Genomic DNA, 72089 nt, shown 5'->3' with positions numbered 1-72089 from the left:
TATATTTACAAATCCCTCTGTAAATGTCTTCATAATATAGTTGGGTACGAGACTGGAAAGTTTGGTGTATATAGGTTGAACTGAAGTGGAGTTATGATCCTTGGAGTATGACCAAAAACTCATTTTGAGAAAATCGCATTTAAAGATTCAGGAAGTGTCAAGCCATACCACGTGATGCGTCTGAGCGAATCACGTTATCAGAAACCACCGCGAACCAATGAAATTGCGTCCTTAGGTTTAAACCCCCGTTTTTGCTAACATCATTGGTTACTGCTGGGAAGGAAATGTCCTTATTTGGATTAGATAACGTTGTGTGAGAGCTATAGCGCTTTCCAACGGTACCAAACATGAAAGGAATCAGAAAGCCGACACACAGCACGTTACGTTAGAATGCTAACTTTCCTGGAAACCTATGAGAATGCTGACGCCGCGAACAGACAAAATGTGAATAAATATACACATTAATGTATAATTAGGATATTTTCTTTATGCTAGTATGAAATATTACATGTTTAGGGAGTGAACTAGCTCAAAATCTCAAAATTGACCACTGCTGAAAAAACGATGTTTTTGCCTGCCGTGTCTCGCCTTAAGTAGCGTTCCATAACAAACGTACGAGGCGTTTCCAGTTTAGGAATCCATATTTCAGACGACATACAACTTGCCAAAGATTGCAATTTCAATATGCCTTCATTTGCAGCCTCCCCACATTCCAATTAGTCCTCAATATTCCTCCAATTGCAGCCTCCGCACATTTCAAATAGCCCTTGCTGGAGATCATCGCCGTGCCTTTCAGCCCTCCGAGTCAAAGCCGGCGCTTTAGTCTGTCATTAAACCATCACCTCAGGGGAGAGCGCGAACGCAGTCCCCCACTACGAGAAATTGTGCAGTCGAGATTCCTACATTTGAGGAATTCGCAGGGGTCAGCACGACACGGCTGTGCAATGGCCGAGCCTCGCCCTGGGCAAACAACCTTCTTGATCATTGTATCGCCCCTGCCAGGTAAGTATGAGTTGTACAAGACCAAGCTGGCGCCAGCCTTCCTGGCCAGAGGCAGCACCGGGACGGTGGGGGCACCTCCAACTTTCAGGCAGGCTGCCGATGCACCCCAAGCACCAGAAATAACCAGACTTAAGCACCGGTCCACCCTTAAGCCCATAACCAGCCTTAAACACCCCCTCTGAGGCTTGAGTCAATGGTGCGCAGCCTACGGATCTAAGACCCATGGTCAACCAAAAAGAAAAGCCAACCCATGGTTAACCAGTTTGGAATTAGAAAAATGTTCCACTTTTTTTCTTTTTTTTTTTTCACCCATGGTTAACCAGTTTGGACTTTGAAATATTTTCAACTTTTTTTGTGGTCTACCCATGGTTAACCAGTTTGGACTGGGCAAACAAATTCCATCTTTAAACTTAAGTAGCGTTCCATAACAAACGTACGAGGCGTTTCCAGTTTAGGAATCCATATTTCAGACGACATACAACTTGCCAAAGATTGCAATTTCAATATGCCTTCATTTGCAGCCTCCCCACATTCCAATTAGTCCTCAATATTCCTCCAATTGCAGCCTCCGCACATTTCAAATAGCCCTTGCTGGAGATCATCGCCGTGCCTTTCAGCCCTCCGAGTCAAAGCCGGCGCTTTAGTCTGTCATTAAACCATCACCTCAGGGGAGAGCGCGAACGCAGTCCCCCACTACGAGAAATTGTGCAGTCGAGATTCCTACATTTGAGGAATTCGCAGGGGTCAGCACGACACGGCTGTGCAATGGCCGAGCCTCGCCCTGGGCAAACAACCTTCTTGATCATTGTATCGCCCCTGCCAGGTAAGTATGAGTTGTACAAGACCAAGCTGGCGCCAGCCTTCCTGGCCAGAGGCAGCACCGGGACGGTGGGGGCACCTCCAACTTTCAGGCAGGCTGCCGATGCACCCCAAGCACCAGAAATAACCAGACTTAAGCACCGGTCCACCCTTAAGCCCATAACCAGCCTTAAACACCCCCTCTGAGGCTTGAGTCAATGGTGCGCAGCCTACGGATCTAAGACCCATGGTCAACCAAAAAGAAAAGCTAACCCATGGTTAACCAGTTTGGAATTAGAAAAATGTTCCACTTTTTTTCTTTTTTTTTTTTCACCCATGGTTAACCAGTTTGGACTTTGAAATATTTTCAACTTTTTTTGTGGTCTACCCATGGTTAACCAGTTTGGACTGGGCAAACAAATTCCATCTTTAAACTTAAGTAGCGTTCCATAACAAACGTACGAGGCGTTTCCAGTTTAGGAATCCATATTTCAGACGACATACAACTTGCCAAAGATTGCAATTTCAATATGCCTTCATTTGCAGCCTCCCCACATTCCAATTAGTCCTCAATATTCCTCCAATTGCAGCCTCCGCACATTTCAAATAGCCCTTGCTGGAGATCATCGCCGTGCCTTTCAGCCCTCCGAGTCAAAGCCGGCGCTTTAGTCTGTCATTAAACCATCACCTCAGGGGAGAGCGCGAACGCAGTCCCCCACCACCAGAAATTGTGCAGTCGAGATTCCTACATTTGAGGAATTCGCAGGGGTCAGCACGACACGGCTGTGCAATGGCCGAGCCTCGCCCTGGGCAAACAACCTTCTTGATCATTGTATCGCCCCTGCCAGGTAAGTATGAGTTGTACAAGACCAAGCTGGCGCCAGCCTTCCTGGCCAGAGGCAGCACCGGGACGGTGGGGGCACCTCCAACTTTCAGGCAGGCTGCCGATGCACCCCAAGCACCAGAAATAACCAGACTTAAGCACCGGTCCACCCTTAAGCCCATAACCAGCCTTAAACACCCCCTCTGAGGCTTGAGTCAATGGTGCGCAGCCTACGGATCTAAGACCCATGGTCAACCAAAAAGAAAAGCTAACCCATGGTTAACCAGTTTGGAATTAGCAAAATGTTCCACTTTTTTTCTTTTCACCCATGGTTAACCAGTTTGGACTTTGAAATATTTTCAACTTTTTTTGTGGTCTACCCATGGTTAACCAGTTTGGACTGGGCAAACAAATTCCATCTTTAAACTTAAGGCGAGACACTACAGGTGAATAGGGTAAAAATCTTAAATAAAAGGTATCACCATGAAACTTTCTCAGTTGATTAGCCATGTTTAGATGAGAAAAAAATGTATTACAAGTTTTTTGTATTTTGATGTTTGAATATGCAAATTAGGCGTTATCTCATTAAATATGCGCCAATTTGCATAATGTTTAAAAGACCATGTCTGATCATGGGAAAAAGCCAGGTTAAAAAATCCTTTTCCATTTTGTTGGCATATTAGATGGGAAAAAAATTACAGAGGGATTTATGGATATCTACTTTTGTTTTCCTGTAAATCAGAAAAGACTGTCAATAGCCTTAGAAAGTCGATTTTCGCTATGTTTTTGGGGATATAATGTTATATAATTCAGGCTAGGAATAATATATTTACAAATCCCTCTGTAAATGTCTTCATAATATAGTTGGGTACGAGACTGGAAAGTTTGGTGTATATAGGTTGAACTGAAGTGGAGTTATGATCCTTGGAGTATGACCAAAAACTCATTTTGAGAAAATCGCATTTAAAGATTCAGGAAGTGTCAAGCCATACCACGTGATGCGTCTGAGCGAATCACGTTATCAGAAACCACCGCGAACCAATGAAATTGCGTCCTTAGGTTTAAACCCCCGTTTTTGCTAACATCATTGGTTACTGCTGGGAAGGAAATGTCCTTATTTGGATTAGATAACGTTGTGTGAGAGCTATAGCGCTTTCCAACGGTACCAAACATGAAAGGAATCAGAAAGCCGACACACAGCACGTTACGTTAGAATGCTAACTTTCCTGGAAACCTATGAGAATGCTGACGCCGCGAACAGACAAAATGTGAATAAATATACACATTAATGTATAATTAGGATATTTTCTTTATGCTAGTATGAAAGATTACATGTTTAGGGAGTGAACTAGCTCAAAATCTCAAAATTGACCACTGCTGAAAAAACGATGTTTTTGCCTGCCGTGTCTCGCCTTAAGTAGCGTTCCATAACAAACGTACGAGGCGTTTCCAGTTTAGGAATCCATATTTCAGACGACATACAACTTGCCAAAGATTGCAATTTCAATATGCCTTCATTTGCAGCCTCCCCACATTCCAATTAGTCCTCAATATTCCTCCAATTGCAGCCTCCGCACATTTCAAATAGCCCTTGCTGGAGATCATCGCCGTGCCTTTCAGCCCTCCGAGTCAAAGCCGGCGCTTTAGTCTGTCATTAAACCATCACCTCAGGGGAGAGCGCGAACGCAGTCCCCCACTACGAGAAATTGTGCAGTCGAGATTCCTACATTTGAGGAATTCGCAGGGGTCAGCACGACACGGCTGTGCAATGGCCGAGCCTCGCCCTGGGCAAACAACCTTCTTGATCATTGTATCGCCCCTGCCAGGTAAGTATGAGTTGTACAAGACCAAGCTGGCGCCAGCCTTCCTGGCCAGAGGCAGCACCGGGACGGTGGGGGCACCTCCAACTTTCAGGCAGGCTGCCGATGCACCCCAAGCACCAGAAATAACCAGACTTAAGCACCGGTCCACCCTTAAGCCCATAACCAGCCTTAAACACCCCCTCTGAGGCTTGAGTCAATGGTGCGCAGCCTACGGATCTAAGACCCATGGTCAACCAAAAAGAAAAGCTAACCCATGGTTAACCAGTTTGGAATTAGAAAAATGTTCCACTTTTTTTCTTTTTTTTTTTTCACCCATGGTTAACCAGTTTGGACTTTGAAATATTTTCAACTTTTTTTGTGGTCTACCCATGGTTAACCAGTTTGGACTGGGCAAACAAATTCCATCTTTAAACTTAAGTAGCGTTCCATAACAAACGTACGAGGCGTTTCCAGTTTAGGAATCCATATTTCAGACGACATACAACTTGCCAAAGATTGCAATTTCAATATGCCTTCATTTGCAGCCTCCCCACATTCCAATTAGTCCTCAATATTCCTCCAATTGCAGCCTCCGCACATTTCAAATAGCCCTTGCTGGAGATCATCGCCGTGCCTTTCAGCCCTCCGAGTCAAAGCCGGCGCTTTAGTCTGTCATTAAACCATCACCTCAGGGGAGAGCGCGAACGCAGTCCCCCACCACCAGAAATTGTGCAGTCGAGATTCCTACATTTGAGGAATTCGCAGGGGTCAGCACGACACGGCTGTGCAATGGCCGAGCCTCGCCCTGGGCAAACAACCTTCTTGATCATTGTATCGCCCCTGCCAGGTAAGTATGAGTTGTACAAGACCAAGCTGGCGCCAGCCTTCCTGGCCAGAGGCAGCACCGGGACGGTGGGGGCACCTCCAACTTTCAGGCAGGCTGCCGATGCACCCCAAGCACCAGAAATAACCAGACTTAAGCACCGGTCCACCCTTAAGCCCATAACCAGCCTTAAACACCCCCTCTGAGGCTTGAGTCAATGGTGCGCAGCCTACGGATCTAAGACCCATGGTCAACCAAAAAGAAAAGCTAACCCATGGTTAACCAGTTTGGAATTAGCAAAATGTTCCACTTTTTTTCTTTTCACCCATGGTTAACCAGTTTGGACTTTGAAATATTTTCAACTTTTTTTGTGGTCTACCCATGGTTAACCAGTTTGGACTGGGCAAACAAATTCCATCTTTAAACTTAAGGCGAGACACTACAGGTGAATAGGGTAAAAATCTTAAATAAAAGGTATCACCATGAAACTTTCTCAGTTGATTAGCCATGTTTAGATGAGAAAAAAATGTATTACAAGTTTTTTGTATTTTGATGTTTGAATATGCAAATTAGGCGTTATCTCATTAAATATGCGCCAATTTGCATAATGTTTAAAAGACCATGTCTGATCATGGGAAAAAGCCAGGTTAAAAAATCCTTTTCCATTTTGTTGGCATATTAGATGGGAAAAAAATTACAGAGGGATTTATGGATATCTACTTTTGTTTTCCTGTAAATCAGAAAAGACTGTCAATAGCCTTAGAAAGTCGATTTTCGCTATGTTTTTGGGGATATAATGTTATATAATTCAGGCTAGGAATAATATATTTACAAATCCCTCTGTAAATGTCTTCATAATATAGTTGGGTACGAGACTGGAAAGTTTGGTGTATATAGGTTGAACTGAAGTGGAGTTATGATCCTTGGAGTATGACCAAAAACTCATTTTGAGAAAATCGCATTTAAAGATTCAGGAAGTGTCAAGCCATACCACGTGATGCGTCTGAGCGAATCACGTTATCAGAAACCACCGCGAACCAATGAAATTGCGTCCTTAGGTTTAAACCCCCGTTTTTGCTAACATCATTGGTTACTGCTGGGAAGGAAATGTCCTTATTTGGATTAGATAACGTTGTGTGAGAGCTATAGCGCTTTCCAACGGTACCAAACATGAAAGGAATCAGAAAGCCGACACACAGCACGTTACGTTAGAATGCTAACTTTCCTGGAAACCTATGAGAATGCTGACGCCGCGAACAGACAAAATGTGAATAAATATACACATTAATGTATAATTAGGATATTTTCTTTATGCTAGTATGAAAGATTACATGTTTAGGGAGTGAACTAGCTCAAAATCTCAAAATTGACCACTGCTGAAAAAACGATGTTTTTGCCTGCCGTGTCTCGCCTTAAGTAGCGTTCCATAACAAACGTACGAGGCGTTTCCAGTTTAGGAATCCATATTTCAGACGACATACAACTTGCCAAAGATTGCAATTTCAATATGCCTTCATTTGCAGCCTCCCCACATTCCAATTAGTCCTCAATATTCCTCCAATTGCAGCCTCCGCACATTTCAAATAGCCCTTGCTGGAGATCATCGCCGTGCCTTTCAGCCCTCCGAGTCAAAGCCGGCGCTTTAGTCTGTCATTAAACCATCACCTCAGGGGAGAGCGCGAACGCAGTCCCCCACTACGAGAAATTGTGCAGTCGAGATTCCTACATTTGAGGAATTCGCAGGGGTCAGCACGACACGGCTGTGCAATGGCCGAGCCTCGCCCTGGGCAAACAACCTTCTTGATCATTGTATCGCCCCTGCCAGGTAAGTATGAGTTGTACAAGACCAAGCTGGCGCCAGCCTTCCTGGCCAGAGGCAGCACCGGGACGGTGGGGGCACCTCCAACTTTCAGGCAGGCTGCCGATGCACCCCAAGCACCAGAAATAACCAGACTTAAGCACCGGTCCACCCTTAAGCCCATAACCAGCCTTAAACACCCCCTCTGAGGCTTGAGTCAATGGTGCGCAGCCTACGGATCTAAGACCCATGGTCAACCAAAAAGAAAAGCTAACCCATGGTTAACCAGTTTGGAATTAGAAAAATGTTCCACTTTTTTTCTTTTTTTTTTTTCACCCATGGTTAACCAGTTTGGACTTTGAAATATTTTCAACTTTTTTTGTGGTCTACCCATGGTTAACCAGTTTGGACTGGGCAAACAAATTCCATCTTTAAACTTAAGTAGCGTTCCATAACAAACGTACGAGGCGTTTCCAGTTTAGGAATCCATATTTCAGACGACATACAACTTGCCAAAGATTGCAATTTCAATATGCCTTCATTTGCAGCCTCCCCACATTCCAATTAGTCCTCAATATTCCTCCAATTGCAGCCTCCGCACATTTCAAATAGCCCTTGCTGGAGATCATCGCCGTGCCTTTCAGCCCTCCGAGTCAAAGCCGGCGCTTTAGTCTGTCATTAAACCATCACCTCAGGGGAGAGCGCGAACGCAGTCCCCCACCACCAGAAATTGTGCAGTCGAGATTCCTACATTTGAGGAATTCGCAGGGGTCAGCACGACACGGCTGTGCAATGGCCGAGCCTCGCCCTGGGCAAACAACCTTCTTGATCATTGTATCGCCCCTGCCAGGTAAGTATGAGTTGTACAAGACCAAGCTGGCGCCAGCCTTCCTGGCCAGAGGCAGCACCGGGACGGTGGGGGCACCTCCAACTTTCAGGCAGGCTGCCGATGCACCCCAAGCACCAGAAATAACCAGACTTAAGCACCGGTCCACCCTTAAGCCCATAACCAGCCTTAAACACCCCCTCTGAGGCTTGAGTCAATGGTGCGCAGCCTACGGATCTAAGACCCATGGTCAACCAAAAAGAAAAGCTAACCCATGGTTAACCAGTTTGGAATTAGCAAAATGTTCCACTTTTTTTCTTTTCACCCATGGTTAACCAGTTTGGACTTTGAAATATTTTCAACTTTTTTTGTGGTCTACCCATGGTTAACCAGTTTGGACTGGGCAAACAAATTCCATCTTTAAACTTAAGGCGAGACACTACAGGTGAATAGGGTAAAAATCTTAAATAAAAGGTATCACCATGAAACTTTCTCAGTTGATTAGTCATGTTTAGATGAGAAAAAAATGTATTACAAGTTTTTTGTATTTTGATGTTTGAATATGCAAATTAGGCGTTATCTCATTAAATATGCGCCAATTTGCATAATGTTTAAAAGACCATGTCTGATCATGGGAAAAAGCCAGGTTAAAAAATCCTTTTCCATTTTGTTGGCATATTAGATGGGAAAAAAATTACAGAGGGATTTATGGATATCTACTTTTGTTTTCCTGTAAATCAGAAAAGACTGTCAATAGCCTTAGAAAGTCGATTTTCGCTATGTTTTTGGGGATATAATGTTATATAATTCAGGCTAGGAATAATATATTTACAAATCCCTCTGTAAATGTCTTCATAATATAGTTGGGTACGAGACTGGAAAGTTTGGTGTATATAGGTTGAACTGAAGTGGAGTTATGATCCTTGGAGTATGACCAAAAACTCATTTTGAGAAAATCGCATTTAAAGATTCAGGAAGTGTCAAGCCATACCACGTGATGCGTCTGAGCGAATCACGTTATCAGAAACCACCGCGAACCAATGAAATTGCGTCCTTAGGTTTAAACCCCCGTTTTTGCTAACATCATTGGTTACTGCTGGGAAGGAAATGTCCTTATTTGGATTAGATAACGTTGTGTGAGAGCTATAGCGCTTTCCAACGGTACCAAACATGAAAGGAATCAGAAAGCCGACACACAGCACGTTACGTTAGAATGCTAACTTTCCTGGAAACCTATGAGAATGCTGACGCCGCGAACAGACAAAATGTGAATAAATATACACATTAATGTATAATTAGGATATTTTCTTTATGCTAGTATGAAAGATTACATGTTTAGGGAGTGAACTAGCTCAAAATCTCAAAATTGACCACTGCTGAAAAAACGATGTTTTTGCCTGCCGTGTCTCGCCTTAAGTAGCGTTCCATAACAAACGTACGAGGCGTTTCCAGTTTAGGAATCCATATTTCAGACGACATACAACTTGCCAAAGATTGCAATTTCAATATGCCTTCATTTGCAGCCTCCCCACATTCCAATTAGTCCTCAATATTCCTCCAATTGCAGCCTCCGCACATTTCAAATAGCCCTTGCTGGAGATCATCGCCGTGCCTTTCAGCCCTCCGAGTCAAAGCCGGCGCTTTAGTCTGTCATTAAACCATCACCTCAGGGGAGAGCGCGAACGCAGTCCCCCACTACGAGAAATTGTGCAGTCGAGATTCCTACATTTGAGGAATTCGCAGGGGTCAGCACGACACGGCTGTGCAATGGCCGAGCCTCGCCCTGGGCAAACAACCTTCTTGATCATTGTATCGCCCCTGCCAGGTAAGTATGAGTTGTACAAGACCAAGCTGGCGCCAGCCTTCCTGGCCAGAGGCAGCACCGGGACGGTGGGGGCACCTCCAACTTTCAGGCAGGCTGCCGATGCACCCCAAGCACCAGAAATAACCAGACTTAAGCACCGGTCCACCCTTAAGCCCATAACCAGCCTTAAACACCCCCTCTGAGGCTTGAGTCAATGGTGCGCAGCCTACGGATCTAAGACCCATGGTCAACCAAAAAGAAAAGCTAACCCATGGTTAACCAGTTTGGAATTAGCAAAATGTTCCACTTTTTTTCTTTTCACCCATGGTTAACCAGTTTGGACTTTGAAATATTTTCAACTTTTTTTGTGGTCTACCCATGGTTAACCAGTTTGGACTGGGCAAACAAATTCCATCTTTAAACTTAAGGCGAGACACTACAGGTGAATAGGGTAAAAATCTTAAATAAAAGGTATCACCATGAAACTTTCTCAGTTGATTAGTCATGTTTAGATGAGAAAAAAATGTATTACAAGTTTTTTGTATTTTGATGTTTGAATATGCAAATTAGGCGTTATCTCATTAAATATGCGCCAATTTGCATAATGTTTAAAAGACCATGTCTGATCATGGGAAAAAGCCAGGTTAAAAAATCCTTTTCCATTTTGTTGGCATATTAGATGGGAAAAAAATTACAGAGGGATTTATGGATATCTACTTTTGTTTTCCTGTAAATCAGAAAAGACTGTCAATAGCCTTAGAAAGTCGATTTTCGCTATGTTTTTGGGGATATAATGTTATATAATTCAGGCTAGGAATAATATATTTACAAATCCCTCTGTAAATGTCTTCATAATATAGTTGGGTACGAGACTGGAAAGTTTGGTGTATATAGGTTGAACTGAAGTGGAGTTATGATCCTTGGAGTATGACCAAAAACTCATTTTGAGAAAATCGCATTTAAAGATTCAGGAAGTGTCAAGCCATACCACGTGATGCGTCTGAGCGAATCACGTTATCAGAAACCACCGCGAACCAATGAAATTGCGTCCTTAGGTTTAAACCCCCGTTTTTGCTAACATCATTGGTTACTGCTGGGAAGGAAATGTCCTTATTTGGATTAGATAACGTTGTGTGAGAGCTATAGCGCTTTCCAACGGTACCAAACATGAAAGGAATCAGAAAGCCGACACACAGCACGTTACGTTAGAATGCTAACTTTCCTGGAAACCTATGAGAATGCTGACGCCGCGAACAGACAAAATGTGAATAAATATACACATTAATGTATAATTAGGATATTTTCTTTATGCTAGTATGAAAGATTACATGTTTAGGGAGTGAACTAGCTCAAAATCTCAAAATTGACCACTGCTGAAAAAACGATGTTTTTGCCTGCCGTGTCTCGCCTTAAGTAGCGTTCCATAACAAACGTACGAGGCGTTTCCAGTTTAGGAATCCATATTTCAGACGACATACAACTTGCCAAAGATTGCAATTTCAATATGCCTTCATTTGCAGCCTCCCCACATTCCAATTAGTCCTCAATATTCCTCCAATTGCAGCCTCCGCACATTTCAAATAGCCCTTGCTGGAGATCATCGCCGTGCCTTTCAGCCCTCCGAGTCAAAGCCGGCGCTTTAGTCTGTCATTAAACCATCACCTCAGGGGAGAGCGCGAACGCAGTCCCCCACTACGAGAAATTGTGCAGTCGAGATTCCTACATTTGAGGAATTCGCAGGGGTCAGCACGACACGGCTGTGCAATGGCCGAGCCTCGCCCTGGGCAAACAACCTTCTTGATCATTGTATCGCCCCTGCCAGGTAAGTATGAGTTGTACAAGACCAAGCTGGCGCCAGCCTTCCTGGCCAGAGGCAGCACCGGGACGGTGGGGGCACCTCCAACTTTCAGGCAGGCTGCCGATGCACCCCAAGCACCAGAAATAACCAGACTTAAGCACCGGTCCACCCTTAAGCCCATAACCAGCCTTAAACACCCCCTCTGAGGCTTGAGTCAATGGTGCGCAGCCTACGGATCTAAGACCCATGGTCAACCAAAAAGAAAAGCTAACCCATGGTTAACCAGTTTGGAATTAGAAAAATGTTCCACTTTTTTTCTTTTTTTTTTTTCACCCATGGTTAACCAGTTTGGACTTTGAAATATTTTCAACTTTTTTTGTGGTCTACCCATGGTTAACCAGTTTGGACTGGGCAAACAAATTCCATCTTTAAACTTAAGTAGCGTTCCATAACAAACGTACGAGGCGTTTCCAGTTTAGGAATCCATATTTCAGACGACATACAACTTGCCAAAGATTGCAATTTCAATATGCCTTCATTTGCAGCCTCCCCACATTCCAATTAGTCCTCAATATTCCTCCAATTGCAGCCTCCGCACATTTCAAATAGCCCTTGCTGGAGATCATCGCCGTGCCTTTCAGCCCTCCGAGTCAAAGCCGGCGCTTTAGTCTGTCATTAAACCATCACCTCAGGGGAGAGCGCGAACGCAGTCCCCCACCACCAGAAATTGTGCAGTCGAGATTCCTACATTTGAGGAATTCGCAGGGGTCAGCACGACACGGCTGTGCAATGGCCGAGCCTCGCCCTGGGCAAACAACCTTCTTGATCATTGTATCGCCCCTGCCAGGTAAGTATGAGTTGTACAAGACCAAGCTGGCGCCAGCCTTCCTGGCCAGAGGCAGCACCGGGACGGTGGGGGCACCTCCAACTTTCAGGCAGGCTGCCGATGCACCCCAAGCACCAGAAATAACCAGACTTAAGCACCGGTCCACCCTTAAGCCCATAACCAGCCTTAAACACCCCCTCTGAGGCTTGAGTCAATGGTGCGCAGCCTACGGATCTAAGACCCATGGTCAACCAAAAAGAAAAGCTAACCCATGGTTAACCAGTTTGGAATTAGCAAAATGTTCCACTTTTTTTCTTTTCACCCATGGTTAACCAGTTTGGACTTTGAAATATTTTCAACTTTTTTTGTGGTCTACCCATGGTTAACCAGTTTGGACTGGGCAAACAAATTCCATCTTTAAACTTAAGGCGAGACACTACAGGTGAATAGGGTAAAAATCTTAAATAAAAGGTATCACCATGAAACTTTCTCAGTTGATTAGTCATGTTTAGATGAGAAAAAAATGTATTACAAGTTTTTTGTATTTTGATGTTTGAATATGCAAATTAGGCGTTATCTCATTAAATATGCGCCAATTTGCATAATGTTTAAAAGACCATGTCTGATCATGGGAAAAAGCCAGGTTAAAAAATCCTTTTCCATTTTGTTGGCATATTAGATGGGAAAAAAATTACAGAGGGATTTATGGATATCTACTTTTGTTTTCCTGTAAATCAGAAAAGACTGTCAATAGCCTTAGAAAGTCGATTTTCGCTATGTTTTTGGGGATATAATGTTATATAATTCAGGCTAGGAATAATATATTTACAAATCCCTCTGTAAATGTCTTCATAATATAGTTGGGTACGAGACTGGAAAGTTTGGTGTATATAGGTTGAACTGAAGTGGAGTTATGATCCTTGGAGTATGACCAAAAACTCATTTTGAGAAAATCGCATTTAAAGATTCAGGAAGTGTCAAGCCATACCACGTGATGCGTCTGAGCGAATCACGTTATCAGAAACCACCGCGAACCAATGAAATTGCGTCCTTAGGTTTAAACCCCCGTTTTTGCTAACATCATTGGTTACTGCTGGGAAGGAAATGTCCTTATTTGGATTAGATAACGTTGTGTGAGAGCTATAGCGCTTTCCAACGGTACCAAACATGAAAGGAATCAGAAAGCCGACACACAGCACGTTACGTTAGAATGCTAACTTTCCTGGAAACCTATGAGAATGCTGACGCCGCGAACAGACAAAATGTGAATAAATATACACATTAATGTATAATTAGGATATTTTCTTTATGCTAGTATGAAAGATTACATGTTTAGGGAGTGAACTAGCTCAAAATCTCAAAATTGACCACTGCTGAAAAAACGATGTTTTTGCCTGCCGTGTCTCGCCTTAAGTAGCGTTCCATAACAAACGTACGAGGCGTTTCCAGTTTAGGAATCCATATTTCAGACGACATACAACTTGCCAAAGATTGCAATTTCAATATGCCTTCATTTGCAGCCTCCCCACATTCCAATTAGTCCTCAATATTCCTCCAATTGCAGCCTCCGCACATTTCAAATAGCCCTTGCTGGAGATCATCGCCGTGCCTTTCAGCCCTCCGAGTCAAAGCCGGCGCTTTAGTCTGTCATTAAACCATCACCTCAGGGGAGAGCGCGAACGCAGTCCCCCACTACGAGAAATTGTGCAGTCGAGATTCCTACATTTGAGGAATTCGCAGGGGTCAGCACGACACGGCTGTGCAATGGCCGAGCCTCGCCCTGGGCAAACAACCTTCTTGATCATTGTATCGCCCCTGCCAGGTAAGTATGAGTTGTACAAGACCAAGCTGGCGCCAGCCTTCCTGGCCAGAGGCAGCACCGGGACGGTGGGGGCACCTCCAACTTTCAGGCAGGCTGCCGATGCACCCCAAGCACCAGAAATAACCAGACTTAAGCACCGGTCCACCCTTAAGCCCATAACCAGCCTTAAACACCCCCTCTGAGGCTTGAGTCAATGGTGCGCAGCCTACGGATCTAAGACCCATGGTCAACCAAAAAGAAAAGCTAACCCATGGTTAACCAGTTTGGAATTAGAAAAATGTTCCACTTTTTTTCTTTTTTTTTTTTCACCCATGGTTAACCAGTTTGGACTTTGAAATATTTTCAACTTTTTTTGTGGTCTACCCATGGTTAACCAGTTTGGACTGGGCAAACAAATTCCATCTTTAAACTTAAGTAGCGTTCCATAACAAACGTACGAGGCGTTTCCAGTTTAGGAATCCATATTTCAGACGACATACAACTTGCCAAAGATTGCAATTTCAATATGCCTTCATTTGCAGCCTCCCCACATTCCAATTAGTCCTCAATATTCCTCCAATTGCAGCCTCCGCACATTTCAAATAGCCCTTGCTGGAGATCATCGCCGTGCCTTTCAGCCCTCCGAGTCAAAGCCGGCGCTTTAGTCTGTCATTAAACCATCACCTCAGGGGAGAGCGCGAACGCAGTCCCCCACCACCAGAAATTGTGCAGTCGAGATTCCTACATTTGAGGAATTCGCAGGGGTCAGCACGACACGGCTGTGCAATGGCCGAGCCTCGCCCTGGGCAAACAACCTTCTTGATCATTGTATCGCCCCTGCCAGGTAAGTATGAGTTGTACAAGACCAAGCTGGCGCCAGCCTTCCTGGCCAGAGGCAGCACCGGGACGGTGGGGGCACCTCCAACTTTCAGGCAGGCTGCCGATGCACCCCAAGCACCAGAAATAACCAGACTTAAGCACCGGTCCACCCTTAAGCCCATAACCAGCCTTAAACACCCCCTCTGAGGCTTGAGTCAATGGTGCGCAGCCTACGGATCTAAGACCCATGGTCAACCAAAAAGAAAAGCTAACCCATGGTTAACCAGTTTGGAATTAGCAAAATGTTCCACTTTTTTTCTTTTCACCCATGGTTAACCAGTTTGGACTTTGAAATATTTTCAACTTTTTTTGTGGTCTACCCATGGTTAACCAGTTTGGACTGGGCAAACAAATTCCATCTTTAAACTTAAGGCGAGACACTACAGGTGAATAGGGTAAAAATCTTAAATAAAAGGTATCACCATGAAACTTTCTCAGTTGATTAGTCATGTTTAGATGAGAAAAAAATGTATTACAAGTGTTTTGTATTTTGATGTTTGAATATGCAAATTAGGCGTTATCTCATTAAATATGCGCCAATTTGCATAATGTTTAAAAGACCATGTCTGATCATGGGAAAAAGCCAGGTTAAAAAATCCTTTTCCATTTTGTTGGCATATTAGATGGGAAAAAAATTACAGAGGGATTTATGGATATCTACTTTTGTTTTCCTGTAAATCAGAAAAGACTGTCAATAGCCTTAGAAAGTCGATTTTCGCTATGTTTTTGGGGATATAATGTTATATAATTCAGGCTAGGAATAATATATTTACAAATCCCTCTGTAAATGTCTTCATAATATAGTTGGGTACGAGACTGGAAAGTTTGGTGTATATAGGTTGAACTGAAGTGGAGTTATGATCCTTGGAGTATGACCAAAAACTCATTTTGAGAAAATCGCATTTAAAGATTCAGGAAGTGTCAAGCCATACCACGTGATGCGTCTGAGCGAATCACGTTATCAGAAACCACCGCGAACCAATGAAATTGCGTCCTTAGGTTTAAACCCCCGTTTTTGCTAACATCATTGGTTACTGCTGGAAAGGAAATGTCCTTATTTGGATTAGATAACGTTGTGTGAGAGCTATAGCGCTTTCCAACGGTACCAAACATGAAAGGAATCAGAAAGCCGACACACAGCACGTTACGTTAGAATGCTAACTTTCCTGGAAACCTATGAGAATGCTGACGCCGCGAACAGACAAAATGTGAATAAATATACACATTAATGTATAATTAGGATATTTTCTTTATGCTAGTATGAAAGATTACATGTTTAGGGAGTGAACTAGCTCAAAATCTCAAAATTGACCACTGCTGAAAAAACGATGTTTTTGCCTGCCGTGTCTCGCCTTAAGTAGCGTTCCATAACAAACGTACGAGGCGTTTCCAGTTTAGGAATCCATATTTCAGACGACATACAACTTGCCAAAGATTGCAATTTCAATATGCCTTCATTTGCAGCCTCCCCACATTCCAATTAGTCCTCAATATTCCTCCAATTGCAGCCTCCGCACATTTCAAATAGCCCTTGCTGGAGATCATCGCCGTGCCTTTCAGCCCTCCGAGTCAAAGCCGGCGCTTTAGTCTGTCATTAAACCATCACCTCAGGGGAGAGCGCGAACGCAGTCCCCCACTACGAGAAATTGTGCAGTCGAGATTCCTACATTTGAGGAATTCGCAGGGGTCAGCACGACACGGCTGTGCAATGGCCGAGCCTCGCCCTGGGCAAACAACCTTCTTGATCATTGTATCGCCCCTGCCAGGTAAGTATGAGTTGTACAAGACCAAGCTGGCGCCAGCCTTCCTGGCCAGAGGCAGCACCGGGACGGTGGGGGCACCTCCAACTTTCAGGCAGGCTGCCGATGCACCCCAAGCACCAGAAATAACCAGACTTAAGCACCGGTCCACCCTTAAGCCCATAACCAGCCTTAAACACCCCCTCTGAGGCTTGAGTCAATGGTGCGCAGCCTACGGATCTAAGACCCATGGTCAACCAAAAAGAAAAGCTAACCCATGGTTAACCAGTTTGGAATTAGAAAAATGTTCCACTTTTTTTCTTTTTTTTTTTTCACCCATGGTTAACCAGTTTGGACTTTGAAATATTTTCAACTTTTTTTGTGGTCTACCCATGGTTAACCAGTTTGGACTGGGCAAACAAATTCCATCTTTAAACTTAAGTAGCGTTCCATAACAAACGTACGAGGCGTTTCCAGTTTAGGAATCCATATTTCAGACGACATACAACTTGCCAAAGATTGCAATTTCAATATGCCTTCATTTGCAGCCTCCCCACATTCCAATTAGTCCTCAATATTCCTCCAATTGCAGCCTCCGCACATTTCAAATAGCCCTTGCTGGAGATCATCGCCGTGCCTTTCAGCCCTCCGAGTCAAAGCCGGCGCTTTAGTCTGTCATTAAACCATCACCTCAGGGGAGAGCGCGAACGCAGTCCCCCACCACCAGAAATTGTGCAGTCGAGATTCCTACATTTGAGGAATTCGCAGGGGTCAGCACGACACGGCTGTGCAATGGCCGAGCCTCGCCCTGGGCAAACAACCTTCTTGATCATTGTATCGCCCCTGCCAGGTAAGTATGAGTTGTACAAGACCAAGCTGGCGCCAGCCTTCCTGGCCAGAGGCAGCACCGGGACGGTGGGGGCACCTCCAACTTTCAGGCAGGCTGCCGATGCACCCCAAGCACCAGAAATAACCAGACTTAAGCACCGGTCCACCCTTAAGCCCATAACCAGCCTTAAACACCCCCTCTGAGGCTTGAGTCAATGGTGCGCAGCCTACGGATCTAAGACCCATGGTCAACCAAAAAGAAAAGCTAACCCATGGTTAACCAGTTTGGAATTAGCAAAATGTTCCACTTTTTTTCTTTTCACCCATGGTTAACCAGTTTGGACTTTGAAATATTTTCAACTTTTTTTGTGGTCTACCCATGGTTAACCAGTTTGGACTGGGCAAACAAATTCCATCTTTAAACTTAAGGCGAGACACTACAGGTGAATAGGGTAAAAATCTTAAATAAAAGGTATCACCATGAAACTTTCTCAGTTGATTAGTCATGTTTAGATGAGAAAAAAATGTATTACAAGTTTTTTGTATTTTGATGTTTGAATATGCAAATTAGGCGTTATCTCATTAAATATGCGCCAATTTGCATAATGTTTAAAAGACCATGTCTGATCATGGGAAAAAGCCAGGTTAAAAAATCCTTTTCCATTTTGTTGGCATATTAGATGGGAAAAAAATTACAGAGGGATTTATGGATATCTACTTTTGTTTTCCTGTAAATCAGAAAAGACTGTCAATAGCCTTAGAAAGTCGATTTTCGCTATGTTTTTGGGGATATAATGTTATATAATTCAGGCTAGGAATAATATATTTACAAATCCCTCTGTAAATGTCTTCATAATATAGTTGGGTACGAGACTGGAAAGTTTGGTGTATATAGGTTGAACTGAAGTGGAGTTATGATCCTTGGAGTATGACCAAAAACTCATTTTGAGAAAATCGCATTTAAAGATTCAGGAAGTGTCAAGCCATACCACGTGATGCGTCTGAGCGAATCACGTTATCAGAAACCACCGCGAACCAATGAAATTGCGTCCTTAGGTTTAAACCCCCGTTTTTGCTAACATCATTGGTTACTGCTGGAAAGGAAATGTCCTTATTTGGATTAGATAACGTTGTGTGAGAGCTATAGCGCTTTCCAACGGTACCAAACATGAAAGGAATCAGAAAGCCGACACACAGCACGTTACGTTAGAATGCTAACTTTCCTGGAAACCTATGAGAATGCTGACGCCGCGAACAGACAAAATGTGAATAAATATACACATTAATGTATAATTAGGATATTTTCTTTATGCTAGTATGAAAGATTACATGTTTAGGGAGTGAACTAGCTCAAAATCTCAAAATTGACCACTGCTGAAAAAACGATGTTTTTGCCTGCCGTGTCTCGCCTTAAGTAGCGTTCCATAACAAACGTACGAGGCGTTTCCAGTTTAGGAATCCATATTTCAGACGACATACAACTTGCCAAAGATTGCAATTTCAATATGCCTTCATTTGCAGCCTCCCCACATTCCAATTAGTCCTCAATATTCCTCCAATTGCAGCCTCCGCACATTTCAAATAGCCCTTGCTGGAGATCATCGCCGTGCCTTTCAGCCCTCCGAGTCAAAGCCGGCGCTTTAGTCTGTCATTAAACCATCACCTCAGGGGAGAGCGCGAACGCAGTCCCCCACTACGAGAAATTGTGCAGTCGAGACTCCTACATTTGAGGAATTCGCAGGGGTCAGCACGACACGGCTGTGCAATGGCCGAGCCTCGCCCTGGGCAAACAACCTTCTTGATCATTGTATCGCCCCTGCCAGGTAAGTATGAGTTGTACAAGACCAAGCTGGCGCCAGCCTTCCTGGCCAGAGGCAGCACCGGGACGGTGGGGGCACCTCCAACTTTCAGGCAGGCTGCCGATGCACCCCAAGCACCAGAAATAACCAGACTTAAGCACCGGTCCACCCTTAAGCCCATAACCAGCCTTAAACACCCCCTCTGAGGCTTGAGTCAATGGTGCGCAGCCTACGGATCTAAGACCCATGGTCAACCAAAAAGAAAAGCTAACCCATGGTTAACCAGTTTGGAATTAGAAAAATGTTCCACTTTTTTTCTTTTTTTTTTTTCACCCATGGTTAACCAGTTTGGACTTTGAAATATTTTCAACTTTTTTTGTGGTCTACCCATGGTTAACCAGTTTGGACTGGGCAAACAAATTCCATCTTTAAACTTAAGTAGCGTTCCATAACAAACGTACGAGGCGTTTCCAGTTTAGGAATCCATATTTCAGACGACATACAACTTGCCAAAGATTGCAATTTCAATATGCCTTCATTTGCAGCCTCCCCACATTCCAATTAGTCCTCAATATTCCTCCAATTGCAGCCTCCGCACATTTCAAATAGCCCTTGCTGGAGATCATCGCCGTGCCTTTCAGCCCTCCGAGTCAAAGCCGGCGCTTTAGTCTGTCATTAAACCATCACCTCAGGGGAGAGCGCGAACGCAGTCCCCCACCACCAGAAATTGTGCAGTCGAGATTCCTACATTTGAGGAATTCGCAGGGGTCAGCACGACACGGCTGTGCAATGGCCGAGCCTCGCCCTGGGCAAACAACCTTCTTGATCATTGTATCGCCCCTGCCAGGTAAGTATGAGTTGTACAAGACCAAGCTGGCGCCAGCCTTCCTGGCCAGAGGCAGCACCGGGACGGTGGGGGCACCTCCAACTTTCAGGCAGGCTGCCGATGCACCCCAAGCACCAGAAATAACCAGACTTAAGCACCGGTCCACCCTTAAGCCCATAACCAGCCTTAAACACCCCCTCTGAGGCTTGAGTCAATGGTGCGCAGCCTACGGATCTAAGACCCATGGTCAACCAAAAAGAAAAGCTAACCCATGGTTAACCAGTTTGGAATTAGCAAAATGTTCCACTTTTTTTCTTTTCACCCATGGTTAACCAGTTTGGACTTTGAAATATTTTCAACTTTTTTTGTGGTCTACCCATGGTTAACCAGTTTGGACTGGGCAAACAAATTCCATCTTTAAACTTAAGGCGAGACACTACAGGTGAATAGGGTAAAAATCTTAAATAAAAGGTATCACCATGAAACTTTCTCAGTTGATTAGTCATGTTTAGATGAGAAAAAAATGTATTACAAGTTTTTTGTATTTTGATGTTTGAATATGCAAATTAGGCGTTATCTCATTAAATATGCGCCAATTTGCATAATGTTTAAAAGACCATGTCTGATCATGGGAAAAAGCCAGGTTAAAAAATCCTTTTCCATTTTGTTGGCATATTAGATGGGAAAAAAATTACAGAGGGATTTATGGATATCTACTTTTGTTTTCCTGTAAATCAGAAAAGACTGTCAATAGCCTTAGAAAGTCGATTTTCGCTATGTTTTTGGGGATATAATGTTATATAATTCAGGCTAGGAATAATATATTTACAAATCCCTCTGTAAATGTCTTCATAATATAGTTGGGTACGAGACTGGAAAGTTTGGTGTATATAGGTTGAACTGAAGTGGAGTTATGATCCTTGGAGTATGACCAAAAACTCATTTTGAGAAAATCGCATTTAAAGATTCAGGAAGTGTCAAGCCATACCACGTGATGCGTCTGAGCGAATCACGTTATCAGAAACCACCGCGAACCAATGAAATTGCGTCCTTAGGTTTAAACCCCCGTTTTTGCTAACATCATTGGTTACTGCTGGAAAGGAAATGTCCTTATTTGGATTAGATAACGTTGTGTGAGAGCTATAGCGCTTTCCAACGGTACCAAACATGAAAGGAATCAGAAAGCCGACACACAGCACGTTACGTTAGAATGCTAACTTTCCTGGAAACCTATGAGAATGCTGACGCCGCGAACAGACAAAATGTGAATAAATATACACATTAATGTATAATTAGGATATTTTCTTTATGCTAGTATGAAAGATTACATGTTTAGGGAGTGAACTAGCTCAAAATCTCAAAATTGACCACTGCTGAAAAAACGATGTTTTTGCCTGCCGTGTCTCGCCTTAAGTAGCGTTCCATAACAAACGTACGAGGCGTTTCCAGTTTAGGAATCCATATTTCAGACGACATACAACTTGCCAAAGATTGCAATTTCAATATGCCTTCATTTGCAGCCTCCCCACATTCCAATTAGTCCTCAATATTCCTCCAATTGCAGCCTCCGCACATTTCAAATAGCCCTTGCTGGAGATCATCGCCGTGCCTTTCAGCCCTCCGAGTCAAAGCCGGCGCTTTAGTCTGTCATTAAACCATCACCTCAGGGGAGAGCGCGAACGCAGTCCCCCACTACGAGAAATTGTGCAGTCGAGACTCCTACATTTGAGGAATTCGCAGGGGTCAGCACGACACGGCTGTGCAATGGCCGAGCCTCGCCCTGGGCAAACAACCTTCTTGATCATTGTATCGCCCCTGCCAGGTAAGTATGAGTTGTACAAGACCAAGCTGGCGCCAGCCTTCCTGGCCAGAGGCAGCACCGGGACGGTGGGGGCACCTCCAACTTTCAGGCAGGCTGCCGATGCACCCCAAGCACCAGAAATAACCAGACTTAAGCACCGGTCCACCCTTAAGCCCATAACCAGCCTTAAACACCCCCTCTGAGGCTTGAGTCAATGGTGCGCAGCCTACGGATCTAAGACCCATGGTCAACCAAAAAGAAAAGCTAACCCATGGTTAACCAGTTTGGAATTAGAAAAATGTTCCACTTTTTTTCTTTTTTTTTTTTCACCCATGGTTAACCAGTTTGGACTTTGAAATATTTTCAACTTTTTTTGTGGTCTACCCATGGTTAACCAGTTTGGACTGGGCAAACAAATTCCATCTTTAAACTTAAGTAGCGTTCCATAACAAACGTACGAGGCGTTTCCAGTTTAGGAATCCATATTTCAGACGACATACAACTTGCCAAAGATTGCAATTTCAATATGCCTTCATTTGCAGCCTCCCCACATTCCAATTAGTCCTCAATATTCCTCCAATTGCAGCCTCCGCACATTTCAAATAGCCCTTGCTGGAGATCATCGCCGTGCCTTTCAGCCCTCCGAGTCAAAGCCGGCGCTTTAGTCTGTCATTAAACCATCACCTCAGGGGAGAGCGCGAACGCAGTCCCCCACCACCAGAAATTGTGCAGTCGAGATTCCTACATTTGAGGAATTCGCAGGGGTCAGCACGACACGGCTGTGCAATGGCCGAGCCTCGCCCTGGGCAAACAACCTTCTTGATCATTGTATCGCCCCTGCCAGGTAAGTATGAGTTGTACAAGACCAAGCTGGCGCCAGCCTTCCTGGCCAGAGGCAGCACCGGGACGGTGGGGGCACCTCCAACTTTCAGGCAGGCTGCCGATGCACCCCAAGCACCAGAAATAACCAGACTTAAGCACCGGTCCACCCTTAAGCCCATAACCAGCCTTAAACACCCCCTCTGAGGCTTGAGTCAATGGTGCGCAGCCTACGGATCTAAGACCCATGGTCAACCAAAAAGAAAAGCTAACCCATGGTTAACCAGTTTGGAATTAGCAAAATGTTCCACTTTTTTTCTTTTCACCCATGGTTAACCAGTTTGGACTTTGAAATATTTTCAACTTTTTTTGTGGTCTACCCATGGTTAACCAGTTTGGACTGGGCAAACAAATTCCATCTTTAAACTTAAGGCGAGACACTACAGGTGAATAGGGTAAAAATCTTAAATAAAAGGTATCACCATGAAACTTTCTCAGTTGATTAGTCATGTTTAGATGAGAAAAAAATGTATTACAAGTTTTTTGTATTTTGATGTTTGAATATGCAAATTAGGCGTTATCTCATTAAATATGCGCCAATTTGCATAATGTTTAAAAGACCATGTCTGATCATGGGAAAAAGCCAGGTTAAAAAATCCTTTTCCATTTTGTTGGCATATTAGATGGGAAAAAAATTACAGAGGGATTTATGGATATCTACTTTTGTTTTCCTGTAAATCAGAAAAGACTGTCAATAGCCTTAGAAAGTCGATTTTCGCTATGTTTTTGGGGATATAATGTTATATAATTCAGGCTAGGAATAATATATTTACAAATCCCTCTGTAAATGTCTTCATAATATAGTTGGGTACGAGACTGGAAAGTTTGGTGTATATAGGTTGAACTGAAGTGGAGTTATGATCCTTGGAGTATGACCAAAAACTCATTTTGAGAAAATCGCATTTAAAGATTCAGGAAGTGTCAAGCCATACCACGTGATGCGTCTGAGCGAATCACGTTATCAGAAACCACCGCGAACCAATGAAATTGCGTCCTTAGGTTTAAACCCCCGTTTTTGCTAACATCATTGGTTACTGCTGGAAAGGAAATGTCCTTATTTGGATTAGATAACGTTGTGTGAGAGCTATAGCGCTTTCCAACGGTACCAAACATGAAAGGAATCAGAAAGCCGACACACAGCACGTTACGTTAGAATGCTAACTTTCCTGGAAACCTATGAGAATGCTGACGCCGCGAACAGACAAAATGTGAATAAATATACACATTAATGTATAATTAGGATATTTTCTTTATGCTAGTATGAAAGATTACATGTTTAGGGAGTGAACTAGCTCAAAATCTCAAAATTGACCACTGCTGAAAAAACGATGTTTTTGCCTGCCGTGTCTCGCCTTAAGTAGCGTTCCATAACAAACGTACGAGGCGTTTCCAGTTTAGGAATCCATATTTCAGACGACATACAACTTGCCAAAGATTGCAATTTCAATATGCCTTCATTTGCAGCCTCCCCACATTCCAATTAGTCCTCAATATTCCTCCAATTGCAGCCTCCGCACATTTCAAATAGCCCTTGCTGGAGATCATCGCCGTGCCTTTCAGCCCTCCGAGTCAAAGCCGGCGCTTTAGTCTGTCATTAAACCATCACCTCAGGGGAGAGCGCGAACGCAGTCCCCCACTACGAGAAATTGTGCAGTCGAGATTCCTACATTTGAGGAATTCGCAGGGGTCAGCACGACACGGCTGTGCAATGGCCGAGCCTCGCCCTGGGCAAACAACCTTCTTGATCATTGTATCGCCCCTGCCAGGTAAGTATGAGTTGTACAAGACCAAGCTGGCGCCAGCCTTCCTGGCCAGAGGCAGCACCGGGACGGTGGGGGCACCTCCAACTTTCAGGCAGGCTGCCGATGCACCCCAAGCACCAGAAATAACCAGACTTAAGCACCGGTCCACCCTTAAGCCCATAACCAGCCTTAAACACCCCCTCTGAGGCTTGAGTCAATGGTGCGCAGCCTACGGATCTAAGACCCATGGTCAACCAAAAAGAAAAGCTAACCCATGGTTAACCAGTTTGGAATTAGAAAAATGTTCCACTTTTTTTCTTTTTTTTTTTTCACCCATGGTTAACCAGTTTGGACTTTGAAATATTTTCAACTTTTTTTGTGGTCTACCCATGGTTAACCAGTTTGGACTGGGCAAACAAATTCCATCTTTAAACTTAAGTAGCGTTCCATAACAAACGTACGAGGCGTTTCCAGTTTAGGAATCCATATTTCAGACGACATACAACTTGCCAAAGATTGCAATTTCAATATGCCTTCATTTGCAGCCTCCCCACATTCCAATTAGTCCTCAATATTCCTCCAATTGCAGCCTCCGCACATTTCAAATAGCCCTTGCTGGAGATCATCGCCGTGCCTTTCAGCCCTCCGAGTCAAAGCCGGCGCTTTAGTCTGTCATTAAACCATCACCTCAGGGGAGAGCGCGAACGCAGTCCCCCACCACCAGAAATTGTGCAGTCGAGATTCCTACATTTGAGGAATTCGCAGGGGTCAGCACGACACGGCTGTGCAATGGCCGAGCCTCGCCCTGGGCAAACAACCTTCTTGATCATTGTATCGCCCCTGCCAGGTAAGTATGAGTTGTACAAGACCAAGCTGGCGCCAGCCTTCCTGGCCAGAGGCAGCACCGGGACGGTGGGGGCACCTCCAACTTTCAGGCAGGCTGCCGATGCACCCCAAGCACCAGAAATAACCAGACTTAAGCACCGGTCCACCCTTAAGCCCATAACCAGCCTTAAACACCCCCTCTGAGGCTTGAGTCAATGGTGCGCAGCCTACGGATCTAAGACCCATGGTCAACCAAAAAGAAAAGCTAACCCATGGTTAACCAGTTTGGAATTAGCAAAATGTTCCACTTTTTTTCTTTTCACCCATGGTTAACCAGTTTGGACTTTGAAATATTTTCAACTTTTTTTGTGGTCTACCCATGGTTAACCAGTTTGGACTGGGCAAACAAATTCCATCTTTAAACTTAAGGCGAGACACTACAGGTGAATAGGGTAAAAATCTTAAATAAAAGGTATCACCATGAAACTTTCTCAGTTGATTAGTCATGTTTAGATGAGAAAAAAATGTATTACAAGTTTTTTGTATTTTGATGTTTGAATATGCAAATTAGGCGTTATCTCATTAAATATGCGCCAATTTGCATAATGTTTAAAAGACCATGTCTGATCATGGGAAAAAGCCAGGTTAAAAAATCCTTTTCCATTTTGTTGGCATATTAGATGGGAAAAAAATTACAGAGGGATTTATGGATATCTACTTTTGTTTTCCTGTAAATCAGAAAAGACTGTCAATAGCCTTAGAAAGTCGATTTTCGCTATGTTTTTGGGGATATAATGTTATATAATTCAGGCTAGGAATAATATATTTACAAATCCCTCTGTAAATGTCTTCATAATATAGTTGGGTACGAGACTGGAAAGTTTGGTGTATATAGGTTGAACTGAAGTGGAGTTATGATCCTTGGAGTATGACCAAAAACTCATTTTGAGAAAATCGCATTTAAAGATTCAGGAAGTGTCAAGCCATACCACGTGATGCGTCTGAGCGAATCACGTTATCAGAAACCACCGCGAACCAATGAAATTGCGTCCTTAGGTTTAAACCCCCGTTTTTGCTAACATCATTGGTTACTGCTGGAAAGGAAATGTCCTTATTTGGATTAGATAACGTTGTGTGAGAGCTATAGCGCTTTCCAACGGTACCAAACATGAAAGGAATCAGAAAGCCGACACACAGCACGTTACGTTAGAATGCTAACTTTCCTGGAAACCTATGAGAATGCTGACGCCGCGAACAGACAAAATGTGAATAAATATACACATTAATGTATAATTAGGATATTTTCTTTATGCTAGTATGAAAGATTACATGTTTAGGGAGTGAACTAGCTCAAAATCTCAAAATTGACCACTGCTGAAAAAACGATGTTTTTGCCTGCCGTGTCTCGCCTTAAGTAGCGTTCCATAACAAACGTACGAGGCGTTTCCAGTTTAGGAATCCATATTTCAGACGACATACAACTTGCCAAAGATTGCAATTTCAATATGCCTTCATTTGCAGCCTCCCCACATTCCAATTAGTCCTCAATATTCCTCCAATTGCAGCCTCCGCACATTTCAAATAGCCCTTGCTGGAGATCATCGCCGTGCCTTTCAGCCCTCCGAGTCAAAGCCGGCGCTTTAGTCTGTCATTAAACCATCACCTCAGGGGAGAGCGCGAACGCAGTCCCCCACTACGAGAAATTGTGCAGTCGAGACTCCTACATTTGAGGAATTCGCAGGGGTCAGCACGACACGGCTGTGCAATGGCCGAGCCTCGCCCTGGGCAAACAACCTTCTTGATCATTGTATCGCCCCTGCCAGGTAAGTATGAGTTGTACAAGACCAAGCTGGCGCCAGCCTTCCTGGCCAGAGGCAGCACCGGGACGGTGGGGGCACCTCCAACTTTCAGGCAGGCTGCCGATGCACCCCAAGCACCAGAAATAACCAGACTTAAGCACCGGTCCACCCTTAAGCCCATAACCAGCCTTAAACACCCCCTCTGAGGCTTGAGTCAATGGTGCGCAGCCTACGGATCTAAGACCCATGGTCAACCAAAAAGAAAAGCTAACCCATGGTTAACCAGTTTGGAATTAGAAAAATGTTCCACTTTTTTTCTTTTTTTTTTTTCACCCATGGTTAACCAGTTTGGACTTTGAAATATTTTCAACTTTTTTTGTGGTCTACCCATGGTTAACCAGTTTGGACTGGGCAAACAAATTCCATCTTTAAACTTAAGTAGCGTTCCATAACAAACGTACGAGGCGTTTCCAGTTTAGGAATCCATATTTCAGACGACATACAACTTGCCAAAGATTGCAATTTCAATATGCCTTCATTTGCAGCCTCCCCACATTCCAATTAGTCCTCAATATTCCTCCAATTGCAGCCTCCGCACATTTCAAATAGCCCTTGCTGGAGATCATCGCCGTGCCTTTCAGCCCTCCGAGTCAAAGCCGGCGCTTTAGTCTGTCATTAAACCATCACCTCAGGGGAGAGCGCGAACGCAGTCCCCCACCACCAGAAATTGTGCAGTCGAGATTCCTACATTTGAGGAATTCGCAGGGGTCAGCACGACACGGCTGTGCAATGGCCGAGCCTCGCCCTGGGCAAACAACCTTCTTGATCATTGTATCGCCCCTGCCAGGTAAGTATGAGTTGTACAAGACCAAGCTGGCGCCAGCCTTCCTGGCCAGAGGCAGCACCGGGACGGTGGGGGCACCTCCAACTTTCAGGCAGGCTGCCGATGCACCCCAAGCACCAGAAATAACCAGACTTAAGCACCGGTCCACCCTTAAGCCCATAACCAGCCTTAAACACCCCCTCTGAGGCTTGAGTCAATGGTGCGCAGCCTACGGATCTAAGACCCATGGTCAACCAAAAAGAAAAGCTAACCCATGGTTAACCAGTTTGGAATTAGCAAAATGTTCCACTTTTTTTCTTTTCACCCATGGTTAACCAGTTTGGACTTTGAAATATTTTCAACTTTTTTTGTGGTCTACCCATGGTTAACCAGTTTGGACTGGGCAAACAAATTCCATCTTTAAACTTAAGGCGAGACACTACAGGTGAATAGGGTAAAAATCTTAAATAAAAGGTATCACCATGAAACTTTCTCAGTTGATTAGTCATGTTTAGATGAGAAAAAAATGTATTACAAGTTTTTTGTATTTTGATGTTTGAATATGCAAATTAGGCGTTATCTCATTAAATATGCGCCAATTTGCATAATGTTTAAAAGACCATGTCTGATCATGGGAAAAAGCCAGGTTAAAAAATCCTTTTCCATTTTGTTGGCATATTAGATGGGAAAAAAATTACAGAGGGATTTATGGATATCTACTTTTGTTTTCCTGTAAATCAGAAAAGACTGTCAATAGCCTTAGAAAGTCGATTTTCGCTATGTTTTTGGGGATATAATGTTATATAATTCAGGCTAGGAATAATATATTTACAAATCCCTCTGTAAATGTCTTCATAATATAGTTGGGTACGAGACTGGAAAGTTTGGTGTATATAGGTTGAACTGAAGTGGAGTTATGATCCTTGGAGTATGACCAAAAACTCATTTTGAGAAAATCGCATTTAAAGATTCAGGAAGTGTCAAGCCATACCACGTGATGCGTCTGAGCGAATCACGTTATCAGAAACCACCGCGAACCAATGAAATTGCGTCCTTAGGTTTAAACCCCCGTTTTTGCTAACATCATTGGTTACTGCTGGAAAGGAAATGTCCTTATTTGGATTAGATAACGTTGTGTGAGAGCTATAGCGCTTTCCAACGGTACCAAACATGAAAGGAATCAGAAAGCCGACACACAGCACGTTACGTTAGAATGCTAACTTTCCTGGAAACCTATGAGAATGCTGACGCCGCGAACAGACAAAATGTGAATAAATATACACATTAATGTATAATTAGGATATTTTCTTTATGCTAGTATGAAAGATTACATGTTTAGGGAGTGAACTAGCTCAAAATCTCAAAATTGACCACTGCTGAAAAAACGATGTTTTTGCCTGCCGTGTCTCGCCTTAAGTAGCGTTCCATAACAAACGTACGAGGCGTTTCCAGTTTAGGAATCCATATTTCAGACGACATACAACTTGCCAAAGATTGCAATTTCAATATGCCTTCATTTGCAGCCTCCCCACATTCCAATTAGTCCTCAATATTCCTCCAATTGCAGCCTCCGCACATTTCAAATAGCCCTTGCTGGAGATCATCGCCGTGCCTTTCAGCCCTCCGAGTCAAAGCCGGCGCTTTAGTCTGTCATTAAACCATCACCTCAGGGGAGAGCGCGAACGCAGTCCCCCACTACGAGAAATTGTGCAGTCGAGACTCCTACATTTGAGGAATTCGCAGGGGTCAGCACGACACGGCTGTGCAATGGCCGAGCCTCGCCCTGGGCAAACAACCTTCTTGATCATTGTATCGCCCCTGCCAGGTAAGTATGAGTTGTACAAGACCAAGCTGGCGCCAGCCTTCCTGGCCAGAGGCAGCACCGGGACGGTGGGGGCACCTCCAACTTTCAGGCAGGCTGCCGATGCACCCCAAGCACCAGAAATAACCAGACTTAAGCACCGGTCCACCCTTAAGCCCATAACCAGCCTTAAACACCCCCTCTGAGGCTTGAGTCAATGGTGCGCAGCCTACGGATCTAAGACCCATGGTCAACCAAAAAGAAAAGCTAACCCATGGTTAACCAGTTTGGAATTAGAAAAATGTTCCACTTTTTTTCTTTTTTTTTTTTCACCCATGGTTAACCAGTTTGGACTTTGAAATATTTTCAACTTTTTTTGTGGTCTACCCATGGTTAACCAGTTTGGACTGGGCAAACAAATTCCATCTTTAAACTTAAGTAGCGTTCCATAACAAACGTACGAGGCGTTTCCAGTTTAGGAATCCATATTTCAGACGACATACAACTTGCCAAAGATTGCAATTTCAATATGCCTTCATTTGCAGCCTCCCCACATTCCAATTAGTCCTCAATATTCCTCCAATTGCAGCCTCCGCACATTTCAAATAGCCCTTGCTGGAGATCATCGCCGTGCCTTTCAGCCCTCCGAGTCAAAGCCGGCGCTTTAGTCTGTCATTAAACCATCACCTCAGGGGAGAGCGCGAACGCAGTCCCCCACCACCAGAAATTGTGCAGTCGAGATTCCTACATTTGAGGAATTCGCAGGGGTCAGCACGACACGGCTGTGCAATGGCCGAGCCTCGCCCTGGGCAAACAACCTTCTTGATCATTGTATCGCCCCTGCCAGGTAAGTATGAGTTGTACAAGACCAAGCTGGCGCCAGCCTTCCTGGCCAGAGGCAGCACCGGGACGGTGGGGGCACCTCCAACTTTCAGGCAGGCTGCCGATGCACCCCAAGCACCAGAAATAACCAGACTTAAGCACCGGTCCACCCTTAAGCCCATAACCAGCCTTAAACACCCCCTCTGAGGCTTGAGTCAATGGTGCGCAGCCTACGGATCTAAGACCCATGGTCAACCAAAAAGAAAAGCTAACCCATGGTTAACCAGTTTGGAATTAGCAAAATGTTCCACTTTTTTTCTTTTCACCCATGGTTAACCAGTTTGGACTTTGAAATATTTTCAACTTTTTTTGTGGTCTACCCATGGTTAACCAGTTTGGACTGGGCAAACAAATTCCATCTTTAAACTTAAGGCGAGACACTACAGGTGAATAGGGTAAAAATCTTAAATAAAAGGTATCACCATGAAACTTTCTCAGTTGATTAGTCATGTTTAGATGAGAAAAAAATGTATTACAAGTTTTTTGTATTTTGATGTTTGAATATGCAAATTAGGCGTTATCTCATTAAATATGCGCCAATTTGCATAATGTTTAAAAGACCATGTCTGATCATGGGAAAAAGCCAGGTTAAAAAATCCTTTTCCATTTTGTTGGCATATTAGATGGGAAAAAAATTACAGAGGGATTTATGGATATCTACTTTTGTTTTCCTGTAAATCAGAAAAGACTGTCAATAGCCTTAGAAAGTCGATTTTCGCTATGTTTTTGGGGATATAATGTTATATAATTCAGGCTAGGAATAATATATTTACAAATCCCTCTGTAAATGTCTTCATAATATAGTTGGGTACGAGACTGGAAAGTTTGGTGTATATAGGTTGAACTGAAGTGGAGTTATGATCCTTGGAGTATGACCAAAAACTCATTTTGAGAAAATCGCATTTAAAGATTCAGGAAGTGTCAAGCCATACCACGTGATGCGTCTGAGCGAATCACGTTATCAGAAACCACCGCGAACCAATGAAATTGCGTCCTTAGGTTTAAACCCCCGTTTTTGCTAACATCATTGGTTACTGCTGGAAAGGAAATGTCCTTATTTGGATTAGATAACGTTGTGTGAGAGCTATAGCGCTTTCCAACGGTACCAAACATGAAAGGAATCAGAAAGCCGACACACAGCACGTTACGTTAGAATGCTAACTTTCCTGGAAACCTATGAGAATGCTGACGCCGCGAACAGACAAAATGTGAATAAATATACACATTAATGTATAATTAGGATATTTTCTTTATGCTAGTATGAAAGATTACATGTTTAGGGAGTGAACTAGCTCAAAATCTCAAAATTGACCACTGCTGAAAAAACGATGTTTTTGCCTGCCGTGTCTGGCCTTAAGTAGCGTTCCATAACAAACGTACGAGGCGTTTCCAGTTTAGGAATCCATATTTCAGACGACATACAACTTGCCAAAGATTGCAATTTCAATATGCCTTCATTTGCAGCCTCCCCACATTCCAATTAGTCCTCAATATTCCTCCAATTGCAGCCTCCGCACATTTCAAATAGCCCTTGCTGGAGATCATCGCCGTGCCTTTCAGCCCTCCGAGTCAAAGCCGGCGCTTTAGTCTGTCATTAAACCATCACCTCAGGGGAGAGCGCGAACGCAGTCCCCCACTACGAGAAATTGTGCAGTCGAGATTCCTACATTTGAGGAATTCGCAGGGGTCAGCACGACACGGCTGTGCAATGGCCGAGCCTCGCCCTGGGCAAACAACCTTCTTGATCATTGTATCGCCCCTGCCAGGTAAGTATGAGTTGTACAAGACCAAGCTGGCGCCAGCCTTCCTGGCCAGAGGCAGCACCGGGACGGTGGGGGCACCTCCAACTTTCAGGCAGGCTGCCGATGCACCCCAAGCACCAGAAATAACCAGACTTAAGCACCGGTCCACCCTTAAGCCCATAACCAGCCTTAAACACCCCCTCTGAGGCTTGAGTCAATGGTGCGCAGCCTACGGATCTAAGACCCATGGTCAACCAAAAAGAAAAGCTAACCCATGGTTAACCAGTTTGGAATTAGAAAAATGTTCCACTTTTTTTCTTTTTTTTTTTTCACCCATGGTTAACCAGTTTGGACTTTGAAATATTTTCAACTTTTTTTGTGGTCTACCCATGGTTAACCAGTTTGGACTGGGCAAACAAATTCCATCTTTAAACTTAAGTAGCGTTCCATAACAAACGTACGAGGCGTTTCCAGTTTAGGAATCCATATTTCAGACGACATACAACTTGCCAAAGATTGCAATTTCAATATGCCTTCATTTGCAGCCTCCCCACATTCCAATTAGTCCTCAATATTCCTCCAATTGCAGCCTCCGCACATTTCAAATAGCCCTTGCTGGAGATCATCGCCGTGCCTTTCAGCCCTCCGAGTCAAAGCCGGCGCTTTAGTCTGTCATTAAACCATCACCTCAGGGGAGAGCGCGAACGCAGTCCCCCACCACCAGAAATTGTGCAGTCGAGATTCCTACATTTGAGGAATTCGCAGGGGTCAGCACGACACGGCTGTGCAATGGCCGAGCCTCGCCCTGGGCAAACAACCTTCTTGATCATTGTATCGCCCCTGCCAGGTAAGTATGAGTTGTACAAGACCAAGCTGGCGCCAGCCTTCCTGGCCAGAGGCAGCACCGGGACGGTGGGGGCACCTCCAACTTTCAGGCAGGCTGCCGATGCACCCCAAGCACCAGAAATAACCAGACTTAAGCACCGGTCCACCCTTAAGCCCATAACCAGCCTTAAACACCCCCTCTGAGGCTTGAGTCAATGGTGCGCAGCCTACGGATCTAAGACCCATGGTCAACCAAAAAGAAAAGCTAACCCATGGTTAACCAGTTTGGAATTAGCAAAATGTTCCACTTTTTTTCTTTTCACCCATGGTTAACCAGTTTGGACTTTGAAATATTTTCAACTTTTTTTGTGGTCTACCCATGGTTAACCAGTTTGGACTGGGCAAACAAATTCCATCTTTAAACTTAAGGCGAGACACTACAGGTGAATAGGGTAAAAATCTTAAATAAAAGGTATCACCATGAAACTTTCTCAGTTGATTAGTCATGTTTAGATGAGAAAAAAATGTATTACAAGTTTTTTGTATTTTGATGTTTGAATATGCAAATTAGGCGTTATCTCATTAAATATGCGCCAATTTGCATAATGTTTAAAAGACCATGTCTGATCATGGGAAAAAGCCAGGTTAAAAAATCCTTTTCCATTTTGTTGGCATATTAGATGGGAAAAAAATTACAGAGGGATTTATGGATATCTACTTTTGTTTTCCTGTAAATCAGAAAAGACTGTCAATAGCCTTAGAAAGTCGATTTTCGCTATGTTTTTGGGGATATAATGTTATATAATTCAGGCTAGGAATAATATATTTACAAATCCCTCTGTAAATGTCTTCATAATGTAGTTGGGTACGAGACTGGAAAGTTTGGTGTATATAGGTTGAACTGAAGTGGAGTTATGATCCTTGGAGTATGACCAAAAACTCATTTTGAGAAAATCGCATTTAAAGATTCAGGAAGTGTCAAGCCATACCACGTGATGCGTCTGAGCGAATCACGTTATCAGAAACCACCGCGAACCAATGAAATTGCGTCCTTAGGTTTAAACCCCCGTTTTTGCTAACATCATTGGTTACTGCTGGAAAGGAAATGTCCTTATTTGGATTAGATAACGTTGTGTGAGAGCTATAGCGCTTTCCAACGGTACCAAACATGAAAGGAATCAGAAAGCCGACACACAGCACGTTACGTTAGAATGCTAACTTTCCTGGAAACCTATGAGAATGCTGACGCCGCGAACAGACAAAATGTGAATAAATATACACATTAATGTATAATTAGGATATTTTCTTTATGCTAGTATGAAAGATTACATGTTTAGGGAGTGAACTAGCTCAAAATCTCAAAATTGACCACTGCTGAAAAAACGATGTTTTTGCCTGCCGTGTCTCGCCTTAAGTAGCGTTCCATAACAAACGTACGAGGCGTTTCCAGTTTAGGAATCCATATTTCAGACGACATACAACTTGCCAAAGATTGCAATTTCAATATGCCTTCATTTGCAGCCTCCCCACATTCCAATTAGTCCTCAATATTCCTCCAATTGCAGCCTCCGCACATTTCAAATAGCCCTTGCTGGAGATCATCGCCGTGCCTTTCAGCCCTCCGAGTCAAAGCCGGCGCTTTAGTCTGTCATTAAACCATCACCTCAGGGGAGAGCGCGAACGCAGTCCCCCACTACGAGAAATTGTGCAGTCGAGATTCCTACATTTGAGGAATTCGCAGGGGTCAGCACGACACGGCTGTGCAATGGCCGAGCCTCGCCCTGGGCAAACAACCTTCTTGATCATTGTATCGCCCCTGCCAGGTAAGTATGAGTTGTACAAGACCAAGCTGGCGCCAGCCTTCCTGGCCAGAGGCAGCACCGGGACGGTGGGGGCACCTCCAACTTTCAGGCAGGCTGCCGATGCACCCCAAGCACCAGAAATAACCAGACTTAAGCACCGGTCCACCCTTAAGCCCATAACCAGCCTTAAACACCCCCTCTGAGGCTTGAGTCAATGGTGCGCAGCCTACGGATCTAAGACCCATGGTCAACCAAAAAGAAAAGCTAACCCATGGTTAACCAGTTTGGAATTAGAAAAATGTTCCACTTTTTTTCTTTTTTTTTTTTCACCCATGGTTAACCAGTTTGGACTTTGAAATATTTTCAACTTTTTTTGTGGTCTACCCATGGTTAACCAGTTTGGACTGGGCAAACAAATTCCATCTTTAAACTTAAGTAGCGTTCCATAACAAACGTACGAGGCGTTTCCAGTTTAGGAATCCATATTTCAGACGACATACAACTTGCCAAAGATTGCAATTTCAATATGCCTTCATTTGCAGCCTCCCCACATTCCAATTAGTCCTCAATATTCCTCCAATTGCAGCCTCCGCACATTTCAAATAGCCCTTGCTGGAGATCATCGCCGTGCCTTTCAGCCCTCCGAGTCAAAGCCGGCGCTTTAGTCTGTCATTAAACCATCACCTCAGGGGAGAGCGCGAATGCAGTCCCCCACCACCAGAAATTGTGCAGTCGAGATTCCTACATTTGAGGAATTCGCAGGGGTCAGCACGACACGGCTGTGCAATGGCCGAGCCTCGCCCTGGGCAAACAACCTTCTTGATCATTGTATCGCCCCTGCCAGGTAAGTATGAGTTGTACAAGACCAAGCTGGCGCCAGCCTTCCTGGCCAGAGGCAGCACCGGGACGGTGGGGGCACCTCCAACTTTCAGGCAGGCTGCCGATGCACCCCAAGCACCAGAAATAACCAGACTTAAGCACCGGTCCACCCTTAAGCCCATAACCAGCCTTAAACACCCCCTCTGAGGCTTGAGTCAATGGTGCGCAGCCTACGGATCTAAGACCCATGGTCAACCAAAAAGAAAAGCTAACCCATGGTTAACCAGTTTGGAATTAGCAAAATGTTCCACTTTTTTTCTTTTCACCCATGGTTAACCAGTTTGGACTTTGAAATATTTTCAACTTTTTTTGTGGTCTACCCATGGTTAACCAGTTTGGACTGGGCAAACAAATTCCATCTTTAAACTTAAGGCGAGACACTACAGGTGAATAGGGTAAAAATCTTAAATAAAAGGTATCACCATGAAACTTTCTCAGTTGATTAGTCATGTTTAGATGAGAAAAAAATGTATTACAAGTTTTTTGTATTTTGATGTTTGAATATGCAAATTAGGCGTTATCTCATTAAATATGCGCCAATTTGCATAATGTTTAAAAGACCATGTCTGATCATGGGAAAAAGCCAGGTTAAAAAATCCTTTTCCATTTTGTTGGCATATTAGATGGGAAAAAAATTACAGAGGGATTTATGGATATCTACTTTTGTTTTCCTGTAAATCAGAAAAGACTGTCAATAGCCTTAGAAAGTCGATTTTCGCTATGTTTTTGGGGATATAATGTTATATAATTCAGGCTAGGAATAATATATTTACAAATCCCTCTGTAAATGTCTTCATAATGTAGTTGGGTACGAGACTGGAAAGTTTGGTGTATATAGGTTGAACTGAAGTGGAGTTATGATCCTTGGAGTATGACCAAAAACTCATTTTGAGAAAATCGCATTTAAAGATTCAGGAAGTGTCAAGCCATACCACGTGATGCGTCTGAGCGAATCACGTTATCAGAAACCACCGCGAACCAATGAAATTGCGTCCTTAGGTTTAAACCCCCGTTTTTGCTAACATCATTGGTTACTGCTGGAAAGGAAATGTCCTTATTTGGATTAGATAACGTTGTGTGAGAGCTATAGCGCTTTCCAACGGTACCAAACATGAAAGGAATCAGAAAGCCGACACACAGCACGTTACGTTAGAATGCTAACTTTCCTGGAAACCTATGAGAATGCTGACGCCGCGAACAGACAAAATGTGAATAAATATACACATTAATGTATAATTAGGATATTTTCTTTATGCTAGTATGAAAGATTACATGTTTAGGGAGTGAACTAGCTCAAAATCTCAAAATTGACCACTGCTGAAAAAACGATGTTTTTGCCTGCCGTGTCTCGCCTTAAGTAGCGTTCCATAACAAACGTACGAGGCGTTTTCCAGTTTAGGAATCCATATTTCAGACGACATACAACTTGCCAAAGATTGCAATTTCAATATGCCTTCATTTGCAGCCTCCCCACATTCCAATTAGTCCTCAATATTCCTCCAATTGCAGCCTCCGCACATTTCAAATAGCCCTTGCTGGAGATCATCGCCGTGCCTTTCAGCCCTCCGAGTCAAAGCCGGCGCTTTAGTCTGTCATTAAACCATCACCTCAGGGGAGAGCGCGAACGCAGTCCCCCACCACCAGAAATTGTGCAGTCGAGATTCCTACATTTGAGGAATTCGCAGGGGTCAGCACGACACGGCTGTGCAATGGCCGAGCCTCGCCCTGGGCAAACAACCTTCTTGATCATTGTATCGCCCCTGCCAGGTAAGTATGAGTTGTACAAGACCAAGCTGGCGCCAGCCTTCCTGGCCAGAGGCAGCACCGGGACGGTGGGGGCACCTCCAACTTTCAGGCAGGCTGCCGATGCACCCCAAGCACCAGAAATAACCAGACTTAAGCACCGGTCCACCCTTAAGCCCATAACCAGCCTTAAACACCCCCTCTGAGGCTTGAGTCAATGGTGCGCAGCCTACGGATCTAAGACCCATGGTCAACCAAAAAGAAAAGCTAACCCATGGTTAACCAGTTTGGAATTAGCAAAATGTTCCACTTTTTTTCTTTTCACCCATGGTTAACCAGTTTGGACTTTGAAATATTTTCAACTTTTTTTGTGGTCTACCCATGGTTAACCAGTTTGGACTGGGCAAACAAATTCCATCTTTAAACTTAAGGCGAGACACTACAGGTGAATAGGGTAAAAATCTTAAATAAAAGGTATCACCATGAAACTTTCTCAGTTGATTAGTCATGTTTAGATGAGAAAAAAATGTATTACAAGTTTTTTGTATTTTGATGTTTGAATATGCAAATTAGGCGTTATCTCATTAAATATGCGCCAATTTGCATAATGTTTAAAAGACCATGTCTGATCATGGGAAAAAGCCAGGTTAAAAAATCCTTTTCCATTTTGTTGGCATATTAGATGGGAAAAAAATTACAGAGGGATTTATGGATATCTACTTTTGTTTTCCTGTAAATCAGAAAAGACTGTCAATAGCCTTAGAAAGTCGATTTTCGCTATGTTTTTGGGGATATAATGTTATATAATTCAGGCTAGGAATAATATATTTACAAATCCCTCTGTAAATGTCTTCATAATGTAGTTGGGTACGAGACTGGAAAGTTTGGTGTATATAGGTTGAACTGAAGTGGAGTTATGATCCTTGGAGTATGACCAAAAACTCATTTTGAGAAAATCGCATTTAAAGATTCAGGAAGTGTCAAGCCATACCACGTGATGCGTCTGAGCGAATCACGTTATCAGAAACCACCGCGAACCAATGAAATTGCGTCCTTAGGTTTAAACCCCCGTTTTTGCTAACATCATTGGTTACTGCTGGAAAGGAAATGTCCTTATTTGGATTAGATAACGTTGTGTGAGAGCTATAGCGCTTTCCAACGGTACCAAACATGAAAGGAATCAGAAAGCCGACACACAGCACGTTACGTTAGAATGCTAACTTTCCTGGAAACCTATGAGAATGCTGACGCCGCGAACAGACAAAATGTGAATAAATATACACATTAATGTATAATTAGGATATTTTCTTTATGCTAGTATGAAAGATTACATGTTTAGGGAGTGAACTAGCTCAAAATCTCAAAATTGACCACTGCTGAAAAAACGATGTTTTTGCCTGCCGTGTCTCGCCTTAAGTAGCGTTCCATAACAAACGTACGAGGCGTTTCCAGTTTAGGAATCCATATTTCAGACGACATACAACTTGCCAAAGATTGCAATTTCAATATGCCTTCATTTGCAGCCTCCCCACATTCCAATTAGTCCTCAATATTCCTCCAATTGCAGCCTCCGCACATTTCAAATAGCCCTTGCTGGAGATCATCGCCGTGCCTTTCAGCCCTCCGAGTCAAAGCCGGCGCTTTAGTCTGTCATTAAACCATCACCTCAGGGGAGAGCGCGAACGCAGTCCCCCACTACGAGAAATTGTGCAGTCGAGATTCCTACATTTGAGGAATTCGCAGGGGTCAGCACGACACGGCTGTGCAATGGCCGAGCCTCGCCCTGGGCAAACAACCTTCTTGATCATTGTATCGCCCCTGCCAGGTAAGTATGAGTTGTACAAGACCAAGCTGGCGCCAGCCTTCCTGGCCAGAGGCAGCACCGGGACGGTGGGGGCACCTCCAACTTTCAGGCAGGCTGCCGATGCACCCCAAGCACCAGAAATAACCAGACTTAAGCACCGGTCCACCCTTAAGCCCATAACCAGCCTTAAACACCCCCTCTGAGGCTTGAGTCAATGGTGCGCAGCCTACGGATCTAAGACCCATGGTCAACCAAAAAGAAAAGCTAACCCATGGTTAACCAGTTTGGAATTAGAAAAATGTTCCACTTTTTTTCTTTTTTTTTTTTCACCCATGGTTAACCAGTTTGGACTTTGAAATATTTTCAACTTTTTTTGTGGTCTACCCATGGTTAACCAGTTTGGACTGGGCAAACAAATTCCATCTTTAAACTTAAGTAGCGTTCCATAACAAACGTACGAGGCGTTTCCAGTTTAGGAATCCATATTTCAGACGACATACAACTTGCCAAAGATTGCAATTTCAATATGCCTTCATTTGCAGCCTCCCCACATTCCAATTAGTCCTCAATATTCCTCCAATTGCAGCCTCCGCACATTTCAAATAGCCCTTGCTGGAGATCATCGCCGTGCCTTTCAGCCCTCCGAGTCAAAGCCGGCGCTTTAGTCTGTCATTAAACCATCACCTCAGGGGAGAGCGCGAATGCAGTCCCCCACCACCAGAAATTGTGCAGTCGAGATTCCTACATTTGAGGAATTCGCAGGGGTCAGCACGACACGGCTGTGCAATGGCCGAGCCTCGCCCTGGGCAAACAACCTTCTTGATCATTGTATCGCCCCTGCCAGGTAAGTATGAGTTGTACAAGACCAAGCTGGCGCCAGCCTTCCTGGCCAGAGGCAGCACCGGGACGGTGGGGGCACCTCCAACTTTCAGGCAGGCTGCCGATGCACCCCAAGCACCAGAAATAACCAGACTTAAGCACCGGTCCACCCTTAAGCCCATAACCAGCCTTAAACACCCCCTCTGAGGCTTGAGTCAATGGTGCGCAGCCTACGGATCTAAGACCCATGGTCAACCAAAAAGAAAAGCTAACCCATGGTTAACCAGTTTGGAATTAGAAAAATGTTCCACTTTTTTTCTTTTTTTTTTTTCACCCATGGTTAACCAGTTTGGACTTTGAAATATTTTCAACTTTTTTTGTGGTCTACCCATGGTTAACCAGTTTGGACTGGGCAAACAAATTCCATCTTTAAACTTAAGTAGCGTTCCATAACAAACGTACGAGGCGTTTCCAGTTTAGGAATCCATATTTCAGACGACATACAACTTGCCAAAGATTGCAATTTCAATATGCCTTCATTTGCAGCCTCCCCACATTCCAATTAGTCCTCAATATTCCTCCAATTGCAGCCTCCGCACATTTCAAATAGCCCTTGCTGGAGATCATCGCCGTGCCTTTCAGCCCTCCGAGTCAAAGCCGGCGCTTTAGTCTGTCATTAAACCATCACCTCAGGGGAGAGCGCGAATGCAGTCCCCCACCACCAGAAATTGTGCCGTCGAGATTCCTACATTTGAGGAATTCGCAGGGGTCAGCACGACACGGCTGTGCAATGGCCGAGCCTCGCCCTGGGCAAACAACCTTCTTGATCATTGTATCGCCCCTGCCAGGTAAGTATGAGTTGTACAAGACCAAGCTGGCGCCAGCCTTCCTGGCCAGAGGCAGCACCGGGACGGTGGGGGCACCTCCAACTTTCAGGCAGGCTGCCGATGCACCCCAAGCACCAGAAATAACCAGACTTAAGCACCGGTCCACCCTTAAGCCCATAACCAGCCTTAAACACCCCCTCTGAGGCTTGAGTCAATGGTGCGCAGCCTACGGATCTAAGACCCATGGTCAACCAAAAAGAAAAGCTAACCCATGGTTAACCAGTTTGGAATTAGCAAAATGTTCCACTTTTTTTCTTTTCACCCATGGTTAACCAGTTTGGACTTTGAAATATTTTCAACTTTTTTTGTGGTCTACCCATGGTTAACCAGTTTGGACTGGGCAAACAAATTCCATCTTTAAACTTAAGGCGAGACACTACAGGTGAATAGGGTAAAAATCTTAAATAAAAGGTATCACCATGAAACTTTCTCAGTTGATTAGTCATGTTTAGATGAGAAAAAAATGTATTACAAGTTTTTTGTATTTTGATGTTTGAATATGCAAATTAGGCGTTATCTCATTAAATATGCGCCAATTTGCATAATGTTTAAAAGACCATGTCTGATCATGGGAAAAAGCCAGGTTAAAAAATCCTTTTCCATTTTGTTGGCATATTAGATGGGAAAAAAATTACAGAGGGATTTATGGATATCTACTTTTGTTTTCCTGTAAATCAGAAAAGACTGTCAATAGCCTTAGAAAGTCGATTTTCGCTATGTTTTTGGGGATATAATGTTATATAATTCAGGCTAGGAATAATATATTTACAAATCCCTCTGTAAATGTCTTCATAATGTAGTTGGGTACGAGACTGGAAAGTTTGGTGTATATAGGTTGAACTGAAGTGGAGTTATGATCCTTGGAGTATGACCAAAAACTCATTTTGAGAAAATCGCATTTAAAGATTCAGGAAGTGTCAAGCCATACCACGTGATGCGTCTGAGCGAATCACGTTATCAGAAACCACCGCGAACCAATGAAATTGCGTCCTTAGGTTTAAACCCCCGTTTTTGCTAACATCATTGGTTACTGCTGGAAAGGAAATGTCCTTATTTGGATTAGATAACGTTGTGTGAGAGCTATAGCGCTTTCCAACGGTACCAAACATGAAAGGAATCAGAAAGCCGACACACAGCACGTTACGTTAGAATGCTAACTTTCCTGGAAACCTATGAGAATGCTGACGCCGCGAACAGACAAAATGTGAATAAATATACACATTAATGTATAATTAGGATATTTTCTTTATGCTAGTATGAAAGATTACATGTTTAGGGAGTGAACTAGCTCAAAATCTCAAAATTGACCACTGCTGAAAAAACGATGTTTTTGCCTGCCGTGTCTCGCCTTAAGTAGCGTTCCATAACAAACGTACGAGGCGTTTTCCAGTTTAGGAATCCATATTTCAGACGACATACAACTTGCCAAAGATTGCAATTTCAATATGCCTTCATTTGCAGCCTCCCCACATTCCAATTAGTCCTCAATATTCCTCCAATTGCAGCCTCCGCACATTTCAAATAGCCCTTGCTGGAGATCATCGCCGTGCCTTTCAGCCCTCCGAGTCAAAGCCGGCGCTTTAGTCTGTCATTAAACCATCACCTCAGGGGAGAGCGCGAACGCAGTCCCCCACTACGAGAAATTGTGCAGTCGAGATTCCTACATTTGAGGAATTCGCAGGGGTCAGCACGACACGGCTGTGCAATGGCCGAGCCTCGCCCTGGGCAAACAACCTTCTTGATCATTGTATCGCCCCTGCCAGGTAAGTATGAGTTGTACAAGACCAAGCTGGCGCCAGCCTTCCTGGCCAGAGGCAGCACCGGGACGGTGGGGGCACCTCCAACTTTCAGGCAGGCTGCCGATGCACCCCAAGCACCAGAAATAACCAGACTTAAGCACCGGTCCACCCTTAAGCCCATAACCAGCCTTAAACACCCCCTCTGAGGCTTGAGTCAATGGTGCGCAGCCTACGGATCTAAGACCCATGGTCAACCAAAAAGAAAAGCTAACCCATGGTTAACCAGTTTGGAATTAGAAAAATGTTCCACTTTTTTTCTTTTTTTTTTTTCACCCATGGTTAACCAGTTTGGACTTTGAAATATTTTCAACTTTTTTTGTGGTCTACCCATGGTTAACCAGTTTGGACTGGGCAAACAAATTCCATCTTTAAACTTAAGTAGCGTTCCATAACAAACGTACGAGGCGTTTCCAGTTTAGGAATCCATATTTCAGACGACATACAACTTGCCAAAGATTGCAATTTCAATATGCCTTCATTTGCAGCCTCCCCACATTCCAATTAGTCCTCAATATTCCTCCAATTGCAGCCTCCGCACATTTCAAATAGCCCTTGCTGGAGATCATCGCCGTGCCTTTCAGCCCTCCGAGTCAAAGCCGGCGCTTTAGTCTGTCATTAAACCATCACCTCAGGGGAGAGCGCGAACGCAGTCCCCCACCACCAGAAATTGTGCAGTCGAGATTCCTACATTTGAGGAATTCGCAGGGGTCAGCACGACACGGCTGTGCAATGGCCGAGCCTCGCCCTGGGCAAACAACCTTCTTGATCATTGTATCGCCCCTGCCAGGTAAGTATGAGTTGTACAAGACCAAGCTGGCGCCAGCCTTCCTGGCCAGAGGCAGCACCGGGACGGTGGGGGCACCTCCAACTTTCAGGCAGGCTGCCGATGCACCCCAAGCACCAGAAATAACCAGACTTAAGCACCGGTCCACCCTTAAGCCCATAACCAGCCTTAAACACCCCCTCTGAGGCTTGAGTCAATGGTGCGCAGCCTACGGATCTAAGACCCATGGTCAACCAAAAAGAAAAGCTAACCCATGGTTAACCAGTTTGGAATTAGCAAAATGTTCCACTTTTTTTCTTTTCACCCATGGTTAACCAGTTTGGACTTTGAAATATTTTCAACTTTTTTTGTGGTCTACCCATGGTTAACCAGTTTGGACTGGGCAAACAAATTCCATCTTTAAACTTAAGGCGAGACACTACAGGTGAATAGGGTAAAAATCTTAAATAAAAGGTATCACCATGAAACTTTCTCAGTTGATTAGTCATGTTTAGATGAGAAAAAAATGTATTACAAGTTTTTTGTATTTTGATGTTTGAATATGCAAATTAGGCGTTATCTCATTAAATATGCGCCAATTTGCATAATGTTTAAAAGACCATGTCTGATCATGGGAAAAAGCCAGGTTAAAAAATCCTTTTCCATTTTGTTGGCATATTAGATGGGAAAAAAATTACAGAGGGATTTATGGATATCTACTTTTGTTTTCCTGTAAATCAGAAAAGACTGTCAATAGCCTTAGAAAGTCGATTTTCGCTATGTTTTTGGGGATATAATGTTATATAATTCAGGCTAGGAATAATATATTTACAAATCCCTCTGTAAATGTCTTCATAATATAGTTGGGTACGAGACTGGAAAGTTTGGTGTATATAGGTTGAACTGAAGTGGAGTTATGATCCTTGGAGTATGACCAAAAACTCATTTTGAGAAAATCGCATTTAAAGATTCAGGAAGTGTCAAGCCATACCACGTGATGCGTCTGAGCGAATCACGTTATCAGAAACCACCGCGAACCAATGAAATTGCGTCCTTAGGTTTAAACCCCCGTTTTTGCTAACATCATTGGTTACTGCTGGAAAGGAAATGTCCTTATTTGGATTAGATAACGTTGTGTGAGAGCTATAGCGCTTTCCAACGGTACCAAACATGAAAGGAATCAGAAAGCCGACACACAGCACGTTACGTTAGAATGCTAACTTTCCTGGAAACCTATGAGAATGCTGACGCCGCGAACAGACAAAATGTGAATAAATATACACATTAATGTATAATTAGGATATTTTCTTTATGCTAGTATGAAAGATTACATGTTTAGGGAGTGAACTAGCTCAAAATCTCAAAATTGACCACTGCTGAAAAAACGATGTTTTTGCCTGCCGTGTCTCGCCTTAAGTAGCGTTCCATAACAAACGTACGAGGCGTTTCCAGTTTAGGAATCCATATTTCAGACGACATACAACTTGCCAAAGATTGCAATTTCAATATGCCTTCATTTGCAGCCTCCCCACATTCCAATTAGTCCTCAATATTCCTCCAATTGCAGCCTCCGCACATTTCAAATAGCCCTTGCTGGAGATCATCGCCGTGCCTTTCAGCCCTCCGAGTCAAAGCCGGCGCTTTAGTCTGTCATTAAACCATCACCTCAGGGGAGAGCGCGAACGCAGTCCCCCACTACGAGAAATTGTGCAGTCGAGATTCCTACATTTGAGGAATTCGCAGGGGTCAGCACGACACGGCTGTGCAATGGCCGAGCCTCGCCCTGGGCAAACAACCTTCTTGATCATTGTATCGCCCCTGCCAGGTAAGTATGAGTTGTACAAGACCAAGCTGGCGCCAGCCTTCCTGGCCAGAGGCAGCACCGGGACGGTGGGGGCACCTCCAACTTTCAGGCAGGCTGCCGATGCACCCCAAGCACCAGAAATAACCAGACTTAAGCACCGGTCCACCCTTAAGCCCATAACCAGCCTTAAACACCCCCTCTGAGGCTTGAGTCAATGGTGCGCAGCCTACGGATCTAAGACCCATGGTCAACCAAAAAGAAAAGCTAACCCATGGTTAACCAGTTTGGAATTAGAAAAATGTTCCACTTTTTTTCTTTTTTTTTTTTCACCCATGGTTAACCAGTTTGGACTTTGAAATATTTTCAACTTTTTTTGTGGTCTACCCATGGTTAACCAGTTTGGACTGGGCAAACAAATTCCATCTTTAAACTTAAGTAGCGTTCCATAACAAACGTACGAGGCGTTTCCAGTTTAGGAATCCATATTTCAGACGACATACAACTTGTCAAAGATTGCAATTTCAATATGCCTTCATTTGCAGCCTCCCCACATTCCAATTAGTCCTCAATATTCCTCCAATTGCAGCCTCCGCACATTTCAAATAGCCCTTGCTGGAGATCATCGCCGTGCCTTTCAGCCCTCCGAGTCAAAGCCGGCGCTTTAGTCTGTCATTAAACCATCACCTCAGGGGAGAGCGCGAACGCAGTCCCCCACCACCAGAAATTGTGCAGTCGAGATTCCTACATTTGAGGAATTCGCAGGGGTCAGCACGACACGGCTGTGCAATGGCCGAGCCTCGCCCTGGGCAAACAACCTTCTTGATCATTGTATCGCCCCTGCCAGGTAAGTATGAGTTGTACAAGACCAAGCTGGCGCCAGCCTTCCTGGCCAGAGGCAGCACCGGGACGGTGGGGGCACCTCCAACTTTCAGGCAGGCTGCCGATGCACCCCAAGCACCAGAAATAACCAGACTTAAGCACCGGTCCACCCTTAAGCCCATAACCAGCCTTAAACACCCCCTCTGAGGCTTGAGTCAATGGTGCGCAGCCTACGGATCTAAGACCCATGGTCAACCAAAAAGAAAAGCTAACCCATGGTTAACCAGTTTGGAATTAGCAAAATGTTCCACTTTTTTTCTTTTCACCCATGGTTAACCAGTTTGGACTTTGAAATATTTTCAACTTTTTTTGTGGTCTACCCATGGTTAACCAGTTTGGACTGGGCAAACAAATTCCATCTTTAAACTTAAGGCGAGACACTACAGGTGAATAGGGTAAAAATCTTAAATAAAAGGTATCACCATGAAACTTTCTCAGTTGATTAGTCATGTTTAGATGAGAAAAAAATGTATTACAAGTTTTTTGTATTTTGATGTTTGAATATGCAAATTAGGCGTTATCTCATTAAATATGCGCCAATTTGCATAATGTTTAAAAGACCATGTCTGATCATGGGAAAAAGCCAGGTTAAAAAATCCTTTTCCATTTTGTTGGCATATTAGATGGGAAAAAAATTACAGAGGGATTTATGGATATCTACTTTTGTTTTCCTGTAAATCAGAAAAGACTGTCAATAGCCTTAGAAAGTCGATTTTCGCTATGTTTTTGGGGATATAATGTTATATAATTCAGGCTAGGAATAATATATTTACAAATCCCTCTGTAAATGTCTTCATAATATAGTTGGGTACGAGACTGGAAAGTTTGGTGTATATAGGTTGAACTGAAGTGGAGTTATGATCCTTGGAGTATGACCAAAAACTCATTTTGAGAAAATCGCATTTAAAGATTCAGGAAGTGTCAAGCCATACCACGTGATGCGTCTGAGCGAATCACGTTATCAGAAACCACCGCGAACCAATGAAATTGCGTCCTTAGGTTTAAACCCCCGTTTTTGCTAACATCATTGGTTACTGCTGGAAAGGAAATGTCCTTATTTGGATTAGATAACGTTGTGTGAGAGCTATAGCGCTTTCCAACGGTACCAAACATGAAAGGAATCAGAAAGCCGACACACAGCACGTTACGTTAGAATGCTAACTTTCCTGGAAACCTATGAGAATGCTGACGCCGCGAACAGACAAAATGTGAATAAATATACACATTAATGTATAATTAGGATATTTTCTTTATGCTAGTATGAAAGATTACATGTTTAGGGAGTGAACTAGCTCAAAATCTCAAAATTGACCACTGCTGAAAAAACGATGTTTTTGCCTGCCGTGTCTCGCCTTAAGTAGCGTTCCATAACAAACGTACGAGGCGTTTCCAGTTTAGGAATCCATATTTCAGACGACATACAACTTGCCAAAGATTGCAATTTCAATATGCCTTCATTTGCAGCCTCCCCACATTCCAATTAGTCCTCAATATTCCTCCAATTGCAGCCTCCGCACATTTCAAATAGCCCTTGCTGGAGATCATCGCCGTGCCTTTCAGCCCTCCGAGTCAAAGCCGGCGCTTTAGTCTGTCATTAAACCATCACCTCAGGGGAGAGCGCGAACGCAGTCCCCCACCACCAGAAATTGTGCAGTCGAGATTCCTACATTTGAGGAATTCGCAGGGGTCAGCACGACACGGCTGTGCAATGGCCGAGCCTCGCCCTGGGCAAACAACCTTCTTGATCATTGTATCGCCCCTGCCAGGTAAGTATGAGTTGTACAAGACCAAGCTGGCGCCAGCCTTCCTGGCCAGAGGCAGCACCGGGACGGTGGGGGCACCTCCAACTTTCAGGCAGGCTGCCGATGCACCCCAAGCACCAGAAATAACCAGACTTAAGCACCGGTCCACCCTTAAGCCCATAACCAGCCTTAAACACCCCCTCTGAGGCTTGAGTCAATGGTGCGCAGCCTACGGATCTAAGACCCATGGTCAACCAAAAAGAAAAGCTAACCCATGGTTAACCAGTTTGGAATTAGCAAAATGTTCCACTTTTTTTCTTTTCACCCATGGTTAACCAGTTTGGACTTTGAAATATTTTCAACTTTTTTTGTGGTCTACCCATGGTTAACCAGTTTGGACTGGGCAAACAAATTCCATCTTTAAACTTAAGGCGAGACACTACAGGTGAATAGGGTAAAAATCTTAAATAAAAGGTATCACCATGAAACTTTCTCAGTTGATTAGTCATGTTTAGATGAGAAAAAAATGTATTACAAGTTTTTTGTATTTTGATGTTTGAATATGCAAATTAGGCGTTATCTCATTAAATATGCGCCAATTTGCATAATGTTTAAAAGACCATGTCTGATCATGGGAAAAAGCCAGGTTAAAAAATCCTTTTCCATTTTGTTGGCATATTAGATGGGAAAAAAATTACAGAGGGATTTATGGATATCTACTTTTGTTTTCCTGTAAATCAGAAAAGACTGTCAATAGCCTTAGAAAGTCGATTTTCGCTATGTTTTTGGGGATATAATGTTATATAATTCAGGCTAGGAATAATATATTTACAAATCCCTCTGTAAATGTCTTCATAATATAGTTGGGTACGAGACTGGAAAGTTTGGTGTATATAGGTTGAACTGAAGTGGAGTTATGATCCTTGGAGTATGACCAAAAACTCATTTTGAGAAAATCGCATTTAAAGATTCAGGAAGTGTCAAGCCATACCACGTGATGCGTCTGAGCGAATCACGTTATCAGAAACCACCGCGAACCAATGAAATTGCGTCCTTAGGTTTAAACCCCCGTTTTTGCTAACATCATTGGTTACTGCTGGAAAGGAAATGTCCTTATTTGGATTAGATAACGTTGTGTGAGAGCTATAGCGCTTTCCAACGGTACCAAACATGAAAGGAATCAGAAAGCCGACACACAGCACGTTACGTTAGAATGCTAACTTTCCTGGAAACCTATGAGAATGCTGACGCCGCGAACAGACAAAATGTGAATAAATATACACATTAATGTATAATTAGGATATTTTCTTTATGCTAGTATGAAAGATTACATGTTTAGGGAGTGAACTAGCTCAAAATCTCAAAATTGACCACTGCTGAAAAAACGATGTTTTTGCCTGCCGTGTCTCGCCTTAAGTAGCGTTCCATAACAAACGTACGAGGCGTTTCCAGTTTAGGAATCCATATTTCAGACGACATACAACTTGCCAAAGATTGCAATTTCAATATGCCTTCATTTGCAGCCTCCCCACATTCCAATTAGTCCTCAATATTCCTCCAATTGCAGCCTCCGCACATTTCAAATAGCCCTTGCTGGAGATCATCGCCGTGCCTTTCAGCCCTCCGAGTCAAAGCCGGCGTTTAGTCTGTCATTAAACCATCACCTCAGGGGAGAGCGCGAACGCAGTCCCCCACCACCAGAAATTGTGCAGTCGAGATTCCTACATTTGAGGAATTCGCAGGGGTCAGCACGACACGGCTGTGCAATGGCCGAGCCTCGCCCTGGGCAAACAACCTTCTTGATCATTGTATCGCCCCTGCCAGGTAAGTATGAGTTGTACAAGACCAAGCTGGCGCCAGCCTTCCTGGCCAGAGGCAGCACCGGGACGGTGGGGGCACCTCCAACTTTCAGGCAGGCTGCCGATGCACCCCAAGCACCAGAAATAACCAGACTTAAGCACCGGTCCACCCTTAAGCCCATAACCAGCCTTAAACACCCCCTCTGAGGCTTGAGTCAATGGTGCGCAGCCTACGGATCTAAGACCCATGGTCAACCAAAAAGAAAAGCTAACCCATGGTTAACCAGTTTGGAATTAGCAAAATGTTCCACTTTTTTTCTTTTCACCCATGGTTAACCAGTTTGGACTTTGAAATATTTTCAACTTTTTTTGTGGTCTACCCATGGTTAACCAGTTTGGACTGGGCAAACAAATTCCATCTTTAAACTTAAGGCGAGACACTACAGGTGAATAGGGTAAAAATCTTAAATAAAAGGTATCACCATGAAACTTTCTCAGTTGATTAGTCATGTTTAGATGAGAAAAAAATGTATTACAAGTTTTTTGTATTTTGATGTTTGAATATGCAAATTAGGCGTTATCTCATTAAATATGCGCCAATTTGCATAATGTTTAAAAGACCATGTCTGATCATGGGAAAAAGCCAGGTTAAAAAATCCTTTTCCATTTTGTTGGCATATTAGATGGGAAAAAAATTACAGAGGGATTTATGGATATCTACTTTTGTTTTCCTGTAAATCAGAAAAGACTGTCAATAGCCTTAGAAAGTCGATTTTCGCTATGTTTTTGGGGATATAATGTTATATAATTCAGGCTAGGAATAATATATTTACAAATCCCTCTGTAAATGTCTTCATAATATAGTTGGGTACGAGACTGGAAAGTTTGGTGTATATAGGTTGAACTGAAGTGGAGTTATGATCCTTGGAGTATGACCAAAAACTCATTTTGAGAAAATCGCATTTAAAGATTCAGGAAGTGTCAAGCCATACCACGTGATGCGTCTGAGCGAATCACGTTATCAGAAACCACCGCGAACCAATGAAATTGCGTCCTTAGGTTTAAACCCCCGTTTTTGCTAACATCATTGGTTACTGCTGGAAAGGAAATGTCCTTATTTGGATTAGATAACGTTGTGTGAGAGCTATAGCGCTTTCCAACGGTACCAAACATGAAAGGAATCAGAAAGCCGACACACAGCACGTTACGTTAGAATGCTAACTTTCCTGGAAACCTATGAGAATGCTGACGCCGCGAACAGACAAAATGTGAATAAATATACACATTAATGTATAATTAGGATATTTTCTTTATGCTAGTATGAAAGATTACATGTTTAGGGAGTGAACTAGCTCAAAATCTCAAAATTGACCACTGCTGAAAAAACGATGTTTTTGCCTGCCGTGTCTCGCCTTAAGTAGCGTTCCATAACAAACGTACGAGGCGTTTCCAGTTTAGGAATCCATATTTCAGACGACATACAACTTGCCAAAGATTGCAATTTCAATATGCCTTCATTTGCAGCCTCCCCACATTCCAATTAGTCCTCAATATTCCTCCAATTGCAGCCTCCGCACATTTCAAATAGCCCTTGCTGGAGATCATCGCCGTGCCTTTCAGCCCTCCGAGTCAAAGCCGGCGCTTTAGTCTGTCATTAAACCATCACCTCAGGGGAGAGCGCGAACGCAGTCCCCCACTACGAGAAATTGTGCAGTCGAGATTCCTACATTTGAGGAATTCGCAGGGGTCAGCACGACACGGCTGTGCAATGGCCGAGCCTCGCCCTGGGCAAACAACCTTCTTGATCATTGTATCGCCCCTGCCAGGTAAGTATGAGTTGTACAAGACCAAGCTGGCGCCAGCCTTCCTGGCCAGAGGCAGCACCGGGACGGTGGGGGCACCTCCAACTTTCAGGCAGGCTGCCGATGCACCCCAAGCACCAGAAATAACCAGACTTAAGCACCGGTCCACCCTTAAGCCCATAACCAGCCTTAAACACCCCCTCTGAGGCTTGAGTCAATGGTGCGCAGCCTACGGATCTAAGACCCATGGTCAACCAAAAAGAAAAGCTAACCCATGGTTAACCAGTTTGGAATTAGAAAAATGTTCCACTTTTTTTCTTTTTTTTTTTTCACCCATGGTTAACCAGTTTGGACTTTGAAATATTTTCAACTTTTTTTGTGGTCTACCCATGGTTAACCAGTTTGGACTGGGCAAACAAATTCCATCTTTAAACTTAAGTAGCGTTCCATAACAAACGTACGAGGCGTTTCCAGTTTAGGAATCCATATTTCAGACGACATACAACTTGCCAAAGATTGCAATTTCAATATGCCTTCATTTGCAGCCTCCCCACATTCCAATTAGTCCTCAATATTCCTCCAATTGCAGCCTCCGCACATTTCAAATAGCCCTTGCTGGAGATCATCGCCGTGCCTTTCAGCCCTCCGAGTCAAAGCCGGCGCTTTAGTCTGTCATTAAACCATCACCTCAGGGGAGAGCGCGAACGCAGTCCCCCACCACCAGAAATTGTGCAGTCGAGATTCCTACATTTGAGGAATTCGCAGGGGTCAGCACGACACGGCTGTGCAATGGCCGAGCCTCGCCCTGGGCAAACAACCTTCTTGATCATTGTATCGCCCCTGCCAGGTAAGTATGAGTTGTACAAGACCAAGCTGGCGCCAGCCTTCCTGGCCAGAGGCAGCACCGGGACGGTGGGGGCACCTCCAACTTTCAGGCAGGCTGCCGATGCACCCCAAGCACCAGAAATAACCAGACTTAAGCACCGGTCCACCCTTAAGCCCATAACCAGCCTTAAACACCCCCTCTGAGGCTTGAGTCAATGGTGCGCAGCCTACGGATCTAAGACCCATGGTCAACCAAAAAGAAAAGCTAACCCATGGTTAACCAGTTTGGAATTAGCAAAATGTTCCACTTTTTTTCTTTTCACCCATGGTTAACCAGTTTGGACTTTGAAATATTTTCAACTTTTTTTGTGGTCTACCCATGGTTAACCAGTTTGGACTGGGCAAACAAATTCCATCTTTAAACTTAAGGCGAGACACTACAGGTGAATAGGGTAAAAATCTTAAATAAAAGGTATCACCATGAAACTTTCTCAGTTGATTAGTCATGTTTAGATGAGAAAAAAATGTATTACAAGTTTTTTGTATTTTGATGTTTGAATATGCAAATTAGGCGTTATCTCATTAAATATGCGCCAATTTGCATAATGTTTAAAAGACCATGTCTGATCATGGGAAAAAGCCAGGTTAAAAAATCCTTTTCCATTTTGTTGGCATATTAGATGGGAAAAAAATTACAGAGGGATTTATGGATATCTACTTTTGTTTTCCTGTAAATCAGAAAAGACTGTCAATAGCCTTAGAAAGTCGATTTTCGCTATGTTTTTGGGGATATAATGTTATATAATTCAGGCTAGGAATAATATATTTACAAATCCCTCTGTAAATGTCTTCATAATATAGTTGGGTACGAGACTGGAAAGTTTGGTGTATATAGGTTGAACTGAAGTGGAGTTATGATCCTTGGAGTATGACCAAAAACTCATTTTGAGAAAATCGCATTTAAAGATTCAGGAAGTGTCAAGCCATACCACGTGATGCGTCTGAGCGAATCACGTTATCAGAAACCACCGCGAACCAATGAAATTGCGTCCTTAGGTTTAAACCCCCGTTTTTGCTAACATCATTGGTTACTGCTGGAAAGGAAATGTCCTTATTTGGATTAGATAACGTTGTGTGAGAGCTATAGCGCTTTCCAACGGTACCAAACATGAAAGGAATCAGAAAGCCGACACACAGCACGTTACGTTAGAATGCTAACTTTCCTGGAAACCTATGAGAATGCTGACGCCGCGAACAGACAAAATGTGAATAAATATACACATTAATGTATAATTAGGATATTTTCTTTATGCTAGTATGAAAGATTACATGTTTAGGGAGTGAACTAGCTCAAAATCTCAAAATTGACCACTGCTGAAAAAACGATGTTTTTGCCTGCCGTGTCTCGCCTTAAGTAGCGTTCCATAACAAACGTACGAGGCGTTTCCAGTTTAGGAATCCATATTTCAGACGACATACAACTTGCCAAAGATTGCAATTTCAATATGCCTTCATTTGCAGCCTCCCCACATTCCAATTAGTCCTCAATATTCCTCCAATTGCAGCCTCCGCACATTTCAAATAGCCCTTGCTGGAGATCATCGCCGTGCCTTTCAGCCCTCCGAGTCAAAGCCGGCGCTTTAGTCTGTCATTAAACCATCACCTCAGGGGAGAGCGCGAACGCAGTCCCCCACTACGAGAAATTGTGCAGTCGAGATTCCTACATTTGAGGAATTCGCAGGGGTCAGCACGACACGGCTGTGCAATGGCCGAGCCTCGCCCTGGGCAAACAACCTTCTTGATCATTGTATCGCCCCTGCCAGGTAAGTATGAGTTGTACAAGACCAAGCTGGCGCCAGCCTTCCTGGCCAGAGGCAGCACCGGGACGGTGGGGGCACCTCCAACTTTCAGGCAGGCTGCCGATGCACCCCAAGCACCAGAAATAACCAGACTTAAGCACCGGTCCACCCTTAAGCCCATAACCAGCCTTAAACACCCCCTCTGAGGCTTGAGTCAATGGTGCGCAGCCTACGGATCTAAGACCCATGGTCAACCAAAAAGAAAAGCTAACCCATGGTTAACCAGTTTGGAATTAGAAAAATGTTCCACTTTTTTTCTTTTTTTTTTTTCACCCATGGTTAACCAGTTTGGACTTTGAAATATTTTCAACTTTTTTTGTGGTCTACCCATGGTTAACCAGTTTGGACTGGGCAAACAAATTCCATCTTTAAACTTAAGTAGCGTTCCATAACAAACGTACGAGGCGTTTCCAGTTTAGGAATCCATATTTCAGACGACATACAACTTGCCAAAGATTGCAATTTCAATATGCCTTCATTTGCAGCCTCCCCACATTCCAATTAGTCCTCAATATTCCTCCAATTGCAGCCTCCGCACATTTCAAATAGCCCTTGCTGGAGATCATCGCCGTGCCTTTCAGCCCTCCGAGTCAAAGCCGGCGCTTTAGTCTGTCATTAAACCATCACCTCAGGGGAGAGCGCGAACGCAGTCCCCCACCACCAGAAATTGTGCAGTCGAGATTCCTACATTTGAGGAATTCGCAGGGGTCAGCACGACACGGCTGTGCAATGGCCGAGCCTCGCCCTGGGCAAACAACCTTCTTGATCATTGTATCGCCCCTGCCAGGTAAGTATGAGTTGTACAAGACCAAGCTGGCGCCAGCCTTCCTGGCCAGAGGCAGCACCGGGACGGTGGGGGCACCTCCAACTTTCAGGCAGGCTGCCGATGCACCCCAAGCACCAGAAATAACCAGACTTAAGCACCGGTCCACCCTTAAGCCCATAACCAGCCTTAAACACCCCCTCTGAGGCTTGAGTCAATGGTGCGCAGCCTACGGATCTAAGACCCATGGTCAACCAAAAAGAAAAGCTAACCCATGGTTAACCAGTTTGGAATTAGCAAAATGTTCCACTTTTTTTCTTTTCACCCATGGTTAACCAGTTTGGACTTTGAAATATTTTCAACTTTTTTTGTGGTCTACCCATGGTTAACCAGTTTGGACTGGGCAAACAAATTCCATCTTTAAACTTAAGGCGAGACACTACAGGTGAATAGGGTAAAAATCTTAAATAAAAGGTATCACCATGAAACTTTCTCAGTTGATTAGTCATGTTTAGATGAGAAAAAAATGTATTACAAGTTTTTTGTATTTTGATGTTTGAATATGCAAATTAGGCGTTATCTCATTAAATATGCGCCAATTTGCATAATGTTTAAAAGACCATGTCTGATCATGGGAAAAAGCCAGGTTAAAAAATCCTTTTCCATTTTGTTGGCATATTAGATGGGAAAAAAATTACAGAGGGATTTATGGATATCTACTTTTGTTTTCCTGTAAATCAGAAAAGACTGTCAATAGCCTTAGAAAGTCGATTTTCGCTATGTTTTTGGGGATATAATGTTATATAATTCAGGCTAGGAATAATATATTTACAAATCCCTCTGTAAATGTCTTCATAATATAGTTGGGTACGAGACTGGAAAGTTTGGTGTATATAGGTTGAACTGAAGTGGAGTTATGATCCTTGGAGTATGACCAAAAACTCATTTTGAGAAAATCGCATTTAAAGATTCAGGAAGTGTCAAGCCATACCACGTGATGCGTCTGAGCGAATCACGTTATCAGAAACCACCGCGAACCAATGAAATTGCGTCCTTAGGTTTAAACCCCCGTTTTTGCTAACATCATTGGTTACTGCTGGAAAGGAAATGTCCTTATTTGGATTAGATAACGTTGTGTGAGAGCTATAGCGCTTTCCAACGGTACCAAACATGAAAGGAATCAGAAAGCCGACACACAGCACGTTACGTTAGAATGCTAACTTTCCTGGAAACCTATGAGAATGCTGACGCCGCGAACAGACAAAATGTGAATAAATATACACATTAATGTATAATTAGGATATTTTCTTTATGCTAGTATGAAAGATTACATGTTTAGGGAGTGAACTAGCTCAAAATCTCAAAATTGACCACTGCTGAAAAAACGATGTTTTTGCCTGCCGTGTCTCGCCTTAAGTAGCGTTCCATAACAAACGTACGAGGCGTTTCCAGTTTAGGAATCCATATTTCAGACGACATACAACTTGCCAAAGATTGCAATTTCAATATGCCTTCATTTGCAGCCTCCCCACATTCCAATTAGTCCTCAATATTCCTCCAATTGCAGCCTCCGCACATTTCAAATAGCCCTTGCTGGAGATCATCGCCGTGCCTTTCAGCCCTCCGAGTCAAAGCCGGCGCTTTAGTCTGTCATTAAACCATCACCTCAGGGGAGAGCGCGAACGCAGTCCCCCACTACGAGAAATTGTGCAGTCGAGATTCCTACATTTGAGGAATTCGCAGGGGTCAGCACGACACGGCTGTGCAATGGCCGAGCCTCGCCCTGGGCAAACAACCTTCTTGATCATTGTATCGCCCCTGCCAGGTAAGTATGAGTTGTACAAGACCAAGCTGGCGCCAGCCTTCCTGGCCAGAGGCAGCACCGGGACGGTGGGGGCACCTCCAACTTTCAGGCAGGCTGCCGATGCACCCCAAGCACCAGAAATAACCAGACTTAAGCACCGGTCCACCCTTAAGCCCATAACCAGCCTTAAACACCCCCTCTGAGGCTTGAGTCAATGGTGCGCAGCCTACGGATCTAAGACCCATGGTCAACCAAAAAGAAAAGCTAACCCATGGTTAACCAGTTTGGAATTAGAAAAATGTTCCACTTTTTTTCTTTTTTTTTTTTCACCCATGGTTAACCAGTTTGGACTTTGAAATATTTTCAACTTTTTTTGTGGTCTACCCATGGTTAACCAGTTTGGACTGGGCAAACAAATTCCATCTTTAAACTTAAGTAGCGTTCCATAACAAACGTACGAGGCGTTTCCAGTTTAGGAATCCATATTTCAGACGACATACAACTTGCCAAAGATTGCAATTTCAATATGCCTTCATTTGCAGCCTCCCCACATTCCAATTAGTCCTCAATATTCCTCCAATTGCAGCCTCCGCACATTTCAAATAGCCCTTGCTGGAGATCATCGCCGTGCCTTTCAGCCCTCCGAGTCAAAGCCGGCGCTTTAGTCTGTCATTAAACCATCACCTCAGGGGAGAGCGCGAACGCAGTCCCCCACCACCAGAAATTGTGCAGTCGAGATTCCTACATTTGAGGAATTCGCAGGGGTCAGCACGACACGGCTGTGCAATGGCCGAGCCTCGCCCTGGGCAAACAACCTTCTTGATCATTGTATCGCCCCTGCCAGGTAAGTATGAGTTGTACAAGACCAAGCTGGCGCCAGCCTTCCTGGCCAGAGGCAGCACCGGGACGGTGGGGGCACCTCCAACTTTCAGGCAGGCTGCCGATGCACCCCAAGCACCAGAAATAACCAGACTTAAGCACCGGTCCACCCTTAAGCCCATAACCAGCCTTAAACACCCCCTCTGAGGCTTGAGTCAATGGTGCGCAGCCTACGGATCTAAGACCCATGGTCAACCAAAAAGAAAAGCTAACCCATGGTTAACCAGTTTGGAATTAGAAAAATGTTCCACTTTTTTTCTTTTCACCCATGGTTAACCAGTTTGGACTTTGAAATATTTTCAACTTTTTTTGTGGTCTACCCATGGTTAACCAGTTTGGACTGGGCAAACAAATTCCATCTTTAAACTTAAGGCGAGACACTACAGGTGAATAGGGTAAAAATCTTTAATAAAAGGTATCACCATGAAACTTTCTCAGTTGATTAGTCATGTTTAGATGAGAAAAAAATGTATTACAAGTTTTTTGTATTTTGATGTTTGAATATGCAAATTAGGCGTTATCTCATTAAATATGCGCTAATTTGCATAATGTTTAAAAGACCATGTCTGATCATGGGATAAAGCCAGGTTAAAAAATCCTTTTCCATTTTGTTGGCATATTAGATGGGAAAAAAATTACAGAGGGATTTATGGATATCTACTTTTGTTTTCCTGTAAATCAGAAAAGACTGTCAATAGCCTTAGAAAGTCGATTTTCGCTATGTTTTTGGGGATATAATGTTATATAATTCAGGCTAGGAATAATATATTTACAAATCCCTCTGTAAATGTCTTCATAATATAGTTGGGTACGAGACTGGAAAGTTTGGTGTATATAGGTTGAACTGAAGTGGAGTTATGATCCTTGGAGTATGACCAAAAACTCATTTTGAGAAAATCGCATTTAAGGCGAGACACTACAGGTGAATAGGGTAAAAATCTTAAATAAAAGGTATCACCATGAAACTTTCTCAGTTGATTAGTCATGTTTAGATGAGAAAAAAATGTATTACAAGTTTTTTGTATTTTGATGTTTGAATATGCAAATTAGGCGTTATCTCATTAAATATGCGCCAATTTGCATAATGTTTAAAAGACCATGTCTGATCATGGGATAAAGCCAGGTTAAAAAATCCTTTTCCATTTTGTTGGCATATTAGATGGGAAAAAAATTACAGAGGGATTTATGGATATCTACTTTTGTTTTCCTGTAAATCAGAAAAGACTGTCAATAGCCTTAGAAAGTCGATTTTCGCTATGTTTTTGGGGATATAATGTTATATAATTCAGGCTAGGAATAATATATTTACAAATCCCTCTGTAAATGTCTTCATAATATAGTTGGGTACGAGACTGGAAAGTTTGGTGTATATAGGTTGAACTGAAGTGGAGTTATGATCCTTGGAGTATGACCAAAAACTCATTTTGAGAAAATCGCATTTAAAGATTCAGGAAGTGTCAAGCCATACCACGTGATGCGTCTGAGCGAATCACGTTATCAGAAACCACCGCGAACCAATGAAATTGCGTCCTTAGGTTTAAACCCCCGTTTTTGCTAACATCATTGGTTACTGCTGGAAAGGAAATGTCCTTATTTGGATTAGATAACGTTGTGTGAGAGCTATAGCGCTTTCCAACGGTACCAAACATGAAAGGAATCAGAAAGCCGACACACAGCACGTTACGTTAGAATGCTAACTTTCCTGGAAACCTATGAGAATGCTGACGCCGCGAACAGACAAAATGTGAATAAATATACACATTAATGTATAATTAGGATATTTTCTTTATGCTAGTATGAAAGATTACATGTTTAGGGAGTGAACTAGCTCAAAATCTCAAAATTGACCACTGCTGAAAAAACGATGTTTTTGCCTGCCGTGTCTCGCCTTAAGTAGCGTTCCATAACAAACGTACGAGGCGTTTCCAGTTTAGGAATCCATATTTCAGACGACATACAACTTGCCAAAGATTGCAATTTCAATATGCCTTCATTTGCAGCCTCCCCACATTCCAATTAGTCCTCAATATTCCTCCAATTGCAGCCTCCGCACATTTCAAATAGCCCTTGCTGGAGATCATCGCCGTGCCTTTCAGCCCTCCGAGTCAAAGCCGGCGCTTTAGTCTGTCATTAAACCATCACCTCAGGGGAGAGCGCGAACGCAGTCCCCCACTACGAGAAATTGTGCAGTCGAGATTCCTACATTTGAGGAATTCGCAGGGGTCAGCACGACACGGCTGTGCAATGGCCGAGCCTCGCCCTGGGCAAACAACCTTCTTGATCATTGTATCGCCCCTGCCAGGTAAGTATGAGTTGTACAAGACCAAGCTGGCGCCAGCCTTCCTGGCCAGAGGCAGCACCGGGACGGTGGGGGCACCTCCAACTTTCAGGCAGGCTGCCGATGCACCCCAAGCACCAGAAATAACCAGACTTAAGCACCGGTCCACCCTTAAGCCCATAACCAGCCTTAAACACCCCCTCTGAGGCTTGAGTCAATGGTGCGCAGCCTACGGATCTAAGACCCATGGTCAACCAAAAAGAAAAGCTAACCCATGGTTAACCAGTTTGGAATTAGAAAAATGTTCCACTTTTTTTCTTTTCACCCATGGTTAACCAGTTTGGACTTTGAAATATTTTCAACTTTTTTTGTGGTCTACCCATGGTTAACCAGTTTGGACTGGGCAAACAAATTCCATCTTTAAACTTAAGGCGAGACACTACAGGTGAATAGGGTAAAAATCTTTAATAAAAGGTATCACCATGAAACTTTCTCAGTTGATTAGTCATGTTTAGATGAGAAAAAAATGTATTACAAGTTTTTTGTATTTTGATGTTTGAATATGCAAATTAGGCGTTATCTCATTAAATATGCGCTAATTTGCATAATGTTTAAAAGACCATGTCTGATCATGGGATAAAGCCAGGTTAAAAAATCCTTTTCCATTTTGTTGGCATATTAGATGGGAAAAAAATTACAGAGGGATTTATGGATATCTACTTTTGTTTTCCTGTAAATCAGAAAAGACTGTCAATAGCCTTAGAAAGTCGATTTTCGCTATGTTTTTGGGGATATAATGTTATATAATTCAGGCTAGGAATAATATATTTACAAATCCCTCTGTAAATGTCTTCATAATATAGTTGGGTACGAGACTGGAAAGTTTGGTGTATATAGGTTGAACTGAAGTGGAGTTATGATCCTTGGAGTATGACCAAAAACTCATTTTGAGAAAATCGCATTTAAGGCGAGACACTACAGGTGAATAGGGTAAAAATCTTAAATAAAAGGTATCACCATGAAACTTTCTCAGTTGATTAGTCATGTTTAGATGAGAAAAAAATGTATTACAAGTTTTTTGTATTTTGATGTTTGAATATGCAAATTAGGCGTTATCTCATTAAATATGCGCCAATTTGCATAATGTTTAAAAGACCATGTCTGATCATGGGATAAAGCCAGGTTAAAAAATCCTTTTCCATTTTGTTGGCATATTAGATGGGAAAAAAATTACAGAGGGATTTATGGATATCTACTTTTGTTTTCCTGTAAATCAGAAAAGACTGTCAATAGCCTTAGAAAGTCGATTTTCGCTATGTTTTTGGGGATATAATGTTATATAATTCAGGCTAGGAATAATATATTTACAAATCCCTCTGTAAATGTCTTCATAATATAGTTGGGTACGAGACTGGAAAGTTTGGTGTATATAGGTTGAACTGAAGTGGAGTTATGATCCTTGGAGTATGACCAAAAACTCATTTTGAGAAAATCGCATTTAAAGATTCAGGAAGTGTCAAGCCATACCACGTGATGCGTCTGAGCGAATCACGTTATCAGAAACCACCGCGAACCAATGAAATTGCGTCCTTAGGTTTAAACCCCCGTTTTTGCTAACATCATTGGTTACTGCTGGAAAGGAAATGTCCTTATTTGGATTAGATAACGTTGTGTGAGAGCTATAGCGCTTTCCAACGGTACCAAACATGAAAGGAATCAGAAAGCCGACACACAGCACGTTACGTTAGAATGCTAACTTTCCTGGAAACCTATGAGAATGCTGACGCCGCGAACAGACAAAATGTGAATAAATATACACATTAATGTATAATTAGGATATTTTCTTTATGCTAGTATGAAAGATTACATGTTTAGGGAGTGAACTAGCTCAAAATCTCAAAATTGACCACTGCTGAAAAAACGATGTTTTTGCCTGCCGTGTCTCGCCTTAAGTAGCGTTCCATAACAAACGTACGAGGCGTTTCCAGTTTAGGAATCCATATTTCAGACGACATACAACTTGCCAAAGATTGCAATTTCAATATGCCTTCATTTGCAGCCTCCCCACATTCCAATTAGTCCTCAATATTCCTCCAATTGCAGCCTCCGCACATTTCAAATAGCCCTTGCTGGAGATCATCGCCGTGCCTTTCAGCCCTCCGAGTCAAAGCCGGCGCTTTAGTCTGTCATTAAACCATCACCTCAGGGGAGAGCGCGAACGCAGTCCCCCACTACGAGAAATTGTGCAGTCGAGATTCCTACATTTGAGGAATTCGCAGGGGTCAGCACGACACGGCTGTGCAATGGCCGAGCCTCGCCCTGGGCAAACAACCTTCTTGATCATTGTATCGCCCCTGCCAGGTAAGTATGAGTTGTACAAGACCAAGCTGGCGCCAGCCTTCCTGGCCAGAGGCAGCACCGGGACGGTGGGGGCACCTCCAACTTTCAGGCAGGCTGCCGATGCACCCCAAGCACCAGAAATAACCAGACTTAAGCACCGGTCCACCCTTAAGCCCATAACCAGCCTTAAACACCCCCTCTGAGGCTTGAGTCAATGGTGCGCAGCCTACGGATCTAAGACCCATGGTCAACCAAAAAGAAAAGCTAACCCATGGTTAACCAGTTTGGAATTAGAAAAATGTTCCACTTTTTTTCTTTTTTTTTTTTCACCCATGGTTAACCAGTTTGGACTTTGAAATATTTTCAACTTTTTTTGTGGTCTACCCATGGTTAACCAGTTTGGACTGGGCAAACAAATTCCATCTTTAAACTTAAGTAGCGTTCCATAACAAACGTACGAGGCGTTTCCAGTTTAGGAATCCATATTTCAGACGACATACAACTTGCCAAAGATTGCAATTTCAATATGCCTTCATTTGCAGCCTCCCCACATTCCAATTAGTCCTCAATATTCCTCCAATTGCAGCCTCCGCACATTTCAAATAGCCCTTGCTGGAGATCATCGCCGTGCCTTTCAGCCCTCCGAGTCAAAGCCGGCGCTTTAGTCTGTCATTAAACCATCACCTCAGGGGAGAGCGCGAACGCAGTCCCCCACCACCAGAAATTGTGCAGTCGAGATTCCTACATTTGAGGAATTTGCAGGGGTCAGCACGACACGGCTGTGCAATGGCCGAGCCTCGCCCTGGGCAAACAACCTTCTTGATCATTGTATCGCCCCTGCCAGGTAAGTATGAGTTGTACAAGACCAAGCTGGCGCCAGCCTTCCTGGCCAGAGGCAGCACCGGGACGGTGGGGGCACCTCCAACTTTCAGGCAGGCTGCCGATGCACCCCAAGCACCAGAAATAACCAGACTTAAGCACCGGTCCACCCTTAAGCCCATAACCAGCCTTAAACACCCCCTCTGAGGCTTGAGTCAATGGTGCGCAGCCTACGGATCTAAGACCCATGGTCAACCAAAAAGAAAAGCTAACCCATGGTTAACCAGTTTGGAATTAGAAAAATGTTCCACTTTTTTTCTTTTCACCCATGGTTAACCAGTTTGGACTTTGAAATATTTTCAACTTTTTTTGTGGTCTACCCATGGTTAACCAGTTTGGACTGGGCAAACAAATTCCATCTTTAAACTTAAGGCGAGACACTACAGGTGACTAGGGTAAACATCTTTAATAAAAGGTATCACCATGAAACTTTCTCAGTTGATTAGTCATGTTTAGATGAGAAAAAAATGTATTACAAGTTTTTTGTATTTTGATGTTTGAATATGCAAATTAGGCGTTATCTCATTAAATATGCGCTAATTTGCATAATGTTTAAAAGACCATGTCTGATCATGGGATAAAGCCAGGTTAAAAAATCCTTTTCCATTTTGTTGGCATATTAGATGGGAAAAAAATTACAGAGGGATTTATGGATATCTACTTTTGTTTTCCTGTAAATCAGAAAAGACTGTCAATAGCCTTAGAAAGTCGATTTTCGCTATGTTTTTGGGGATATAATGTTATATAATTCAGGCTAGGAATAATATATTTACAAATCCCTCTGTAAATGTCTTCATAATATAGTTGGGTACGAGACTGGAAAGTTTGGTGTATATAGGTTGAACTGAAGTGGAGTTATGATCCTTGGAGTATGACCAAAAACTCATTTTGAGAAAATCGCATTTAAGGCGAGACACTACAGGTGAATAGGGTAAAAATCTTAAATAAAAGGTATCACCATGAAACTTTCTCAGTTGATTAGTCATGTTTAGATGAGAAAAAAATGTATTACAAGTTTTTTGTATTTTGATGTTTGAATATGCAAATTAGGCGTTATCTCATTAAATATGCGCCAATTTGCATAATGTTTAAAAGACCATGTCTGATCATGGGATAAAGCCAGGTTAAAAAATCCTTTTCCATTTTGTTGGCATATTAGATGGGAAAAAAATTACAGAGGGATTTATGGATATCTACTTTTGTTTTCCTGTAAATCAGAAAAGACTGTCAATAGCCTTAGAAAGTCGATTTTCGCTATGTTTTTGGGGATATAATGTTATATAATTCAGGCTAGGAATAATATATTTACAAATCCCTCTGTAAATGTCTTGATAATATAGTTGGGTACGAGACTGGAAAGTTTGGTGTATATAGGTTGAACTGAAGTGGAGTTATGATCCTTGGAGTATGACCAAAAACTCATTTTGAGAAAATCGCATTTAAAGATTCAGGAAGTGTCAAGCCATACCACGTGATGCGTCTGAGCGAATCACGTTATCAGAAACCACCGCGAACCAATGAAATTGCGTCCTTAGGTTTAAACCCCCGTTTTTGCTAACATCATTGGTTACTGCTGGAAAGGAAATGTCCTTATTTGGATTAGATAACGTTGTGTGAGAGCTATAGCGCTTTCCAACGGTACCAAACATGAAAGGAATCAGAAAGCCGACACACAGCACGTTACGTTAGAATGCTAACTTTCCTGGAAACCTATGAGAATGCTGACGCCGCGAACAGACAAAATGTGAATAAATATACACATTAATGTATAATTAGGATATTTTCTTTATGCTAGTATGAAAGATTACATGTTTAGGGAGTGAACTAGCTCAAAATCTCAAAATTGACCACTGCTGAAAAAACGATGTTTTTGCCTGCCGTGTCTCGCCTTAAGTAGCGTTCCATAACAAACGTACGAGGCGTTTCCAGTTTAGGAATCCATATTTCAGACGACATACAACTTGCCAAAGATTGCAATTTCAATATGCCTTCATTTGCAGCCTCCCCACATTCCAATTAGTCCTCAATATTCCTCCAATTGCAGCCTCCGCACATTTCAAATAGCCCTTGCTGGAGATCATCGCCGTGCCTTTCAGCCCTCCGAGTCAAAGCCGGCGCTTTAGTCTGTCATTAAACCATCACCTCAGGGGAGAGCGCGAACGCAGTCCCCCACTACGAGAAATTGTGCAGTCGAGATTCCTACATTTGAGGAATTCACAGGGGTCAGCACGACACGGCTGTGCAATGGCCGAGCCTCGCCCTGGGCAAACAACCTTCTTGATCATTGTATCGCCCCTGCCAGGTAAGTATGAGTTGTACAAGACCAAGCTGGCGCCAGCCTTCCTGGCCAGAGGCAGCACCGGGACGGTGGGGGCACCTCCAACTTTCAGGCAGGCTGCCGATGCACCCCAAGCACCAGAAATAACCAGACTTAAGCACCGGTCCACCCTTAAGCCCATAACCAGCCTTAAACACCCCCTCTGAGGCTTGAGTCAATGGTGCGCAGCCTACGGATCTAAGACCCATGGTCAACCAAAAAGAAAAGCTATCCCATGGTTAACCAGTTTGGAATTAGAAAAATGTTCCACTTTTTTTCTTTTTTTTTTTTCACCCATGGTTAACCAGTTTGGACTTTGAAATATTTTCAACTTTTTTTGTGGTCTACCCATGGTTAACCAGTTTGGACTGGGCAAACAAATTCCATCTTTAAACTTAAGTAGCGTTCCATAACAAACGTACGAGGCGTTTCCAGTTTAGGAATCCATATTTCAGACGACATACAACTTGCCAAAGATTGCAATTTCAATATGCCTTCATTTGCAGCCTCCCCACATTCCAATTAGTCCTCAATATTCCTCCAATTGCAGCCTCCGCACATTTCAAATAGCCCTTGCTGGAGATCATCGCCGTGCCTTTCAGCCCTCCGAGTCAAAGCCGGCGCTTTAGTCTGTCATTAAACCATCACCTCAGGGGAGAGCGCGAACGCAGTCCCCCACCACCAGAAATTGTGCAGTCGAGATTCCTACATTTGAGGAATTCGCAGGGGTCAGCACGACACGGCTGTGCAATGGCCGAGCCTCGCCCTGGGCAAACAACCGTCTTGATCATTGTATCGCCCCTGCCAGGTAAGTATGAGTTGTACAAGACCAAGCTGGCGCCAGCCTTCCTGGCCAGAGGCAGCACCGGGACGGTGGGGGCACCTCCAACTTTCAGGCAGGCTGCCGATGCACCCCAAGCACCAGAAATAACCAGACTTAAGCACCGGTCCACCCTTAAGCCCATAACCAGCCTTAAACACCCCCTCTGAGGCTTGAGTCAATGGTGCGCAGCCTACGGATCTAAGACCCATGGTCAACCAAAAAGAAAAGCTAACCCATGGTTAACCAGTTTGGAATTAGAAAAATGTTCCACTTTTTTTCTTTTCACCCATGGTTAACCAGTTTGGACTTTGAAATATTTTCAACTTTTTTTGTGGTCTACCCATGGTTAACCAGTTTGGACTGGGCAAACAAATTCCATCTTTAAACTTAAGGCGAGACACTACAGGTGAATAGGGTAAAAATCTTTAATAAAAGGTATCACCATGAAACTTTCTCAGTTGATTAGTCATGTTTAGATGAGAAAAAAATGTATTACAAGTTTTTTGTATTTTGATGTTTGAATATGCAAATTAGGCGTTATCTCATTAAATATGCGCTAATTTGCATAATGTTTAAAAGACCATGTCTGATCATGGGATAAAGCCAGGTTAAAAAATCCTTTTCCATTTTGTTGGCATATTAGATGGGAAAAAAATTACAGAGGGATTTATGGATATCTACTTTTGTTTTCCTGTAAATCAGAAAAGACTGTCAATAGCCTTAGAAAGTCGATTTTCGCTATGTTTTTGGGGATATAATGTTATATAATTCAGGCTAGGAATAATATATTTACAAATCCCTCTGTAAATGTCTTCATAATATAGTTGGGTACGAGACTGGAAAGTTTGGTGTATATAGGTTGAACTGAAGTGGAGTTATGATCCTTGGAGTATGACCAAAAACTCATTTTGAGAAAATCGCATTTAAGGCGAGACACTACAGGTGAATAGGGTAAAAATCTTAAATAAAAGGTATCACCATGAAACTTTCTCAGTTGATTAGTCATGTTTAGATGAGAAAAAAATGTATTACAAGTTTTTTGTATTTTGATGTTTGAATATGCAAATTAGGCGTTATCTCATTAAATATGCGCCAATTTGCATAATGTTTAAAAGACCATGTCTGATCATGGGATAAAGCCAGGTTAAAAAATCCTTTTCCATTTTGTTGGCATATTAGATGGGAAAAAAATTACAGAGGGATTTATGGATATCTACTTTTGTTTTCCTGTAAATCAGAAAAGACTGTCAATAGCCTTAGAAAGTCGATTTTCGCTATGTTTTTGGGGATATAATGTTATATAATTCAGGCTAGGAATAATATATTTACAAATCCCTCTGTAAATGTCTTCATAATATAGTTGGGTACGAGACTGGAAAGTTTGGTGTATATAGGTTGAACTGAAGTGGAGTTATGATCCTTGGAGTATGACCAAAAACTCATTTTGAGAAAATCGCATTTAAAGATTCAGGAAGTGTCAAGCCATACCACGTGATGCGTCTGAGCGAATCACGTTATCAGAAACCACCGCGAACCAATGAAATTGCGTCCTTAGGTTTAAACCCCCGTTTTTGCTAACATCATTGGTTACTGCTGGAAAGGAAATGTCCTTATTTGGATTAGATAACGTTGTGTGAGAGCTATAGCGCTTTCCAACGGTACCAAACATGAAAGGAATCAGAAAGCCGACACAGAGCACGTTACGTTAGAATGCTAACTTTCCTGGAAACCTATGAGAATGCTGACGCCGCGAACAGACAAAATGTGAATAAATATACACATTAATGTATAATTAGGATATTTTCTTTATGCTAGTATGAAAGATTACATGTTTAGGGAGTGAACTAGCTCAAAATCTCAAAATTGACCACTGCTGAAAAAACGATGTTTTTGCCTGCCGTGTCTCGCCTTAAGTAGCGTTCCATAACAAACGTACGGGGCGTTTCCAGTTTAGGAATCCATATTTCAGACGACATACAACTTGCCAAAGATTGCAATTTCAATATGCCTTCATTTGCAGCCTCCCCACATTCCAATTAGTCCTCAATATTCCTCCAATTGCAGCCTCCGCACATTTCAAATAGCCCTTGCTGGAGATCATCGCCGTGCCTTTCAGCCCTCCGAGTCAAAGCCGGCACTTTAGTCTGTCATTAAACCATCACCTCAGGGGAGAGCGCGAACGCAGTCCCCCACTACGAGAAATTGTGCAGTCGAGATTCCTACATTTGAGGAATTCACAGGGGTCAGCACGACACGGCTGTGCAATGGCCGAGCCTCGCCCTGGGCAAACAACCTTCTTGATCATTGTATCGCCCCTGCCAGGTAAGTATGAGTTGTACAAGACCAAGCTGGCGCCAGCCTTCCTGGCCAGAGGCAGCACCGGGACGGTGGGGGCACCTCCAACTTTCAGGCAGGCTGCCGATGCACCCCAAGCACCAGAAATAACCAGACTTAAGCACCGGTCCACCCTTAAGCCCATAACCAGCCTTAAACACCCCCTCTGAGGCTTGAGTCAATGGTGCGCAGCCTACGGATCTAAGACCCATGGTCAACCAAAAAGAAAAGCTATCCCATGGTTAACCAGTTTGGAATTAGAAAAATGTTCCACTTTTTTTCTTTTTTTTTTTTCACCCATGGTTAACCAGTTTGGACTTTGAAATATTTTCAACTTTTTTTGTGGTCTACCCATGGTTAACCAGTTTGGACTGGGCAAACAAATTCCATCTTTAAACTTAAGTAGCGTTCCATAACAAACGTACGAGGCGTTTCCAGTTTAGGAATCCATATTTCAGACGACATACAACTTGCCAAAGATTGCAATTTCAATATGCCTTCATTTGCAGCCTCCCCACATTCCAATTAGTCCTCAATATTCCTCCAATTGCAGCCTCCGCACATTTCAAATAGCCCTTGCTGGAGATCATCGCCGTGCCTTTCAGCCCTCCGAGTCAAAGCCGGCGCTTTAGTCTGTCATTAAACCATCACCTCAGGGGAGAGCGCGAACGCAGTCCCCCACTACGAGAAATTGTGCAGTCGAGATTCCTACATTTGAGGAATTCGCAGGGGTCAGCACGACACGGCTGTGCAATGGCCGAGCCTCGCCCTGGGCAAACAACCGTCTTGATCATTGTATCGCCCCTGCCAGGTAAGTATGAGTTGTACAAGACCAAGCTGGCGCCAGCCTTCCTGGCCAGAGGCAGCACCGGGACGGTGGGGGCACCTCCAACTTTCAGGCAGGCTGCCGATGCACCCCAAGCACCAGAAATAACCAGACTTAAGCACCGGTCCACCCTTAAGCCCATAACCAGCCTTAAACACCCCCTCTGAGGCTTGAGTCAATGGTGCGCAGCCTACGGATCTAAGACCCATGGTCAACCAAAAAGAAAAGCTAACCCATGGTTAACCAGTTTGGAATTAGAAAAATGTTCCACTTTTTTTCTTTTCACCCATGGTTAACCAGTTTGGACTTTGAAATATTTTCAACTTTTTTTGTGGTCTACCCATGGTTAACCAGTTTGGACTGGGCAAACAAATTCCATCTTTAAACTTAAGGCGAGACACTACAGGTGAATAGGGTAAAAATCTTTAATAAAAGGTATCACCATGAAACTTTCTCAGTTGATTAGTCATGTTTAGATGAGAAAAAAATGTATTACAAGTTTTTTGTATTTTGATGTTTGAATATGCAAATTAGGCGTTATCTCATTAAATATGCGCTAATTTGCATAATGTTTAAAAGACCATGTCTGATCATGGGATAAAGCCAGGTTAAAAAATCCTTTTCCATTTTGTTGGCATATTAGATGGGAAAAAAATTACAGAGGGATTTATGGATATCTACTTTTGTTTTCCTGTAAATCAGAAAAGACTGTCAATAGCCTTAGAAAGTCGATTTTCGCTATGTTTTTGGGGATATAATGTTATATAATTCAGGCTAGGAATAATATATTTACAAATCCCTCTGTAAATGTCTTCATAATATAGTTGGGTACGAGACTGGAAAGTTTGGTGTATATAGGTTGAACTGAAGTGGAGTTATGATCCTTGGAGTATGACCAAAAACTCATTTTGAGAAAATCGCATTTAAGGCGAGACACTACAGGTGAATAGGGTAAAAATCTTAAATAAAAGGTATCACCATGAAACTTTCTCAGTTGATTAGTCATGTTTAGATGAGAAAAAAATGTATTACAAGTTTTTTGTATTTTGATGTTTGAATATGCAAATTAGGCGTTATCTCATTAAATATGCGCCAATTTGCATAATGTTTAAAAGACCATGTCTGATCATGGGATAAAGCCAGGTTAAAAAATCCTTTTCCATTTTGTTGGCATATTAGATGGGAAAAAAATTACAGAGGGATTTATGGATATCTACTTTTGTTTTCCTGTAAATCAGAAAAGACTGTCAATAGCCTTAGAAAGTCGATTTTCGCTATGTTTTTGGGGATATAATGTTATATAATTCAGGCTAGGAATAATATATTTACAAATCCCTCTGTAAATGTCTTCATAATATAGTTGGGTACGAGACTGGAAAGTTTGGTGTATATAGGTTGAACTGAAGTGGAGTTATGATCCTTGGAGTATGACCAAAAACTCATTTTGAGAAAATCGCATTTAAAGATTCAGGAAGTGTCAAGCCATACCACGTGATGCGTCTGAGCGAATCACGTTATCAGAAACCACCGCGAACCAATGAAATTGCGTCCTTAGGTTTAAACCCCCGTTTTTGCTAACATCATTGGTTACTGCTGGAAAGGAAATGTCCTTATTTGGATTAGATAACGTTGTGTGAGAGCTATAGCGCTTTCCAACGGTACCAAACATGAAAGGAATCAGAAAGCCGACACAGAGCACGTTACGTTAGAATGCTAACTTTCCTGGAAACCTATGAGAATGCTGACGCCGCGAACAGACAAAATGTGAATAAATATACACATTAATGTATAATTAGGATATTTTCTTTATGCTAGTATGAAAGATTACATGTTTAGGGAGTGAACTAGCTCAAAATCTCAAAATTGACCACTGCTGAAAAAACGATGTTTTTGCCTGCCGTGTCTCGCCTTAAGTAGCGTTCCATAACAAACGTACGGGGCGTTTCCAGTTTAGGAATCCATATTTCAGACGACATACAACTTGCCAAAGATTGCAATTTCAATATGCCTTCATTTGCAGCCTCCCCACATTCCAATTAGTCCTCAATATTCCTCCAATTGCAGCCTCCGCACATTTCAAATAGCCCTTGCTGGAGATCATCGCCGTGCCTTTCAGCCCTCCGAGTCAAAGCCGGCACTTTAGTCTGTCATTAAACCATCACCTCAGGGGAGAGCGCGAACGCAGTCCCCCACTACGAGAAATTGTGCAGTCGAGATTCCTACATTTGAGGAATTCACAGGGGTCAGCACGACACGGCTGTGCAATGGCCGAGCCTCGCCCTGGGCAAACAACCTTCTTGATCATTGTATCGCCCCTGCCAGGTAAGTATGAGTTGTACAAGACCAAGC

The sequence above is a fragment of the Sprattus sprattus genome, assembly GCF_963457725.1.
Source record: "Sprattus sprattus genome assembly, chromosome: 21".
NCBI lineage: Eukaryota > Metazoa > Chordata > Actinopteri > Clupeiformes > Clupeidae > Sprattus > Sprattus sprattus.
The sequence above is the reverse complement of the archived record's forward strand: the minus strand, read 5'-3'. Positions refer to the sequence as shown.